General features: G+C 39.9%; 1 protein-coding gene, 1 long non-coding RNA gene and 1 pseudogene across 2 annotated transcripts; 2 read left to right on the top strand and 1 right to left on the bottom strand.

Moving 5' to 3' along the window:
- Positions 1–1,814: 1,814 nt before the first annotated feature.
- On the top strand, positions 1,815–5,321 carry LOC146697438 (histone H1-like; annotated as a pseudogene).
- A 10,825-nt stretch (positions 5,322–16,146) lies between these two features.
- Positions 16,147–62,882, top strand: rtn4r (reticulon 4 receptor). Its single transcript, XM_085476168.1, has 2 exons — positions 16,147–16,712; positions 60,798–62,882. The coding sequence occupies exons 1-2, from the start codon at positions 16,691–16,693 to the stop codon at positions 62,177–62,179; spliced, it is 1,404 nt and encodes a 467-aa protein (XP_085332294.1). The 5' UTR covers positions 16,147–16,690; the 3' UTR covers positions 62,180–62,882.
- A 1,819-nt stretch (positions 62,883–64,701) lies between these two features.
- LOC146697436 (uncharacterized) lies at positions 64,702–66,459 on the bottom strand. The gene is made up of 2 exons (XR_014923400.1): positions 65,608–66,459; positions 64,702–65,210 (listed from the first exon to the last, which is right to left on the bottom strand). It is a non-coding gene; the product is annotated as an uncharacterized LOC146697436 (long non-coding RNA).
- Between the last annotated feature and the right edge of the window lie 5,630 nt (positions 66,460–72,089).

The following is a 72,089-nucleotide window of genomic DNA, read 5'->3' as shown; positions in this document are numbered from 1 at the left end:
GATATCTGATAGTATTGCACTAAGACAGTGTTTTTCTGTCATCCCAGAATCTTTGTATAAATGCCACATTTTGGATCTCTCATTCTCTCACTCTTACTGCCTAGGGCTGCATACAAACAGCCATTTTTGCTTGAGAAGAATGCTGGCAATAATAAAACCTGGAAATTCTATAAATCCTTGTGAAAGTTGCTTTAGTAACTTCCTTTTTTTCACCTTCCTTAGTGGAGAATTAACTTGAGCATTCTTTATAAAAGGAAAAAAAAAAATATTGTCATTTCAGCGTCCTTGAGCCCAGGGTTCAAGTGAGTCTTAGATTCGATTTATAATGTTCTCTATTTGGTTCCTGCTTTGTTTATATTTTTCCAGTTTGACTTTTCATTAATATCTTGAACAAGTAATTTTTAGTTCCAGCATTTTTTTTTTTTTTTTTTTGTAATTAGAGTTCCTGAGACTGTGATTAGACTTTATTATTTCCATCTACTTTGTTTTCTTTTTCAGCTACTCCCAGTGTTCTACTGTGTCAAGTTCTTTTTAATTGCTTCCTGATTTACTTTCTTACTTCCTGTTTCTTGGGCCCTAGTTTTATATTTACTTCCTGTCTACCACTGACTCAATTATTTTCACCTATGTTTCATTCCTCTGAATAAACTTCAGTATGACTGTGACCATTTAAAACACTGTCTTCTCTTTGTTCTTTGTTGGAGTATCTGTTTGTCCTCCTTGTTTATTTCGTTTTGCCTTTGTACTGGTTTATTTTATGGATTTATTTAAAACCTAAACAGAGGTTCATTTCCTGTTAATTGACGTTTGGTCTCAGAGTTTGCATTTGGGTCTTCCTTTTAAAATTTATTGCATGCTTACAAAAATATACTGATAGCAATATCTAGGGTGCTACCACAGATTCTTGGAGCATGTGTCAAATTCATACTGATACCACAAAAATACACAATGATTTTCACAGTGTTTTCATGTAGTACACATGTGTTATGATAGAGTTTATCTTGGCTAGTGTGAGAAAGTCATGTCCATTAGCTCATTCAAAAATTGTCCCTCGCTAATTCACGTGCTGCATGCTTACAGTATAATTGACTTTATATTAATGTAATTTCACATATTTGTCAATATGAAAACTGTTAGATTTGTATTGTTGATTGTCATTTATGCTTAGAAATATTTACTTATATATGCTTAGAGTTTTGTAATTAGTTGTAGATTGGTAGAGGTTTTGATCCTTGATAGTCTGCAAACTTTGTGTGTATTAGACAGCACTTTGGGAGCATGAGAGGTCATACCGTGTCTTATTGTTTTATGGTAGGATTAACGTAGTTGCGTCTGTTCTAGTCTAAGTGCTCTTTGTTTAGATGAACTGCAGGACTTCCTCACCGTGTTATCTAGGATGAACCATCTAGGGTGAGGGGGAGGCTACCCTCTTCCTGACCAAGGATGTTTGACCCTTTGATCAGCAGTCCCCACACACACACACACACACACACACACACACACACACACACAGGCAAGGTACTCTTTGTTTGTATGTAGACGTTGTATGTTAATGAACCTATGCATATTCATGTAACCTCAATAAAAGGACAGTGTATGGGAGAACGGACGAGACCAACTGGAGTCAAGCGGTTGTCCGGTTCTCTCCCGTGCACGAGTAACATGAAGAACTTTGCCTATTTGTGTCTTGCTTAGCAGTGTAATTATATTGTCTTAACGTTCCAGCGAATAGGTTTATGCTACAAACCTAACATTAATTGGTCCTTCGATGCCGGAGCCCTGGAATCGCATTCACCGAGGGGGGGGGGGAGAGGCACGCTGAAAGCCTGACGTCAGCCAGGAAGTTCCTGTGGATTCGCGGTCTGTCTTTTCTCCTCGATGAATGACGGTCAGCGGGATTCGGGCTGATATTACACTCTAAGCAACGCCAAGTAAGTTTAAAGAGGCCGACTCTATAACCGTGTCGTTGTGCAGTCTCCGCCACTGTGTGAGGCGTTGAGAAGAGGCCGACTCTATAACCGTGTCGTTGTGCAGTCTCCGCCACTGTGTGAGGCGTTGAGAAGTTCGCTACTTTGTGTAGCGATACCCGGGTTCCTTGCTACTTTGTGGAGCAAGAGGTTCCTCGCTACTTTGTGTGGCTAGAGGTGAGTTCTCCGCCGCTTTGTGGGGCGTTGAGAAGTTCCGCGGGGTCCAGATTGTGCTGGACGATAGGCCTATTTTGTGTTGTTTTTGTTGTCGTCGTCGTCGTTGTTGTTGTTGTGTGAGTGTGTGCGGAGCAGAACATGTGGTCTGTGACACCGACTGTTGTTGTTATCATGGGTTTCTAAGCAACCAAGAGTGAGTCGGAGGGAGACAGACGTTTGTGCTGGACTTTGCTCCTGGCAGCACAAAGTATTTATGTAAAAAAGAGAGAGAGCGACGGCTCCACAGCTGCGCGGGTTCACGCGAGCGCGGTCACGCGGGTTTCACGCGGACCTGAGCCGTGCGGTTAATCGCAGGCTTAAAAATGGAAGAGATTCAAATGTTAGAAGTTTTCAGAAAACACACCAGCCTTGAAGAGCGTGTGGAGAAGGCCAGCCCACATCAGCAGCTATGCTCTGGTGGGTGGCTGTCCCCCCACCCCTTGCTGACACAAAACGTTAACTCTTCAGCCTGTGTGCCAGACCATAGACGTAATTGAGGTGGATAGTTGTTAAAAGTCATCTACATTACGCTTGTGGTTGCTTAAATTCAGTACGATGACATGTGAGGTGAAGTGATATAGATAAATATTTAAACTACTGAAGTGCATAGAGGCACTTGACCTGTGTGGAAGACTGTCGTCTTATTATGAACCATTGTTGAGATGTAGAGCACACCTGTGAAAACAACTAATATGCTGAACCCTGTATGAAACATCTAAAAGTACATGATGGAGAAGCTGAGTTGAATATGAAAGTGTAAGACTTTGCCGCTGTGGGCAGAGCAACTACTGTGTGATGTCGCGTTGCAGTTTTTTTTTTTTTTTTCCTTTCTTTTCTTCTGAGCTGATGAGCAGGCTACACATTATCAGATCGAGAGCTGTCTGAGAACTACTCTAAGAGAGGGAAACAGCGCTATGATAACTGTGATAACTGGAGTGTGCAACGTTTCCATGAGCAGTTTTCCTGCATCTTGACTTGTGTGTAGAGTGTTCATAACTTCAGCATCATGTTTTTGATTATTTGTTTGTTGGGTTGAAAAATAGTTAAATAAACTGGTGATCATATTTACGGATCACCATGGCACATATCATCAGCCATGTGATTTATTTTTGCAGGTGACAAAGTGAGTGTGAATGTGTCTGACATCACAGTGTTTTTGTGCACTGTGCAAGAGTAATTGCCTTTGATTGTGAGTGACAGCGGTGATTTTGCAGGTCACCAGCTATTGTAAATAAAAAAAAAAAAGAGTGAATAAGAGGGAGAATTTATATTGTAGGAAAAAATAATCATAGGAAAAAGGTTTTGTGTTGATCAACCAAAAAAAAACAACTATAATTTCATTTTCTGCTTTTAAGAAAGGACTGTTCACAAAAACACAGAGCGAGAGAGAGAGAGAGATATGTGTTGATTAAGCAGTGATGATAATAATGAAATGTCTTAGTTGTCACTTTCAGGTGAAAAGCAGACCTGAATCAATTTTCCACATGCAGCGGTCGGAAGAAAGTTATAGTTTAACATCATTGGAAACATGCAGGCCAAGTTTCTGGCTGACTTATTTACAGTGCCATGTGTTTCTCAACCTCACAAGCGAGCTCACTCCTCCCTGAAGATAAGGAATGCAGCTCCATGATAAAGAGACAGCAGCAAGTCCTGAGCACAAAAAGTCCCAGCAAAGCAGCAGCAATGTGGATAAACAGCAGCAGAAGAAAGCAAACCCATCTTCCTGTCTGATTGGATGAATTCCACGGAGGGGCGAGCAAGATGGCGGTGGCAGCATGTTGAAATGCTCAAAAAGGACTGAGTGACTCGGGCAAGCCACATGCAGCTAGCATGCTGGCTAGCGACATGAAAGAAATGGACCCTTCATGATGCGTTCAACGTGCCAGCGCTGTGGTGGGAAAGGCTCCATCATAAACACGCCCTGCGCCCTGCGCCGAGGTTCAGGCCAAGAAGAAGAAGACGATGACTTCCAAGCCCAAGAAGGTCAGCCTCAGCGTGGGCGAGCTGATTGTGAAAGCCGTGGCCGCTTCCAAGGAGCGCAACGGCCTGTCCGTGGCCGCCCTCAAGAAGGCTCTGGCTGCCGGAGGCTACAATGTGGACAAGAACAAGGCCCGTGTCAAGACCGCCATCAAGAGTCTGGTGGCGAAGGGCACTCTGGTGCAGACCAAGGGCACCGGGGCCTCCGGATCCTTCAAGATGAACAGGGTTACTGAGACCAAAGCTAAGACGCCCGCCGCGGCCAAAGCCAAGAAACCGGCAGCAGCTGCTAAGAAGTCGCCCAGGAAGGCAGCAGCAGCAGCACTTCAGCCACTAGCACGAAGTCAACCGCATCAGAGGACAATAGTGAGAGTGGCTGTGACTTCACTGTGCATGTGAAGAAAACGTTTGAGGAGAACTGAACAGTTGGAGTTTGACATTTGCCACCTGTGGAGTAAAATGGCAAGAAGAGACAGTGGGACACAGGACAAAGCTGAAGGAGAACTGCCGGCTGTTGGACTGTTGAAGTGGGAGAGGACAACAGAGTGAGAAGACTAGGTGAGAACACATAGGAATTATTTAATGTGGGAAATCAAAATTTGGGTTAGCAAACCTGGGGAAAAGAAAACTGACTGCTTAAGTTGGAAAATTGAGACGGAGTCTGAAACATTGCAAAAATAGAAACATATACAAAATCACACACACACAAGCAGAACATGCATTAACCCTACTAACAATTCCAAACACAAAATGACTCATGAAGACTCATAGCACATTAGTTAAGAAATGATTAAACAATAGTAGAGAAGTGTGTAGGAAAGGCAGCTTTAAGAACATGCTCTGCTGGAGATGCAGCTCCACAGACATGCATTAGACCTGCCTAATAACACAAACACATGTAATGAAAATTAGCTTGTTATCTTTCATCAGTGTTACAATAGTGTCAATTTAGCAGACACTTGTTATCAAATGCTGAATTTATCCTAAAGAAAAAAAATTGACTCTCCAAGTTGCAGGACAACAGTTTAACTTTTGTGGGAAAAAAGATCCTGGTTTGACCAACCAGTGATCAGACAATAAATTTAGTTGTTAAAATGGTAAATTGGGAGAAGCTTCCTGCTTGATTGAGGCAGCACATGTAATTTACTGTATGAGGGAAATTGTCTTTTGTAATACTATTTTGAACATGCTTTTCTGTCGTCCTGTCAACTTAGTGGGTTAATAGTTGATATGCAAATTAGTGATCGGTTTTAGATTAATGAAAGGTGACTGAATTCTAGCACGAGTGAATGAGATGTGTTGGAGTTGTTGTGTGTTGAGTGGAGACTCTAAAACACTGAGTTTCCTGCTTTGATGTGCGAGTGAATCCTGTATTTAGATACACAACTCTGAATACGTCAGAACAGACTGTTTTGTGAAGTGCATGACAGCATGTCACATGTTTTATGATGAAGGGAAAAAGGAAAATTGAATAAAATAGATCTGTGGCCTAAATGAGTGAAGAGCACAGACCTGGTAATTAAACTCATAGCTAATAAGACATTAGGATTATGTTGTGTGTTGTGCAGCTGATGGTTGATTTGGAGTGAATCTAGCTGATGATTTTTCTTTTGTTGTGAAGTTGAGCCTGCCGATTAGTATGATGGTATGATAAACCATGCTAATGGTATGATTTACCCTCCTGAGATGAGGAGCTTGTGTCATGACTTAACAAGGCCTTTTTATTTTGATACTTTCACAGTGCACTGAAAGTTTTGTTTGATAATCTCTGTTATTTTTCATTTTTATCTTTTGAACAGGCACTGATTTTGTTTGTCTATTTTCTTTTCTTTAAGCAGATCTGCACGTCGGGAATTAAAAGCGTTACACGTCGTCGAGAAAATTGTGCCAAGTGAGTTCTCCACATTTAAATGGACTCTGGAGAAAGCCACTTATTTGGGACAATTATTAAATGACAGTCCCAGTCCAAAAGGATTCAGCGATGTAATCCAAACTAAAGTTCTTCTTTTTCTTTTTGAAATGACGTCATTTTGCTGAGAGTGGAAACTAAATGTAACGATAGGTTCCACTATCAGCAAAGAAAGAAAGAATGAATGCATGAATGAGTGAGTGAAAGGAAAACAAACTGACTGACTGGTAAAAGCTGACAAAAGCTGACAAGACTTTACTGATGTAACACGACTGTGTGAAGTTGACCCCCGCCTGGCAGGGGTGCAGATGAGTCTGTGTGTGCTTCCCTTTACAGGAGCAGAAAGATGACAGCAACACTCGAGGTTGCGTGATGATTTAACATTTTAAATGCCATTTTCTGTGTCTGTGAATTTACTATGTGTGCGTCATTCACTAGCTTGTGTGCTCACAGAGATATCTGTGACAAAGTATGCATACGCCTGCGCAAGCGCTAACATTTGCATTTTCGTTTTTACAGCATTACGGTTCTTCATGTGTTTGATCATGTGATTTATAGGAATACTGGCTAATGTTTCTCTACTACAAGATTTCTGGGTTTATGTGTGAAGAAAACTGTAGTTACAGGCATATGTTGATGGAGAAATTAATATAGTTTGAGACATACTGTGGTGAGACCAGTGTTACTGTTTCCACAGCGAGTGTTAACTTAATGGTGTTTTATGGCACCTCTAGAATCCGTTGACCTGTGTCTGACCTCCGTCTGACCACAGTCAATGTGTATTGCTAATGTTTGTTTCTTTGAGAATGCTGTAGTAGATTCAGCTGAAGCGGACAAGTGACATGGGTAAAACAAATAAGAGATTACGGTATTTATGGAATAGTTTATTATGGGCTCATTTGCTGGCCACTTTTGAACCCATAATAATAATATATGAGTGGAGTGACTTTGCTTAAGAGAAGTCACTGATTACATTAATGTTAACAGAGTACATGGGATGATCCATGTCTGAGGTGAATTAGGGTAATAGTTGTAGTTACTGATTTGAGAAAACCTGCACATGACACTTGTCTTGCTGATGTTGAATGCTTCTTGTCCTTATGATACAATTGTTTACAGGTATGAAGTTTGATTTCACTTCCAGATTTTGCTTTCCAGGCCGTGATGGTGTGTATGCAGGCTCCTGGGAGAGCCCGGTGTTAAGCAAACTTAATATGCAAAGCACACTAACATTTTCATTGCAGGATTATAGGTCCAGGGTGGTGCTGCTCCAGGGGAGGAGATGCCCTGATGTTGCCTGGGATATGATCTAGCTAATCTTTTTCTTTAAGACTGGAATCCAGGTTTGATGAGTTGACTCATGGGTGTGTCCATGCGTCAAGAGGAGGGGTCCAAGGATTAACATTAAACAATGTTTTTTATTATTGTTGCAGTGATTTGTGTGATTAGCCGTTTTATTTACAAATATTAAACCTATGCAAGTGGTGCACCCATGTTCAGATGAGGCTTTGATGGCCTATAAGTGAAGTTCACTGAACTAAAGAATGTGGTTTGATGATTGTTGACATGCTCTCCAAATAGAAGTTTTTCTTCTTAGCAAGGAAATACAGGTGCAGCAGTAATCTCCTGAGAAATCTTCAGAGGCCCAGTGAGAAGCGCATAGCTGACAGGACCAGGCAGTGGTTGAGGTCAAAGATCAAGCTGGTTGGGGCCCATCATGAGATCAGACCTTGGAGCCACAGCAAGGACCATGAAACTGCCTGCAAAATAGAGGAGAGGATCGTCCACAATATGGGAGAGAGGCTTCAGGAGGATCAGAGATCATCTTCAGCACAGCAGACATCACACAGAGAGCTGTGCTACTAAGCTTCCAGGAAATCAAGAGGAGACTTCCCACAGCAAGATTTTAAATAAAATGAGAGATTCAATATTGACGCTGAGGAAGACAACTAAGGTGTACGACGTGCTCTGCCTTAAACCTTCAGCAGCGTTGGAACATGAAAACTCGAGGGATGAGGGGAGCGTGCCAAGCTCCATCGACAGCGCAGAAGGAGTTCGAGGATGACATCATGATTCTGTGAAAGCACAGGAACCAGAAGCTATGGTGGTGATAACAGCAGTTTCCTATGAACATCACCTAACGCTGTGCCACTGTACTGTGCATACGATGACACTCTGAAGGCTGCTGGGATCATAATAGCAGTAAGATGACGGAACCCAGCACCCTTTCCACAGAGAGCTTTTTCTGCAGAGCGTGGACAATTAAGGAGTCATAAATATCCCCCTCACAAGACGAAGGTCTGAAGTCAGGTGATGGGGGCTGGTAAGAGGCCATAAAACTAGAGTGCTGAGAGGTCTGCAGCTTGGAAATAGCTGAGACCCATGTTGACGAACCACAAAACCAACTAGTATGTTTGAATGTCTATTCTACATACATTTGGACTCTGGTCCTATGGACAGTGATGGAAACAACTGGAAGAGACATTCATGACGCCCTGCAGAGCTTAAACCACTCTGCAGAGAGACATGTGATGTGCACACCCGGAGGAAGCACCACCAAGTTGAGATGTTTTTGAAAATGTTATCTTCTTATTTTCACTATTAAATTAACAATTTCTTTGTTTGCTCATAGGATGCAGTTTGCCATGAGATGAGATCAATGAGGAATGGGATAACTGCTAATACATTTGTTGAACTGTGTACCTTTTCAGTAATTTAGGGTGATTTGACGTATGCTGAGTATAAAAATGTTTGCATTGAAACTGTCAGACATGAGGTATTCATACCTGGGAACTTTTCAAGCATAAAGGTCAAAAAGGGGGCAAATGTTAGATTTGTATTGTTGATTGTCATTTATGCTTAGAAATATTTACTTATATATGCTTAGAGTTTTGTAATTAGTTGTAGATTGGTAGAGGTTTTGATCCTTGATAGTCTGCAAACTTTGTGTGTATTAGACAGCACTTTGGGAGCATGAGAGGTCATACCGTGTCTTATTGTTTTATGGTAGGATTAACGTAGTTGCGTCTGTTCTAGTCTAAGTGCTCTTTGTTTAGATGAACTGCAGGACTTCCTCACCGTGTTATCTAGGATGAACCATCTAGGGTGAGGGGGAGGCTACCCTCTTCCTGACCAAGGATGTTTGACCCTTTGATCAGCAGTCCCCACACACACACACACACACACACACACACACACACACACACACACAGGCAAGGTACTCTTTGTTTGTATGTAGACGTTGTATGTTAATGAACCTATGCATATTCATGTAACCTCAATAAAAGGACAGTGTATGGGAGAACGGACGAGACCAACTGGAGTCAAGCGGTTGTCCGGTTCTCTCCCGTGCACGAGTAACATGAAGAACTTTGCCTATTTGTGTCTTGCTTAGCAGTGTAATTATATTGTCTTAACGTTCCAGCGAATAGGTTTATGCTACAAACCTAACAAAAACCATTTCATACCCATTCATACATACCTGCTTAAAATTATTATATAGTATAAATGGTATGCAAGCCAGTCTTGTCGTACTACACATTTATCCTGTAAAGGAATTCATGCTTTTCATCCCATATTTAGTGGTGAGTTAAACAAATTACATCCTGGATACATATTTTGGGGACTGTAAAGTTAATTAGGGGTGACATACATTAATGCAAGACACAAAGACAAACAGAGAATGTAATATCACATTCACAGGGGATGATTAAGACGAAAAGTAAAAGAATTTGGATTTATAATAAATCTTTTTTTTAAAAACATTCAGATGCCAACAATCGCTGTATGTGTGACAATGTTTGTGCAAAGTTTCGCTGAGATTGGCTAACTCCTTAAGGAGGAGAAATTTGTGTATTTACTTACAGGTTCCTACAGAAGTGAAAAAGGTAATTTCACAAGTGCAAATATAATTAATTAAGCAAAAGCTTCTTTTTTTTCCCATGCCAATGCAGTTACATTACTGTGCATAGAGAAATGCAGGAGGAAAAAGCCATGGCTCACATCTGCTATCTTTGCTTATATCACAGTAGACAAGCTCAAATTCACATGAGAGATGCACCAAGCCTGTGTTCATTCAACCATCACTTTTACTTTCTGTATCTATCCCCCCAACCCCCCTCCTGGCTATCAATTGAAAAAGAGACAAAATCAAGGTCATGCAACTAAGCACGTGGAGTTGTAGGAGAATAAATTTCCACATTCTTATGCTTATGCTGACAGTCTCAAGGAATGTAGCCTTGTCATGCCAGGTAATATATGACTAGTGAAGACACATGGCATGTTTGCACGGAGACCTCCTTCATTTTCACACTCTTTTCTTGTGCATCTCACACATGACACTCAAATAATATTGGAAATGATGAGTCGGTGGGTGCTTAATTCAGGAGTCAAAAGCAAGTCCAAATTGTCAATGTTTGAGCAGAGGAGAATCTAATTAAAACTGAAAATGGAACGAGAAGAAAGAGAGTGACTGAGAGAGGGAGGAAGTGAGTGAATCTGTATAATTACAGCTTAATGCAAACAACTCCACATTGTCTTTATTCCAATGAGTTAATGAGGTTACACACTAAAAAAAAAGAAAAAAAAACCCAATTCCAACACCGCTATTGTCTTCTACAGGCCACCAAGGAAAATGAGCTGTCACTCGATCTTAATGGCAACAGGGTTTTCACTCGGGCCAGAATTAATATCTGACTCTAAGGCCTAATGAGCAAGAGCAGGGGGAGCAGCACAAACTCTTCGTCCTGCAAGTTTGGAGAAGAAAAGAAGAGGAAGCAAAAAAACATAAAAATAAGAAATGAATGGTGCAGAATCTAATGGCAGTAGCGAGGGAATACATCGCTGTGATTGAATTCTTCTCCTCAAGGGCAATTTCAATTCAAATGTGCCTCATCAGCATGAGGATCAGAGAATTAACAGCATTCTCCAGGTGATTCACTTCACACTGTAAAACTGACATAATTATGTGATAGTTGTAATAAAATTGATTACAGTTCATTTCAGTGCTGGTGTCCAGCATCTGTGACTGCTGTCCATCAGTCATGTGTGATGTACAGTACATCATTGTTGACTGTCTTTTGACATTTTAGTAATATATGCTTAAACATATTTCATAGTGATAAACAACTATTGCTTAAGCAAGCATGTATATACTGTGCACACACTAAATAACAACCTTTATTTATGGTTTATGGTTTTGGCATGGTGTCTGCAGACAGCTGTTTCATCTCTGAGCAGCTGGGAATGTAATCTACAAATGTACAACCCCAATTCCAAAAAAGCTGGTAAGCTGTTTAAAATGTAAATAAAAACAGAATGCAATGATTTGGAAATCTCATGTTTTATTCACTGTAGAACACGGAAAACATATCAAATGTTTAAACTTTTACCATTTCATTGGAAAAATGTCAACTGAGCTTCACCAATCAGCAAAACACTGCCCCTACCCATTGTAGAATAATTTAGTAATAGTGTTAGTTAATGTAAAATTGTGAGAACTTTGACTATTTCCCCGTCTACAGTGCATATAGTTGTCAAAGTCTCTTTGTGCAAGGGCAAGCCTGAAAATCAGTATCTGATGCCCTTCAGGCCCTCGGGCAGCACTGCATTAAGAACAGGCATAATTCTGCCGTGGAAATCACTATGAGTGACTGCCATTCACAAATTCAGGTTATAGCTCAATCGTCCAAAGAAAAAACCTTACGTGAATATAATCCAGAAACTGAGGCAAAGTTGAAAACTGTTCTGCTGTTAGACAAAGACAAATTTGAAGTTCTTTGTATGTACGCTGCCTCCTTGACTAATGAGAAGAGACCATCCAGTTTGTCATCCACACTCAGTTTAAAAGTCTGTATCTCTGATTGTACGGGGGTGCATAAGTGCCTGTGGCCTGCAACCATCTGGAAGGGCACCATCATTCCTGAAAAGTATATAGCGCAACATATGCTCCCATCCAGATGATGTCTTTTCAGGGAAGACATCATCTGGATGCTAAATGGCATACTGCATCTATTACAACAGCATGACTACATAATAGAAATTTTCAGGTACTGAACTGACCAGACTTTTCACTAAATGAAAACATTTGGTACATGATGAAACCAAAATACAACAAAGAAGACAAAAGTGACCAGCTAGAATCCTTTAGCTGAGAAGAATGGGAACATTCCTCTCCCAAAAACCCAACAACTGTTCTCCACAGTTTGTAAGCACTTACAGACTGTGAAGTTAAAAGAAGAGGAGGAGTTATACATTGGTAAACATGGCCTTGTCCCAACTTTTGTGAGATGTGTCTCATTGGCATCAAAGTCAAAATGAGCTAATATATTTAATGAAACAGTAAAATGTCTCAATGTATACATTCATTTGGTTTTCTGCATTCTATAGTGAATAAAATATGAGAATTGGGTCTGTATTTCTTTTATATTATCATCACACAAGCTACCTTGCTTTTATTTCTACTTTTTAGGTTAGTTTTTAATTTGCTAAATAGAGTTCTCTAAATATGTCCGTGAAGGTTCTCAGTCATCCAGGTCATCGTAGTCTAAGGAGCTTGGAAAGAAAAACGTCTGGACTTCTTTGAGTTGCTTGAAGACGTTTCACCTCTCATCCGAGAAGCTTCTTCAGTTCTAAGGTCAAAAGGTGGAGAGTCTCAGATTTAAACCCAGTGGGAGTTTCCCCCCAAAGAGGGACAAAGGACCCCCTGATGATCCTCTACCTAATCACATGAGCCAAGGTGTGAAAGCGGGTGTGGGTCACCAGTTCTCTAAATACATAAAACAAAGTCTGCTGCTATTTCCTATAGTATTTGAAAGAAAGATGTACAAGTAAATCATCTCTTCACAACGTAATTTTTTTTTTAAAAAAGTCAGTATATAAGGTAATTCAAGGGTTCAATTTTATATAACACCAATTCAATCATTTTTCAGAGGAACAAAACCAGAACTTTCTTATTCATATAATATTTTTCACATACCACTTTCCAAAGTTAAAATGTGTATTTTTAATGTGAAATACACCAATGACCAATGTCAGGATTATGAGACACTTAAAATAACTCTCATTCAACAACTGGTATTTAAAAAAGGCAGAATTGCCTTGGATTTTCTTTACCTATCATATTTCACAGACTCATACTGTGAAACTCAGCCAGCAGGGATTCTCACCCTGAGGAGGATTTACATTTTCATTCCTTTTCTTTACACATTTTATTTCTTTTTTAGTATATCCAAGCATTTTTACCCTTCCTAACCTCTGCTGTTGGTTTGGGAAACTTTTAAAAAGCCTATTGCCTAAAGTGACAAATGTACTAATCCAGCTCACATTTAGACTAGCAATGCACAGATAAGGCAAAGAATATCTCATGAAGGTAACCACCTACATCTTTATAACTATTGTAGAATATTTACATAGTGTTGAAAGTGTGGAAAACATAAGGAAGCGTTATCAGGCAGGGGAGTGTATAAGCCATGGGGTGCCCTAAGGAACCTCCGTGACCTTTTTCAAACTCAAACATAACTTAACAAAAGTATCTTCAAACTGTTCATTCTGTAATCCAAAGTGTGTAAAGGGAATATGCTTTAGCTGTCATTCATATACTGTGATTAACACTGGCCCTGCTGTAGTTCCTGTGGCAGTGGAACACAACTAACTTTCCTATTACCAAAGGAAGTCATTTATGCCCCTGTTCTCCTTTTGATCTGTCAGACTTGGGATGAAAAGAATAGTAGAGTCTCAGCCTAGGGATCCACTGCCTTTGAGACTCAACAGCTTGACTCATTTCATTACTGTCATGAATTAAAGATCCCCAATCTCCTTTTTTTTTCTATTCGCATGGCAATGATCCACCCTTAGTTAATTTACAGTCACTCGTTGTGCAAGGCCTCCAGCCTCAAAGCTCCCACGACAATTTACCTGCATCCTTTTCACTTGCTGGTGCATATCATTGTGATATACTGTAATAGGGTTGGCAGAGGACTCAGTAGTAAGCATGCATGTTGTATAATGAGCAGAGGAAGTGAGAATAATCACTTGCATAGCATCCGTAAGTTCGTAGCACGAGAAGACGTCATGACAACTGAACCAAAATAATATTTTTACTGGAAATAAAATTGACTGGGGTTATATTATGGAAATATCTTGTGACCATGTCAACACTAAATGCTGTGACTTAATTAAGATCTCATTTCATATGCAACTCATGTCTGTTTCATGATATTTTGGTTCGAAGACCTAACACACACTCAACATTCTTGCAGTTCCTGTTGCTGTTAATACTGGGAAATGCAACTTTTTGTCTGCTCATCGTGATTAGTATTATTTTTCTGTGAAAAGCTTCCAAAACAGCACATGAAAAAGCAGCACACGAAAAGCATTTTGTTACCATTCACTCAAGGACACAAAAATGCATAACGTAGAAGTGCATGGCAGGATTATCCACAAACATGTGTTTGTCCACATGGATGCATTAGGATAAAGCATGAGAGGCAGAGACGACTGTGAAAGGTGACAGCACTTCCTTTCTGGCAGGGTGACCTGGTTCTCAGCGGGTTGCTGAGGCGGCTTTGGACTGTCTCTACTGGCCATCTGGCCCTGACGGTCTCCACTGTGAGCAAATACCAGGCTAGTGGCTCACCGACATATTCTGATAGTGTGATTCATTATTGGTGGTAGTTGTAAGCTTGGGATTAGCCTGCTGCATTCTCCATTACACTCAGCTAAACCACCCACCTGGCTGCGGTTTCCATTCACCTGCTCCCCATGGTAATCTTGTATCTTTTATGTCCCCATGTACGTACAATATTGTAATATGCAATGTGTTAATCTTGTGCCTGTATGTGCTGCGAATCAACAGTTAAACTGCTTTTCCAAATACAAATCTGAGAATGGTATGTGTAATTTTATCAACGTTAATTCCAGAATTTCTTATTGAAAACTAAATATAAGAAATGTACCTTCCACTTTAATTTCAACAGCTTCTCTGCCTGTGCTTACAAATACATTGCCAGTGTGATTGCTTGCTGTATCTAAGGCGAGGTGGGAGACATCATCTCGAGATGAGGCTTCTCTTTCTCTTTCTGTGATGCTGAAAATCAATTTTTGTGTCTGTCGGTAGGGGGCGTGTGATACCTATAGATAATAGCCCGCTGCTGCTTCTTCAATCCTCCAGGGTTTCAGCAAAACCCATCAAAGGTGCAGGCCAAAGACAAGGTGAATTGGTCTTCGAGCCAATCAGCGTTAACAGTGCAGTAGTTAAGTAGTTTAATCCTTTCGTAAAAATAAAGGTTATCACATCCGATACACTGAAAAGGAATTCATAATGATGGATTCCGTTGAAAGTATAAAGACATGAAAAAATATTTTAATTGTGTTTTCAATAGACATTTTCACCTAGCACAGTTTTGTTTTCATTGTTCTTTTTCTATATACAAAAGAAAACATTTCCAGAAGTAGTTAAGGGTCTCAGGTGAGCCTCAGGATTACAAATGTTATTGTAACGGTTCAGTTAACCAAGTAGAACTGAGATCTTTGTTTCTCACGGCTTTAACAACTACACCTACGTCAGGACAGCCAAACTGAAGTCCCCAGGAGGAAGCTTGGGTCCCTGCAGGAAGCCTGGCTCTCAGCCTGTCTTTTGGGGGTGTTTTCGTATGCATGTGCGTGCCTGGCCATGTCCGATCCAAATAGATTCGCCTCACGTCACCTTCCTACCCACCACCAGCCCACCACCCCTGCACATAAAACATTCATTAGAGCACAGCCTAGCACTGTAAGAAATGTCTCTCCAAATAAGTCATTAAGTATCAGATTCACTCTTTGATTCTAGGAATGACACCAGTTACCTAAAATTATGATTATTATTGTTATTTTCAGTTCAGTTTTGTTTGTGTTCAGTATTTTCTATAAATAGCCTCGGACATAAAATCTAGTCTTTCTTTTATTTGCCATGATTAATAGCCCATGCACTCAGAATTAGGAGGGATATTTTTTGCAGCGTGATACAGACCCATAAAACATTCATCTTCGAATTCTCTCTCTCCCTCTTTCTGTCTCTTTCCGCCAAACGCCCCTTGCCGCCCCGCCCTCCCTTTCCACCTCTCCGTGGTAAACGCACACTGGCGCGCACCAGTGCGACCGACAACCGTGCTCATACCACACACTTTTTTTCAGTGTACTTGGGAAATACAGAGGGGCAAGTAATCAGACTGGATATCTGCTGCGATTTCAAAAGATGGATTCAATACTCGGTTTTCGCCTGTGCCGTTGATTCTCCACTTCTGCGTTAACACTTTGAGCTCTTCTCCCGAGCTGTTTGGGGAGGTGTCGACTGGTGCGTCGAGTCTACTGATCCCAAATTGGATGTTTATTGCTGACTGTTTTTGAATCTCTCGTCCACATGACTGAGCCAGGGTGCAGCTGGAGACGTGGCTCCCCACTCGGGAAGACCTACGGCTAAAGTTTGAAGGGTGCAGGGGTGCTTTAGTCTGCCTGTTTCCCGTCTTGCACTGGATTTGCAATAACCCATAAATTGCAATAATTAGCGGATTTCCTATCTATCTCCGTATACGTGGGATTCATTCTCGGAATTATAAAGCCTCTGGATTTCACTTTCATCTGAATCATGAAGACCGTTATTAATGATGGTGAGTACACATCAGACAGCTGGACACCTTTGTAAAGTTTTCACATATATCAGACAGTAGGATCCCGCTGGGTTACTGCGCACTGATAAAATCCACAACGGTGCAGTGTCACCGCTCTGTGGAGGACAGACAGAAAGATAAATCAGGTGTCCTAATTGGAGTTGACTCCGTTCAACACCCCCGAGGTTTGATTAAAATAAGGTATGGCTATCAGCATGACAATAAAAAAAGAATCGAAAGAAATCGAAAAATAAAGCCTTTATATACAATCAAATATAATTTTATTGTTGGAACGGAAGAAAAAAAAACTAGAAACAGAAGTGTCGGCTGTAAACGACCTTGAATCAGTGGCTCTCAATTGAGTCATAATTCGGATCTTATCTTGTGCGTGTCTTGCTTTCCCTTTTTGTATGCGTATGTCAGTGAGAGTGCGCACGAGAGAGCGAGAGGCCGTGTACTGTTTGCAGTGGTCAATATGCTCTGCATGATATCGCAACTTAAACCGGGCATCCGCTTCTGCCCGTCTGGACGCTGTGGGCTGAGCGTTTGATGAAGTCTGCAGATGGTCCGCTTGGCGGCCCAGTAATACCGCTTCATTCCCCAGCTCCTTGGCTTATAATTGGTGTTTTGGTGGCATCGTCCCACTCAGGGTGCCGCCAAAGTGACGGGAAATTGGGCCTTGTAGCTTTCATGACTGGACTTGGAGCTATTCTAATGAGGGCAAGAATGCTTTCTCAATTCCGCCAGAAATGGTTAAGAATTTAATTTCTTGTCAGTTGTTTGAGTGTGTGTTTGTGTGCGTGAGGACACTCACGGAGAGCTAGAGGGAGGGTGGGAAAGGAAGGAGGATGCAGCACCTGGCGTGTCATTGTGTCTCTTCCTGCACCTGACTGTAACCCTGTGTTTTTTGGGGGTTTTTTGGGTTTTTTTGTTTGTTTGGTTTTTTTTAGTGATCTAGTCATGTTTACTGCAGTGCAGAGTGTATAACACAGATATGACATGTGCTGTTTGGTCAGCAGCACCGAGGCTGTAACATCCACTTGGTTCAAATAAGATATTGTGGAAAATCTTAATTTCCACTTTGCCCCACCCGTGCATAGACTGCCCCAGCACTGTCACATGCATACACCACTGCCACAGTGCTTATGCAACATGCTGTACACACTCCATCTTCCTCATGTTCATGACTTGGCTAAAACTGCAGGAATAGGGTAAGAAAGCTGCAGATTATTGTGGGGATACAGAATAACTTTGCTTTTCACAAGTAGCAAAATCAAAGAGGCACATCTGCTTGTGCATTCTCTTTGATATGTCACAGGGTGATGCAAATTCAAGTGCACACCCCTTCATTGGCACAGAATGGCTCTGGGTCCCTCAGACCCTACAGGCAACCTTTCATTACCCAACTGCTGGCATGATTTAGCACCACGCGTCTGACACACACCTATGTCTGATTTTTATTCATTTATTTTTTTTTTGTTTCTGCTGCAATTATAATTGGTATCCATCTCTCAGGCTACTGATTTGGCTGAGAAAATATGGCCTGCCTTTTCTTGTGTTTAAAGTGTCACAATGAGGAGGGACTTTAATTTACACTCTTTTTCACCCAGTCAGCATATGATCAAATGCCTCTGTGGGAAAGCTGTTGCTTGGGGGTGCCGTCGCTCCCTGTCTACTGCCAGGCAAAGCCAATGAAGCCGAAATGAATGGATAAAACCATTATAGTGGAACTGAACGCTTTCTCTTTGAAACCACTACACATTTAGGGCATTTTTTTCCCAATTAGTTAACTCTGTTATTTTTTGGCAATGCCTTGCCAAAAGCTCTGCCCCATTTTCAAAAATAGGCCACAAGATGCATCATCTGAGGTCGCAAGATGATTGTTCTGAATGCATTAAGCTATGAGAAAATGGTGCTAATAAAAGAAAACAAATAAACAATAAAAAAACAAAGCTGATTTGCATTTCAGCATTAGGGGAATCCAACATCATGATATAAACTGACAATAAGGCAAGGCATCTTCCGCACCCTGAAAGGGAATGTGAAATTGATCCATCTTTGTGTTTGTATGGATGTTTATACAAGCGCAGGGGGAGGGCTGGAAGAGATAATGTGTGTGTGGGTGTAGTGTTAAGTTAGTTTATGGGGAGGTCTGGAGAAAGGAGAGGAAGTTAAGAAAATGAAATAAATGTTTTTGGGGGGGTTTTTTGATTTCTTTCATAATGTACTGTATGGATGGCGTGGCAAGTGAGAGAAAAATGATTAGGGATGTTATTTTGAATGCTGTTTACATCCGTGTGAGTTATAGAGTTACAGGTTTGTTTGGTTTTTGTCATATTAGTCATTCATGGTCAGCAATGAAACCAAACAACACTGTTGTTCTCTTGAGGTATTAAATGAGAAATATGCAAAATCACAATACACCCTCTGGTTACATTACTGGTCCACTTTGCTAGTATTGGGTTCTACCCCCTTTTTTTCTTAACAACTTAAGCAGGATAGATTCAGCAAGGTGGTGGAAACAGCCACCAGAGATTTTTGGTTGATATTGAATTGATAGCGTCATCCATTTGGTGCAGATTTGTCAGCTGCTCCATGATACAGATGTCCTATTTCACCACTTTCCAAAGATGCTCATTGAATTGAGATGTTGTTTTTAAAGGCCATTTAAGTTAATTTAACTCACTATCGTGTTTAAGAAACTAGTTTGAGATGATTTAAACTTTGTGACACGATGTGTTATCCTGCTGGTCTCCAGAAGGGTACTCTGTAGTCATAAAAGGACAGACGTGGTAAGCAACAATACTCAGGTAGGCTGTGGCATTTAAATGATGTTCATGCCCAAAATGGGAAAACATGACACCACCACTATGACAGGATGGACCCGTGCTTAATGCCAAATCCTGATTCAATGATCTAGATGTCACAGGAGAAATCAAGGCAGTGTTTTTCCCGTCTTTTATTGACCAAATTTAGAGATACAGTCAAAAGTCTCAGATTCCTCTTCTTGGCTAACAGGAGTGGTACCTGGTGTGATCTTCTGCTGCTATAGCCCAGTGTGTTCCAAAGTTCAGAGTCTTGTGCATTCAGCGATGCTCTTCTGTATACCTTGGTTGTAATGAGTGGTTATTTGAGTTATTGTTACTTTCCTATCAATTAGAACCAGTCTGGCCATTCTGACCTCTCACATCAACATGGTGTTTTTGTCAAGATAGCTGCTGCTCACTAGATATTTGTTCTATTTTACAGACTATTCACTCTTTACTCCTAGAGATGTTAATATGGGAAAATCTCATTAGATCAGTAATTTCTAAAATATTCAGATTTATATTTATTAAATATTCTTATTTTGATGTTTTGATGATACACCGGTTCAGAATCTCTCATTTTCGTTCTTTCAGTTGAGATGTGGTGACTGGGATGACCCATAGACAGGGATGATAAGTTAATTCAAACCACTGTAATAGAATGTCCCCCAACAGCATAAAAGAGCCAACTACCCCCTCACTGTAGGCATGAAACATTGAAGGTTTTTTTCCTTGAATTCCTCACCTGTCAGAACAGGAGTCAGAACAGTGATGATTGATCAAGTTTTCATGAATATCTCCACGTCTACAAATTGTTTATGCTCGAAAAGGAGTAGGATGAAGTTTACACTTTTCCTGTTCCTACACCCTTATTTCAAATTCCATTATTTACAAATCAATATTCAGAATTCAACATTATATGATCCATACATTTTAACTATATACAATTCTACACTCATATATAATACACACATAAAACAATTTAAGCTTGTAAACCAAAACAACAGCAAACTACATTTTTACATAAACTAAGCATAACTGGCAAAATCTGAGCTCCTTCAAAATAATCTCACAAAGCTCAGAGATTTTGCCATAATGATGATAATGATGCATGCAAGAAGTCACTGATTTACCTCAACTGAAGGAGGTAAACAGGAGGTGTTCTTGCCACTTATTTCACATAGTGACCTCGGGATTGCCACTGCACACAGGGTTTGTGGTTAAATACACTGGTGTCACCCGTTTAGTGGTTCATGGTTCTATGTATTTTGGTTGCAACCTTTAGTTTCATCACAAACGGATGTTTCATTCAAAGTAAATGAAATTTCAACATTCACCTTTTCAGCCAGATGCATATTTAAATGTCTTAGCAAAATATACTGTTAACTTTTTAATAATAGGTATTTAAATCATGTTGAAAAGACTTTTAATCTCTCTAATTATGACTAAAATTGAGTTGTTCTCTTCATGTAACGCACTGCTGGGTGATGTAATGACATCTTTGGCAGAGTTTTTGAATTAAAATAATAACAAGATTTCCCATGCAATTATAAATTTCTATAAGATCTGAGTTTGTGAAACGTTACAATAGATCAATTTTATCATACAGTTTCTCAACGTCAAAGGATAAAGATGTCAAAGTTTTATGCTACGGAGCTCGGTTGTATTAATGCCTTAGTTACAGTGACAGATTCCAGCAGGCTATCTGAAAGTGGATCTGCGATGTTCACTGCATCCTGATGAGCGTGCTCCTTGAGGGGCTTCTTTTAATTGGTCGCGCCCTTCAAGTAGATCTGCATTTGTTTATACAGTACATGCACACACACATTCAGACTCCCACTGATGCGCACACGGGCATGCTGGCCTAAGATATCCTTGGAACCATCCGCTCTAGGTTATCCCAGTCTCACAGCCTTTCACTTCTAATCAGAAAGACAGAGAAACTAAGTGGATAAATGAGCAAAATTCTATTTGTTTATACAGAGGAAGCTAATGGGCAAAAATATAAAAAAAGCAGTTGAAATGAAATACACTATTCCCCCAGATTACCAGTTCTTAATCCTCTCTGTGGGTTATTATTGTACTGTCAGAATATTTGGAGAGAGAACCAGCAGGAGAAATGCTGCAGTTTTTGACCCCCACTCCCTACAAGTCTTTTTTTTCACATAACAAAAAATAAATTAAAGTGTTGGCCCTTGTCTTGAAGATGGTGTGGGGGAAGAAGGAGGGCCAAATGAATTAATGTTATGCGTGTATATGGTGTTGACGCAGGTGGAGTCTTTATGAAGGGATTTAGTTACATCTTTTTACAAAAAATAGAAATCCACTTTGACACTGTATTATAATCCTTTCAAGGTGCCTACGCATAACAGAGCAGATCACACCTTCCACTTTTACTTTACACAACACTTTATAAAATGACAAGTGAAATTTGCACACAATATTCAGTTGTGTTGACCCAGCAGTGATACATATTGATGGGAACTCTTTTTTTCCTGAAGATTATATCGATGAAGGTCCTAGTATGCACAAACTGAGCTGCCTAATTTGTTGAACACAATGCCCATCTCACTCTGCTGCAGTGTCATCTTTCATTCTGTGGTGTCACAGTTGTTCTCGCTGCATCTTTGGAACACACAGTGCCCACTTTTCTGTTTGTGTACTGATGAAAGTTGCATGGATGCGCTAATCCTATTGCAGATGCGAAAGGGTGCGATGAGCTGCTTGAACGTCAGTGACGCTGATTATACCACAATGGGGAGGCTGACTGATGGCCTAGTAAATTGTTAATTAGACAGAGCAGAAGCCGCTCTTAAATTAGACGCATGAATGGAGCCGTTGTCAGCCTTATAAGTCAACCCTGCTCTGCTCCTTTTCTTGCAGGCTACAGTGACATTCAGATAAAGCAGCTGGTTGATCCAAGATGTGAGCAGTGTAAGGCGAAGGGTTAGCATAACAGATCAACACCATAGTGCATATATAGCTAGAATCAGGGTTTTCAGGTTCAATTTTTGAATATCATGGTTTTGAGCTGTAAAAATAACTACAAGGATTGGAGATATAAGTAAAAACATGATAAATCCTATGGCGAGTGATTCCTGCATGCCCAGGTATTGCTAAAGGACAAATTCCAGCTCCTATAGATCAACAGCTGAGAGCTTAATTGCTGCAGAAAAGGAGTTCTATCACTAGGTATCTTTAGTAAAAACAAACCGACATATAATTAGTAATATTGTGCTTGCATATATGATATGCAATCTGCACACATTCATTACTGGCTGATGTGCATATTCTACAGCAGGACTATAAAATGTAAATGTAAACTCAGTTTTACGATGTAAAAGTTTTAGAGAGAGAAGAGGAACTTCCGATTTCTTTTATCCTGAAAGAATAGCTACATTCTTATTTATCACCATATTCATTTCATAAGCGAGGTCCTTAAATTACCCCTCATTATCCTGATCGAGTCAGCCTGTGTTTGTCATTAGATTGCAAACTTAACAGATGGGAGCTGGTGTTTTGATGCAGTCTTACTGAATGTCTGGTACCACATTGTTGAGATGCTTAAGCCAGCGGGGTCACCTTTCTCTCCCTTTATGCATTGTTGGATTTTGTTCTTCCTTTATTTATCTTCATTCAAAGCAAAGTTCTTAACAATCACTCCAGGGTGTTGTATGTGAAGGACACATACTTTATGTTGAAGACTGCATATATTACCTTTCTAAGGTGTTTTTTAGCAGTAAATACGCACCCTGAGTTGACAGATAGATAGATAGATAGATAGATAGATAGATAGATAGATAGATAGATAGATAGATAGATAGATAGATAGATAGATAGATAGATAGATAGATAGATACTTCTGTTTGAGATAGTGGTAGAACAAAGGCTTTCAGAAATTCTGTGACATATTATTCTTTACCTTATATTGCAAAACCTTCACAACAGCAATGCGTCTGCCTGTGAGCTTGGTAGTTCACCACTGAAATATGTATTGGGAGCCCTTCAAAAGAAATAGGTCATTACTCCCCGACTCAGGGGAAATTGATCTGTTATAGATGTGAAAGCTCATTCTGTAGGTGCTAAACATATATAATGTGTACCTGTTCTGGCAGCTTTATACAAGAATTCCACAGTTTGTTTGTTTTTTTTTCGCGTCTGATAACTTTCTTTCATACACAAATCGGTGTCCTCAATGTCTGGTGGGAGTGAAAGGATTTGTAGAGCAGGAAATGCATAATCCTGCAACTGTGGCAGAAGGAAAGAGTTTCTAAACATACTCACAAGCATAACAGTGGAATCAATGAAGATCCCACTCATCTGCTCCAAGAAGAGTACCCTATAACCTTCACTTAGAAAGAACAACACCACTCTTTATCTGCATGTAATTGAACAGGGCTGACCTCACAAAGCAAACCAAAGTATGATGGAGAGGCACCCCTCTCCAAGTTAAGATGTAAGGTCTGTGTTGAAGAATGTTGACAAAGATTTAGGTTTTTCTCTCAAGTCATTTTAAGTCCAAAGTAGATTATTCTTATTAAAATGCAAATCTTACAAGTGTGCTTCACTTAATCTTTTGTTGTTTAGCATGTGTGCTGAATACATATACCTTCCTATTCCCTTACCTTACGTCTTTCTTTTACTTTTACTTTCTCCCACTTTTCTCGCAGTGTCTTGGTCATTCTTCTGTCTCTACCTCGATGTCTTTACCGCATACACATTGTGGCGTATATTTCTGTCTTCACTCTCAGGTGTAAATGCTGATTATCTCGTGTAGATATCAGGCCATGGCAAATTAAATGTGACCGCAGCTGGCCTGCCAGGACATCCATTATAATGATATCTGTAATCTGCTGGGTTCAGGGGAAGCGGTGTCAAGGGGTTGGAAGATAGTGGGATGATGATGGAGGGGGATTCAGTATGGTTCCAATAGCTGGCAGGAAAATAGAGCACATGGATTTCCACCACTGATGAGGTTCAAATTGACCATATGTCATCCATGGGTTTTAAATCCTACGATCAGAATAGCATCCAAGCCTGTAAACACACCGTAAGCTGAGGTTGTGTACAGTATGTTGAATTCATTATACTCCTTTATTTTGTCTACTTGTACCATCTAATATATAAATAAATTGTGGTTTCAACCTTTAACTTTTGAATTTTCTGTCATATCGGTCAAGAGTGTATGGAGCTCTTTGTTTAACCAAGTGGTCCATATCCTGATAACTTATTGGTTCCTTAGATTATATAAAATACAGCATAAAATCTGCATTCTCTGACAGTCAATAGGGAGCAATACCTAGGGCTGAAAAATAACCAAAAATGTATAAATATCTAAACGTAAACTTCCCTAATGACCTATGATCTCAGTTTCTAATTTCAAGCCTAAGTTAATTCAACATGATGGTTATTTAGTAAATAGATGATAAAACAGGTTATGCCTTAGGGCAGCGGTCCCCAACCCCCGGGCCTCGGACCGGTACCGGTCCGTGAGTCGTTTGGTACCGGGCCGCGAGAGTTGAGGCTCAGGTGTGAAATGTATGGTTTTCAGGGTTTTTATCGGTTTTCAGCGTTATTTTGTTATCGTTTTTATCGCTAACTTTTTTTCCTGGGTCTTTTCACATGTGTTATGAATAAATCTTCTTTTTTTTCGGTACCGGTACTAGTTTTATTTTGTTGTATTTATCCACGACACCTTAAAGACCGGTCCGTGAAAATATTGTCGGGCATAAACCGGTCCGTGGCGCAAAAAAGGTTGGGGACAGCTGCCTTAGGGCATTTCCACTTTGTGACTGAAAAATTGGTAACATCACGAAATTGCCTAACTGGAGTCCAAAAATCAATTGCTTTAAGTAAGTAAATTCATTTTTATGTACATACCATTATTTATTCCAGTTAGAGCTGCTGATAAAATGAAAAAACAAACAAAAAATCCCAAACAAGCACATTTTTTAAAGATTTTAGGACCTGCAAATATTTTCTCTCTACTATATTATCAGTCGGTGAGTTTCCGAATGGAAATTTATCCATTTGAAGGTATTCCTGTTGATCATACTTGGGCACTGTGCAAAATTGAAATAACAGTATTTAAATCCCGCAGTGTTGCATTTTGACACAACTCTAAGTGTAGAATAGAGATTAGATAAGTGTTAAAAAAAAAAGCATGGAGTCCTTTGACATTGAGCATCAGACAGCCCAAAGCAAGAATTGATTTGATGAGCGAAACAGAGATATGTCACTTTTGCGGTCACATCAGCTTGGCTGGCTTTCCAAACCCTCTAATCTAAAATGGTGCATGTTTTCACATGCCTGTACATGTTCCCAGCAAAGCCTATCATCACAGCAATTATTCCGGGGGGAGAGATGAGAACTGCCAACACTCAATCTCCGAGCTGTAAACTAATTATGCCGAGGGGTCTTGATGATGGCTGTGTGAGAAACAAAATAGTCTAAAACCGATCTTGATGGTCCCACTGTGCCATCTTGGGTCTTCAACCAGCAAGAGTGTGCCATCGCTAGAAGGAAACTGGCTGGTTATAGCACTGCCTTCGGAGGTATGGAGTATCTGTGTAGCATTTTTTTTTCACAATGTATTTTGCATCACTATCAGAAGTACAGCGCCCACTCCACTTGCTTGGATAATGAGTTTTGACAGATCAGTCCTTTCCTTTGTTAACATAAGTCAAAGTTTGAAATTTGCACCTAGCACTTTCAAGAAGTAATTAATAGATATACAAATTGCTGTATGCGTCCTTAAACATAATTTATTTTGACACAATGGCAATGAGTCTGCGAAGGCTCACATCATTTTATAATTAGTTAAACAGGTGGTGCCTTGTATTTTGACCTGTCACGTTTAAGCTCTTTTGTCATGTGGAATTTTCTGGTTTTCAATAAATCTTCCTGTGGTTTTGCTATAGGTAATTGACAAGTTATGTTTTCTCCCCCTCCAAAGCTCCCTAGGAAGGCATTAGCATATTGAGTTTCGTGCCTGACTATGAAGTGATTCCCACCATGCCTTTAAAAGGCATCGCATGAACAGGCAGCACATTATACCAAAGAGAAATATGAGACAAGAGAGAGAGCATGCTCTTCCTCCACTTTTTCTCTCAGCTCATACACACTTTAGCAATACAAGTTCAACACCTGCACACATACAGCACATACTTGCACGGACACATGTTTGCTGCTTGAATCCCCCCTCCCGCCCCCATTACTTGCTGATTCATACAAGGTTTAGCAAACGGACCATATTTTCGGGAAGGGTGAGTGGTACATGTTACATTTACATTTCCCACAGTTAACTCTGGAGAAAAAGCCATGAAATAGTTTCACCTTCCTCTCCAAGTTAAAGACACCTGAGCCGTTCCGTGGTTTTTCCTTTGTTTATTGTTGTTTACTCTACCGTAACACAGAAATTAGAGCTGGAAACTCTATAGACTCCATCAGCAGTTCACAATCACTCAGGATTTATAATACTTGGCTACTGGAAATGCACAGAAATTAAAGTGCTGTAGTACTTTCCGAAAGTCAATATCACAGTTAAAATCTAATGTCAACAGCCCACAGTGTCACAAAATACATTATTGAGCAAGCTAAATACATTATTTCTAAGTGCATGCAGTGTTGTTGTTTTTTTTTAAAGCTTAAGAGTGGGACTTTTCCATTTCACACATTCATATTAATGAATGTTCTTTACATTTAAAGCATTGCACAATTAGTACACACAATGCTGATTGAGTCTGTCAGCACCAATAAATCACTAAAATTTCTCATGCTCAGTCTAAAAAAGAAAGTAACAGATAACAAAGACAAATGTGGGCTTTCCTCATTATAAAAACACTTTATTAGCATTTGTTTAGAACTCACACTGCCAGAAGGAGCAGAAGGGGGGGATAAAAAATTCCAAACTTTTAGGATGTCAAGATGCTTTTCAGGGTTTTCACTCACATTAACATGAAGAAAAAAAGAGACGTACTCTTAAGCAGGAATTATACTTTCCATGTCCGCGGGGGTCTGCCCAGGTCCTAGTTACATAAGTTTAGCCAACAGACAGTGCAAGGGTTTGTGTAGATGTCCACGTGCCTGCCTTTTTTTTTTTGTGATCTCACTTACTTGAATTGCATTACAGTTCCCAGTTACACATGCTCCCTAGGCAGCTGACTTCCACCAGACACCAAAGAAGTATAACAGGAATGAATGCCTGGCTGTCGAGTTTTCACCTGTCCATGTCCAAAATGGAATATTATCTAGGCTTTGCGTCAAATGCAGTTATCCTTTCTGTAAATATATTCTTCTGGAAAACTGAGATGTTTTTTACATTAAACGTAATGCACTACATTAGATAAAAATAACAGTGTGAATTAAAACAATGAATGCAATAACAGAATAAAGCTGTGAATAGTTTTTTTCTATTGAAGTGTTTTAGTGGGGGGGGGGGGGGGGGGGGGATCATAGCTATGTGCCCTCATAATAACATGTGTCCTGCTACATTTGTGATTAGTTCCTTTGTGAGATTTTTTAGTCTCTCTTGCATTTAAATAAATAAATAAATAATTTGTCAGTTCATGTAAATTACTCTTCATACTTCATACTAGCAGCTTTTTATTATCGCACAGGAAACTAGGTATTTAGCTTTGGTCTTCCAGGTTTTATGTTGAGCCTATCCCAGCTACCATAGGGCGAGAGTTAGGGTATTCCCTGGACTTTTTGCCAGTATGCATGCATAGCTAACACAGACAGTCACAAATACCCCATACGGAAAAGAAATAGTAAAAACTTATATGTGATTACTCATGAAAGTGGCCACTTTCATGAGTAAATCATATAAGGCTTACATGATTTACTCATGAAAGTGGCCACTTTCGCATTACTTTCATACATTGTTTTAGTAAGTATCCAAAACATACAAGTTTCATTATATAATTTTTCAAGGGATCTTATATCTGTTTTCACACTTATATGCTTTTCATACAAGTTTCACACAAGACAGATACAAACTTTATAAGATTTATATATATCTTTTCCATATGGGACAGCCCACATGTACAGCCAATTTAGAATCACCAATGGATATAATCCCACTAACTGCCTGTCTTTTTGACTTTGGGAGGAAACCAGAGTTCCTGGAAAGAACCCACATACACACAGGGGGAATTAAATTTCAATTCAGTTCAGTTTTACTTATATAGCGCCAAATCACAACAACAGTTGCCTCAAGGTGCTTTATATTGTAAGGTAAAGGCCCTACAATAATACCAAACAAGCATACTCCACACAGAAAGGCCCCAGCCAAATGATGCATTCTAACTCAGAATCATCTTGTTGTGCTGCGCTAATCACCGTACTGCCCAATAGAAGTAATCTGAACACTTTTTTATTCATATAGCACAAATTCAAGTTAACTCAGGGCATTTTGAAGCATTATAATACTTTACATAATTATAAAGGAACCCAACTATTCCCTTTGAGCAAGCTCTTGACAACAGATTAATAAGTAGAGACCTCCATCAGACCAAGACTGAGGTAGGGTGGCCATCTATCTTGATTGGCGGGGTAAGCGGAAAGCAAAGAGAGAAATGATGAGCACAAGCAAATTATTAAAAAATCAAATAGTAACCATCCCCAGATTGGGGAGGCCTATAACTGCAGATTAGGAACATGCAGCTTCAGAGCCAGACACACTTACAGAAAGTTACAAGGAGACAGAGGAAAGCACTACAGAAGAGTTAATAACATGCAATAGTGGCGATTAAGGGTTTTTATATAGGTTCAATAAGAAAGATCTATTCTGTCATATCTATCTCCATTCCTTTTTGTAATATTGACCATTTTTGCTGCTGTTTTTTAACTCCCATTTTTCCATTTAAATGAGGTTGAATTAACCTCATTGAAAATGTCAACATTATACCAGGTATTGAGCAATCTATCTGCCCTTGTTCTCTCAGCCCATCAGCTAGGCCCTAGTCTCTGTTAAATTCATTGTTATCTGTCGTGCTCCCTTTTGAGCCATCTGTCATGCAACCTCGCTGTAATGTTGAGAAGATACATTTCATAGTATGTTCTTTTCTTCCCAGTCATGTTACGCAGCTATATTTTTGGTAAACCAGAGATATTTGATCTACTATCTACTAAACTCTTGAATACTGGAATATTATTTCACATCGATGGCAGATTTTCCAGTCTTCAGCAGCTAGTAGTTAGTATTATTAATCTAGCTCGTAGTCTGCATTGTCAGTTCTCAGTTCATTCTCAGATTCTATCAGTCTCCAGTCCTGCAAGAGCCCAGCAGTTGTGTTGAACTTGCTCAGAGTTCCCAAACTAGGTTTCTTATCATCAAAAAAGACTGAAAAATTCACCCCAGCCAAAGCACAAATGCAAAAGTATGAACCACCCAACCCTACCCTACCCTTGCCCTTCCACCAATAAAGCTGGCATGGCACCATCTCTCTACGCTGTAATGGCATCTGCCCCACTCATCTGGTGATTCTTATGTATGATGTATGATTTCTAAAACATTTCAATAATAAAGGGCGTTCTGTCTTATCTTTCAATGTTATCATTTTTAAACCCTATCTCAGACCTTTTATCGCCATTTAATCACAGTTTGTCCAAATCTTAGTTTATCAGTATTCAGGCTGCTCCATCAGAATCGGTGCTGCTACTTTAGCAGCTACACAGGAAATGTTATCCTAATCTCTTAAACATCTGGGTCACTGCTGGTCATCTGTTGCTAACATTTCATGACTCCTGATTCTGATATCAGCCTCTAATCACAAGATCTTTCAGGTCTTAAGATTCTTGGGGTAAGATCAGCATATGTTTAGTTTATTGTTCACATTTGTCTATTTTCATCATATTTATTTTTGTTTGGTTCACCTGTTTCTCGCTGTCTTACAATCCTTTAATGACAAACCAGTTACAGTCTCTCGTTCTTCTATCTGCTGACAACCTCTGGGCAAAGGCTGTCATTTCTTTTTCTCTGGCCTCTGACAGTCAATCAGAAAGCTTCATTTTTCATCCTCTGCCTCCTGACATCCTCTAACCAATCAATGGCCTCTTTTCTAGCCTCCAATGGCCACCAGCCAATTAAAGGCTCTAATTTCTCGCTTTCTTTGACCTTAAACAGCCTCTGGATGATCAAAGGCTCTATTTTTTTTCTTTCTGGTTTCCAACATCTTCAAGCCAATCAAATGCCCTCATTCTCTCTCTGGCTTCTTTTCAATCAAAGGCTCTTATTTCGTTCTTTCTCTGTCCTCCAATGACTGCCAACCAATCAGAAGCCTACGTTCTTCCACTCTCTCTCTCTTTCTTTAGCAGCCTCTAGCCAATCAACGACTCCCAGTCCTCTCCCTGTGACCTAGTCAGCTAGCCTTCTTTGCAAGATTTCATCTTCGCTGTCTTTAATCTATTTCTGACTTCTTCTCTCATCATAATTGTAACTGTTCTTTATCTGTCATTTTTCTTGACTTTGCCTGTTTCATATCTTTTCTACTCTGGAGATGAGATTTCCATGCTATGTTAAGACTGCCCCTGCTGTTCTCTTTTAGGTCCCGTTATAATCCCCTACCTTCTTCTGGGATTGTACACTATGATCTATCAAATTGTCAGTAATACTTAAAATTTTGAATCTTCACATTTTTGCTGTTAATATTGCTCTTTTATTCCAAATGAGCCCCCTTTGCTGAAATTACGTTTTTATGTATCTTAATTGAGGAAGACCTGTACTCTCACATATGTCTTGGTCATATCTAAAATGCTTCATGGCTTTTTCTCCAATACCTCTCTTTTCCCACAAATTTGAATTGAGCTTTAAATTTTAATGTCACTACTTGTATCCAAAAAACAAATCTATCTGTGAGCTCTGAGCCAATCAGCCCCTTCTCCCACTCAATGCTCCTCCTTATTTCCACCTTATCAATTGTCAAATGTGCGCTGTCCAAGTCTCCATCAGCCATCTGCTTACTCTGCTCCACCACCCCCGTTTGTTTTACTCTCGGGGTTCCAGTCTCCATTGCCTATCTTCATCTGGGATTTGACTGCAGGATGTCACTTCTCATTGAAGTATAAAATTTTGCATGCTCATATTTTTAAGCGAGGAAGGGAGGTGGGAAACAAGTTATGAGTAAATGTAAATGAACAGCCAAATTTAATGTAGGGACACTATTCCCTTAAAGACTCATAAACAGGTAAGAGAGCAAGTATACGTTCATAAATTTTTTGGAGGTCAATTGTAGCATCACAGCATTTCCTGATGACAAATTCTATCCACACACAACATTATCATAGAGCACATTTTATTTCAAAAGCCATAGCATCATGCATTAGAAACCATAAACAGCCACTAGCTTTTTACAGTGTGAAAGCACTGCACCTCACCACTGGCTAGGCAAGGCATTACTCAGCAAATGGAAACTGGAGACTGGAAACTTTATTGCAGATGAGTGGATGAAAGGAGAAATAGTTTACTGACATGAACTTTATGGGGCTCTTTTCTTCAAGGCTGCCTCGTTTACTGAATCTGTAGGGTTTTTACAGGGAAGAGCTTTCATTGGGCAAATATTGTCAAGCAAAGCTGAAATTATGTTGACATGTTTGAGTTGGCAGTGTTACTTTAGATATCTTTCTCTCTTGAAATACTGAAAATATAGGCTCTTATTAGGTTTTGTTCAATTCTTACACTTCTGCTAAACGACCTGTTTTTTGTCTTTCACATCATTCCAAGGATATGTTTACTTAATAATTACATGAAGATAGCTCCTTTTTTTCTCTTGATAACAGACCCTTTCAATGTTTCATCTGCTCCAGTAAAAACTTCCACATTATGTAAGTGACATTGAAACAGCTCTTCTGCAATGATTTCTCTGCCAGTACAGGAACACACTAATTGTCGTTTTCATATCAGTTCAGTGATTGAGCGCTGTCAGTATGTGATTTTTTTTTTAACCTTACAATGGGTTTATCCAGCCCACTGACATTACTATGCAAACTATCCTCCTGTGCACCACCTTCTCAGTGAGATAAAGTTGGAGCCGTGCATACTGGGACTATATTACATTATCGACTCCTTATCCACTAAACAGGAGAATCAACTCCGTTTACAACTAATTAAAGTCATTAAAGGGGGCACACAACAATGCATTTTTGCTCAGATAACAGAAGTACGGGTGGCAGTGGCAGCTGGGCTCATTCTACCAGCAGGTCAAGATGAGAACAATTAACTGCATATTAAAGTCGCAGTGTGACATGTTTGAGACAAGTGAAGATGATGAATTCGGTACAAAGTGCTGATATGGGTGTCATCAAAACTGTAACTGATTGCTTCTCTACTTAGCACCTTTTAGCTCAAAAGCCCTATGTTAGGATCCATTAAAGAGATTCTATATCTGTAAAGAAACAGCATTAAATGTTTTGCCAATCACAGTATAAGATTTGTGGCTCACTGTGTAACGTCAGTGTTAGTTAATTTCCAAGCATTCGCAGACATACTTTTTGAACACTCAGATACTACTGCTGCTTTTGTAGCAGTACTTTAGAGCACAAATAGCTCTTGGGACAAATTATAGGTTACATCATTAACATTTACATAAAAATGCTTGGCAAGTTTTACCATGCATTATATGTTTCTACTTTATAACATTTTCATTATCTACAATTCTAATGGAGGCTTATGCAGGTTAAATGCATGAAAGGCTTGCATAATAGCTTTGACTGTCCACAGACAGATGCTACTTTTCAGACATTACAACAGCCTGCAGCCTATGGGCAAAAAGTGTTCCATATAACCTACTTTAAATATACAGTACATATTCCCATCATAAAAAACTGTGGTGAAGGTCAACATTTTTTAAGATCCAGGGGGAAAGGTAGAGTATGTATTACATACATTACATAGGTAAATATTCAGCGTCCAGATGTCGATTAAAAAGACAAAACAAAGCCTGGTTTCTAACATAAGGAGCAAGATGAAAGGAGAGGCTTTAAGAGTTCCTCCACCTAAGGTAAGCTGTTACAAAGCTGAGTCTGTAGTTATCTCATATCCACTGTGCTCAATACAGGAAGAGAGGAAAGGGAAGAGAAAATAAGGGCTCGGCATTCTGTTGCCAGATTGACTCCATCTTCAAAGAGATATTAACATAGCACCAGTTTCCTTTTATCATCCTTTAATTTCAATGATGCCAACCCAAATTAACATGACTGAAGCTCAAAATATCACAAACACAAACGATGGAGAGTAAGATTAGGAATAACAAAGAGAAAGGTATGCATTTTGAAGACAGTGATCTGCCTGCCAAACAGTGTCTTACTCCATCACTGAGCAATCATAGGTCATATTGTCTGAAATTCTTCATTTCGTTGACCTAGTCATGTCAAATGATGTTTCTATGATGACATATGAACTATTATTGGGCAAATACATTTGTATTAGTAAATTCCAAAGGTTCTAGTTTTTCTTTAATAGGATACCCTGGTGACAGTACTGTTTTATTGGTGAGGAAAATGTGCTACAAAAACACTCCAAGTAACTGCTGTAATGACTGTTTTCCATGTCGGGGACATAGACTACAGTCTTGCAGCTGTTCTCTACGCAGTTTGTTGAAAAATTATCTTCTGATGAGGCAATGTTTCATTCCAAATGTGGTGTGGAAATTAAAAAAGAATTAAGCAACTTGTTTGGAATACCAAATAGAGATTTAAAGAAAATTGAAATAAATTAGTGCAGGCTTCCTATAGGCTGCTTAGATCAGTGGAGAAAAGGAAATACCTTATTCTGCATCAACTTTCATTTCACATGAAAACATGTCTGCGAGACAAACAATCTCACTATCACTCCCACTCCTTATATATTTAATTGGCCTTATGTGTCTTGGAAAATGTCCTTGAACATTCTGCTCTGTTTGCATCTCAAAACTTGCAGTAAATTTTAAACATGTCATCTCAGCAGGACCAGTTGTCCTCCTTCCTTCACTGCGGAGCTACCCAGCAGCATAATGTTAGAGATCGAGTGCTACAGCAGCTTCCTAAGCCTCTCAAAAGAAGATTTCGGCTGCTCTTTCCCCATGCTACATTGCTGTCGCAGACATTGCATGTTTAAGATAAAAACAGGGAATAGAGGATCTTGGAAGATGATGTAGTAGGGCTGGCAATGGCACAGAAGATCAGACTGCAGTGGAGAACTCTGGGAACTGAGTAAGACAGAGTGAGGAAAAGCATGCATACTAATATAGCCCTCAGCATTCTTGTCTCTCTTTCACTACTTTGCATAGAGGTCTTTACTTCAACTTTATATTTCATGGCTTTCATTTAATGATGTCTCCTACACTATATTCCTCCTTTTGTATAACTTCTCCACTGAAGCAGTCATGAATCACAGAGCTGAGGCTTTTTTCCATTCTATGTCATCAATATGTCATCCTAATTCATATACAACTACCTATACCATAGTGTCAACCTGACAGAGATGTTGGTACTGCATAGAAGTAATTTACGTGAGGTATAATGTGGGTAATAACTGACACAGCATATTGGCTAGGGTAATTAACTAAGAAATGATGGTAGTCACAAGATAAATGACAGTGTGTCTGTGGTATTTCTATCATTAGTTGCATACTGTACTAGAGTGACAGTCTGAGAATGTGCTTAGCGTGGCTTATCTATCTGAGAAATGATGATGAAAGCAGATGAAAGTGATGGACGCTGGGTTTTCTGTCAGCTTGAAGGATAATGATGTAAAGTTCAAATGCTCCTGGTCATATATAGGCTTAGAATTTTTAGATAGTCTAGTTTTTTTAGTAATGCCAATATTATCCACCCAGCCATTTTTAGCCACACTGGAACTAAAATGAGATTCCCAGACCTCCCTGTCCCCGGGTACCTCCTCCTCCAGTTCTTCCAGGGGAATACTAAGGCCTTCCAACACTAGAAAAAGGAAGTTGAGCATGCATTGTATTATGTGTCCAACTTCTAGTTAGTTGGACACATAATACATCACTTAAGATGTATCCAATAGGCTTTATGGTCAAATACTCGAACGACCATAGCTAACAGCTTTAAGTGTGGAGAAATATTGAAAGCGCTGTCTCTAGATGACTGCACTCCTTATCTTATCTCTAAGTTTGAGCCCAGACACTTTCAGAGGAAGCTCATTTTTGACGCTTGTATCTATGATCTCATACTTTCTGTCACTAACAGCAGCCTGTGACCAAAGGTGAGGTTAGCAAAGCAAAGAAAACAGTAAACTGATTACTGTCAAATGATGTTTCTATCATGCCATATGAACTATTATTGGGCAAATACTTTGGTTTTAGTAAATTCCAGAGGTTCTAGTTTTTTTTAATAGGATACCCTGGTGACCATACTATTTTATTTGTGAGGAAAATGTGCTACAAAAACACTCCAAGTAACTGCTGTAATGACTGTTTTCCATGTCGGGGACAAAGACTACAGTCTTGCAGCTGTTCTCTACACAGTGTGTTGAATAATTATCTTCTGATGAGGCAATGTTTCATTCCAAATGTGGTGTGGAAATTAAAAAAGACTTAAGCAACTTGTTTGGAAGAGATTTTAAAGAAAATTGAAATACAGCTTTATGTGTGGAAAAACATTGAAAGAGCTGTCTCTAGATGACTGCACTCCTTATCTTATCTCTAAGTTTGAGCCCAGACACTTTCAGAGGAAGCTCATTTTTGACGCTTGTATCTATGATCTTATACTTTCTGTCACTAACAGCAGCCTGTGACCAAATGTGAGGTTAGCAAAGCAAAGAAAACAGTAAACTGTTAGCTGTCAAATGATGTTTCTATGATGAACTGACAGCTCTTCTTTATGTTTAGTGTGTCAGTCTTCCATACTACTCTTCTCCCACTTGAGACAAGAACTCTTCCCCAATCCAAAATGGATAATAGATAATAGAGCAATATTATAATATTTCGGTCAAAAACAAAAACAAAAACACCCATCACAATATTTAGAGTAAAAACCTTGAAAAAACCCCCACTAGAATTGGCAAACATAAAATATACAGTAAGGAACTTCTAACCTAGCACTATAGCTGTAGCCTATCGCTTTTTATAGCTGTTTAAGTTTTAAATAAAAAAGTTGTTTTCAGCTGTCGATGCCATTCTATATGATATTATTATATAAACTGCAGTTTTGGCCATCGATCTTTAATAGTAACATGTTAATACATATAATAATAATTTTGCAATTCATATTTTTTTATTTCATAATTTTGTTTTTTAAACAGACAAAATGAATAAAAAAATATATACACTTTTGTAGAGCCCACGGTGTCCTTTTTGGCGATTAACAGGTAAAAGCTGAACTATATAAATATAGTTCTGTTATTAAGGAAAGATGTAGACTCTTCAAAAATTAGTTTATAATTAGTGTGCCATTGCTCATAATGGTTCATATGTTTCTAATTACTCAAATTCAGCCTGTAACAAATGTATTTTGAAAGCCAACTAGAAATAATCCCGATGACAACATTTGTCAGTTTTCCTTAGAGTTTGGAGCAAATCCAGTTCAACTGTTTGGACACGCTGAGTCGTTTCTCAATTTGGTATCAAATGCCCATCTGGAGGATAATCAACATCAAATTGTTAAGCATACACACAAAGTCCATAGACAAGATAACAGTAACATTTAATAATTTGCCTCGTTAACAATCAGTTACTTTCACTTTCTTTAGCGATTCTTCAGTGTATATGATTTGTTATATTGCGTTCTAATGACTAATACGCTCTAGTAAAAGCAAAATTAGTGGAATGCACCTTTATGTTCAGAAGATTCACTTCTTTTTGACACACCTTTCAGGACTCACTGATGAGGAGTCCCATTAAGTATTAAGTATTCTCTTGGCTCTCAGAGGAGGCGGACGCACTTTTTCTCCTCTCCCTTATCTTCCCTGCTTATGTCCTTGTCTAGTCTCGTGTTATTTGTATTACTTCTCCCTGGAACACTCTCTCACAGTCTGTTTCTAAAACCTAAAGAGAATTATGGATTTGATCAACTGGTCTCTGAATGCTATTGACACCCTTTTCTCAACGAGAAGTCTGAGAGTGCCCTGGAGGTACTTTCCCTGCCGGATACACGATGGACGGGTGGCAGAGGATCGTGTGCCTGGCGGGACTGTCGATCGAGGACGCTGAAGATATCTACCTATTCGGAACCATGATAACAGGGTTCTTGCTGATCGGAGCTGGCTTGGCCCTGGCTTATCGGAGAATTAAGACAGCGGAACCGGCTGTTCAACCCCCCCCAAGGCTGCCCGCTGGGATTGAAACGATGGGACGAGGCACGACTTCTCAGAACGGGCTCATTGAAAGCAGCATGGTTAAGACCTTGGAGATGCTTACAGCTGCTGTGAATACTCAGAATAACACCTCTGAATGTATATTGGGTTACATCAAGGAGAGGCCTGCTCAAAATAACACCTTTGAGCGAAAGTTGGATTACATCGTAGAACAGCTCACTGTGAGGTCTCAGAATCGGCTCTCTGAGCAAAAGAATGACAATACCACGGAACGCAAGTTTGATAACATCATGGGGAAGCTCGGGGTTCTCCAACGAGAGATTGAGAGACCAGTGTCAGAGTGTTAAAGAACAGCTTTGAAATTCTCATGAGTTGTTGCAAAAGAAAAATTACCATCATAATCCGGCTACCCCTTCGGCTCCAGCTGTGGGCTCAAGGCTGGAGCCGAACAAAAACTCCCTGATAACGACTGTGTTGAGTCTGTTCCTTCCCATTCCATGCAAGGCCACCTGGGTTGGCTGGAAGACTGTTTACTTAGCCTGGCAGGGCGAAGGACACCGTCTCAGCTGAACTATGGACACGCACACACATACATATACTGATACTGATAAGCACTCACTGACGCATCACCCTCCCTACCCCGGATCCAACGCCACCTCCAACGCTTACCTCCCCTCTGATGTGGACATCGGGTCAGCTGGAGGCGCAGTCGAAGATTGCAGCGCTCCCAGATCAGATGTACACACTGGAACACTTTCCCATGTTGCCTGTCCGTGTTTATTGTGCTATGGTGTGTTGATATCTGTGCATTCCTGTATTATCCTTCTGTGTTACACATTTCGATGTTTTTTTTTCCTTGCTACCTAGCTTGACCTGTCTCCCCAATGTGATGTTTGTGTATTGTATGTACGGGCGGCAAGTTCTGTCATCTAGGTTGGGGGCAAAAGACCTGCAACTGACAAATAAAGGCTATCTCATCTCATCATCTCATCCCATTAAAGCACTGAGTAAAACAGCAGTACTGTACTATGTTTACTTGTAACTTTCATATTAAAATGCTTTGTAGAAAGAAATCCAGCCTGTGAAAGAAGGATGGTATTTTTGAAATGATTACAGTGTGACAAAATTTAACTTGACTTATTTGGGGAAAACAAGCAGAATCCAAATGGCAGTACTTAACTATTTGGTTTGATGTTGGATAGAAAATGTCAAAATATGGCCCTGAAAAAGAAAGTAAGTCAGAAGATGGCATGATATCTCAGGCTAAATATGTTCACACCACCAACACAGTTCCAGAGTTTCCCAACATCATAAGACAGGCTTTTACGTCACTCACAGGCACATATTCAGATTTGGTTGACATGCGTAGTCAACAGGTGCAAGAACGCAACAGCTGCTGCTTGCCTGCAATGATGCTGCCCTGGGGAGCTCACTGCCAGAGCTGGTTTGGGTTCATCACACATGCTTTTTCCCCCCCTTTCTTTTCTTTTTTTTTTAACCAACTGTAGAAGCCATGATTTAAAAAAGGGAAAGCAATAGTTCTGTTCCCAGAGATGGGGTAAGTGAACTGATCTTTTGTTACTTTCATTTATTATTCAGGCATCTACGTGACATTTGTTTCCCAAAGGTATGAGCAGATATTGGTTTTTATAAGTGAAAAAAAACCAACTGAAATAAAAGAGTTAATGGCAGAATTCAGCTGATTTTTGGTTTTCAGTAGCAATGGAAAACCCAAACATTAACACCTCTTGACCTCCTCAAATAAGACAGATGGATATGTTCTCCACTTAGCTCCACTGGTGCCTATTTAAGAAGCCGCCAGTCTCTGCTCTGTTTCATCTGAGCCACGGAGGGACAATGGCTATTCGAGTTCAAATGATTGATGTGGTCTCATCTCTCAGACTGTCACACGCTGCTGATGAGTAGATACTTTATTGACTTCAGTGTGTCAGAGTGTGTCTAGTCTTACTCTTTTAAAGACCAGAATCCAAATGGTGACCTCAACCCTGATCTTAAAAGCGTTGATTTAAGTGTAATGTCCCATCAGATAAGTTCTCTTTGTAAGAGAACATAGTCTTGAGGATAAGGTAGAAACCATAAGAAATAGTCCTGTGCTCTGTACAAGACCACTGACAGAAAAAGAGATACTAGCGTTTGAATAATAGCATTAGCTAAGGTGACAAGATTGCACTGATATTTGCTTTTGATGTGGCATCTTCTTTTCTTTTTGGCTCTTTTCTGCTGCAAAATATATCTTGGTCAGCTTACACTGAACAGCAAGCTTCTTATAGAAATTGCTTTCTTCTTCTATGCACATATGAAAAAGCCAAAGTAGAAGCTATTTCAAACACAAACAGGCCTGATATTACATTTAAATATACAAGAGGATTTCCTGCTGTTGTTTGCTTATCCTTGCTTTGTGCTTCAGTTTAGGAAAAAAAAAATTAAAACTGTAATCCACAAAGTCTCTCTTTCCTTGCAATAAGGTGATGGCTTTGCATTTTCACTCTTAAGCTCTGTCGGCTGTATCAGAGAGTGGCCTCTACAGAGGAAATTGTACAAACCCATGTAATAGCCAACTTCGCTTATAAAGGGCAGGTGCTTATCTTGTCCGTATAAGATCCTGGTCAGCCTCGTCTGTTGTACAGAAAATAAGTCATAACCTGCATGTTCAGCTCTGTGTCAACCAACCATCTCTAGGCTGGCGCAAGCTCTCAAGTGGAAAGAAAAGAAAAGAAAAAAAAACAGAGGGAATAATGTGGAAAAATCATTAAATGCAGTGCTTTTTAATAGGAGTATCATTTTTTTCTTTTGGTGGCTTTCTCTCCCTTTTGTATCACGTACAGTGTGAAACAGTTATAGTTGAGACAACCAGTTTATTCCAGTAAGTGATGCAGAAAATACTTCGATAACAAAAAGACTAAAACTTGAAGGAGCAAGGCAGCAATCAGCAACTTTTGATCAGGCTTGATTAAGAATTTTGCTACAATGTGCTACCAAAGCATTCGGTTTGTATTTCCGTTACTATAAAGAGATCTCACATTCCTTCCTGTATTCGTGGCACTGCTTTTCTTGTCATTTTAAATAATCTCTTTTATTTTGGCATTTAACCTAACACAACTCTGAATCGTAGAATTTGAATTGTGAAATTATACAACCGGAATAAGCAGCTTGTTTTAACACAGGCTGTTATTGCATGTAGGTGTTTCCTGCCATAAACCAAGAATTGGCCCTCGTGAAACAAGAGTTTTGATTGGAAGCCAGTATAAACAGTCAGAGTTTCCAGTGTATTTATTCACAGACTGCAGAGCCTTGGGAGAAAAAGGAAGAAGAACTATTAAAAACACCACAGAGTAACATAACAATAAGATTGCACCATTTAGGCCCAAAGGCATATGTATTAATAATCAGAAGAATTATGACATTCTGAAACAAGTGACAGGAGCAACAAGGTAAGGAAGTGAGGCAAAGAGCAATGCAGAATTGTATCCGTGCTAGAGATTATCACAGCGCTGTGCTGATATGTTATATGATGCCTATTTTGTTCAATTATATTTCAGTGATTTCTAATGTAGTGTTTTATGGTAGTTGAGTCACATTAATCTTACAGTGTCTCAATCTAATTTTGTTTTTATTAAACAACAGTATGTCATTTCTGTAGTCGGAGCATGTTCAGTGTGAATGGTTTTGTGTGTTTTCTTTCTTGGTGCTGGCATTTCAGTGTTGAATCATCGCACCTTATTAAATCAAATCTGCTGCTGGCAATACAAAATGGAGAATTTCGAAAGACAAGCGGAAGGTGGTCTCATTAATGGATTGCATTCTTTTTTTATCTTTCAAATAATGAATCTTTCTATTAATGTAGTGCTGACTTTGATGTCGATCCACAAGCGTATACACCATTAGTCATGAAACTGTCTACTTCTCACCATATTTAGCCTTTTTTTCCCCACTTTCGCACATAGTTTCTTCATGGCTTTGATTACAGACAGCTTTATTATTTATTAACATGCATAAATCCAGTTACAGAAAATATCCAGAACCTTGGAGTCGAATTGTAACGCCATGTGTGCCTGCATGCATATATGCAGACTTCCAGTGGCTGCCACTACAGTACATCTTGAACCAAGAAAGAAAAAGGCACAAAACAGTAATCGAAACAAAAGAATGTTTCTTTGTTAAATAAGCATCTTGAAACAATATCTGTTAAAACAAATTAATAATAATAAAGGAATATTTTTAGATTGTATTTTAATTGGGTTTAAGAAACCGAATATCTTGCTGTAATTTTCTAATACTTTCCAGTGTGTTGTTCGGATGTCATAAGGGAGTGGAATGAACACTAGGGGGCAAGCTTAAGCCTTTCTCACATGTCCAGAGCATATTTAGGCATTTGAGTCTCTTCTTTTCTCTTCCATCCTTTAACACCTCATGTTGTGTGTGTGTGCACCACGTACGTGTTTGCTTCACAGAAGAATAAGCTTGTGACAGCCCGTGAACGTTTGTTTGTGTGTTTGTTTGTGGGTTTGTGTGTGGTGAGCCAGCCACATTAATCTTAATCCAAAACTAACGTTCGTCACTTAGTATTCTGATTGAGGGACATTGTTCGAACGTCTGGCATGTTGGATTAAAAATGAATTGCATTCCCAAATCTTTCCTTCTCTCTTTCTTTCTGTGTGACCACACGCAATGTCAAATCTCTGTTGTTGCTGGCTGCGTCTTCAGACATTCTAGCGTTTCCCCCCTTATTCTCCTCTGCTTGGATAGTCTGTCTTTGGTCTTTTCCGTTGCATAGTGGCTACAATCTTTCGTTCTCTCCCTCATCTCCTGCCACATCCCACTGGCTTCCTTTCTCCTGCTCCTTTGCTATGAAGAGTCTCTCTTATTGCACGGCAGCTCCTTTGCAGTGTCTGCCTCAATTTCCATCATTCCTTGATGTGCAGTGTCAGCTCAGGCCTCCTGATCAAATTCTAACAGCTGATGACTGCTTTCATCCCCTGTTTAGCTGCCCTGCATTTGTGCAGTAGCCTCCCTGTTTCCCACAATTCTTTGCTAATGCAGGAGTGGTGGCCGCCTGTGTCTGCTGGTCTGTCTGCTGTGTTGGTCTGTCTCTTGTTTGTTGCCAGGGATTGGGGAACAGATGGTGTGCTACGTTTTCCCCTGCAGAGGGTGAGTTCTACAAAGTGCATCATTGTGCAAAATGGGTTTTGCTGCACAAATTTCTTCTACACAGTGTCATATTTGAAAAAAAAACAACAAAAAAACAAAAACATTACCACTTTATTATATGCTATATACAACTTTCTCTTTTGGTTCCTTTACAGTGCAGGCTTTTTAACTTGTTTATCCTATTTATATGTCTATAAACATCAAACAGCAACATTTTTTAAGTCTTTGAGTGAAATCTTAAAGAGCTGAACATCCGATGAAAACTCAAGAGAAGCTTGGGAATTTCTTTGTGCTAAAGTAATGTTGGATCTATAGTTATTTGACAATTCCAAAGTTCTTTAGAGATTATATACTTCAGATGATCTCCCTTGACAATACTGCTGTACCAAGAAATACATTTACAGGAAACCAGCACCAGTTCAATCACGTATGCAGGACTCCCCTCTGGGAGGATGAGTGGGTTTAGTATGGATGGTAACTCTCAGGAAGCAGCACTTCCTTAATACTACCAAGGCAGATTAATTCATTTCCTGCTAATGATTGTTGCCACTGATATTACCAAAGCACACAAATGGCAGTGATTGGCAGGATTGGGTGATGTAACCTGTAGGCCCTATCGTACAAATGGTCAGGCCAGCTGAAACCGTGTCACTCACCGCAGAGTGCGTTTTTACAAAAAAAAAAATCAGTTGTGTCTGGGCTAGTGCCAGGCACTGTGAAGCAAAGATTAAAACTCTGCTTTCGCTAATCATAACTAAAACCATGGGATTAGTCATTGGAGATAGAGTCAAGGTCCTTGCCCACACAGCTAATTGAGCTCTTATCTTGGCATAGACAGTAATAGCATTAATCACACATAGCATGTCATGTTCACATTGTAATGCTCTTCTTTCTGGGCTACCAAAGAAAAGTTTTAGAGGTCTACAGATGGTGCAAAATACAGCTGCTCGCATTTTAACAAGAACTGGGAAATTTGAGCACATTAGCCCTGTTCTGAGATCTCTGCATTGGCTACCTTGTCAGGTTCGAGCAGATTTTAAGGTCCTGCTGCTCACCTACAAGGCTTTAAACGGATTGGCACATTCATACCTCTCCGACCTTTTACATCTTTACGTTCCATCCCGTGCTCTCCGATCTCAGGACTCTGGCCTTCTATAGGTTCCTAGAGCCAGAAAAAAGACAATTGGAGAGCGTGCTTTTTCTTTTCGTGCCCCGTTTCTGTGGAACAACCTCCCTCAAGATGTTAGGCAGGCATGCTCTGTGGAAGTTTTTAAAACTAAGCTGAAGACACATTTGTTCACCTTATCTTACAAGTCTTAATTCTATGGCTTTTAGTTTTTAAATTTTTACTGTTTTTAACTTGCATTGTCTTTTACCTGTATTGCTATGTATCGCTTTTATTATTATTTTTATCTTTTTAGTTTTAAATAGTTGTACAGCACTTTGTTTGAAAGCGCTTTATAAATAAAGTTGTTATTATTATTATTATTATTATTCACATGGATATGTGGAAACTGCATAAGCTCCCAGTGAGCTCTGAAAGTCCATGGTGCTTTGTTTTTAAAAGCCCCAACCGCTTTGTGAAAGTTGTAAATGTGTATGAAGATTAGCATTTTGGTTAAGTTGAGTTTGTGTAAAATCGTAGAACCAACATTGACACATTAAGATTTGTTGATTTGTGTTTATATGTTCAATTCATTGCAGCGCTCTTGCATTTTGCCAGACTAATGGCAATCTCATAATTTCTTTCTTAGAAAAAACACAGAGCATCTATTTTCCTGTTTACTCTGCTTCACTGGAGGTCATTTACCTTAGTTGCAGCAGAAGTGAAAGCGCAAACATAATCTATTGTTAACCACTGCAGTTGCTGCACAGCTGCTATTTATAGATGCCCTGGAGAAATGCGCTGCCTACCTGTGAAGATGAATGTAGTTACAGTACTTTTCTTTGTTCTCTGTCATACTTGTTTCAAAGCTATTATGTTCTTTGGAAAATGTGCATAACCATCTTCCATTGTCATGTCAAATTTTCCTCAGGAGAGTGCAAAGTTGTTCTTGTTTCTATTCATATTTCCTTTTTTAAATTACACAAAACTTTAATTGCCAGCCAATGATGGTGTCTATGAGAAAGCCCTAAAACATGAGTGCTCACATCAGTGTGCACTAGTAAATTAGCATGACAGTGGCAGGTGGCTGCATTGGGAATGTGGGGGAGGTGGTGAAGGAGGAAATACAGATATGAGCCAAGCACAATGATTGAAATCCCTGCTGTCAGGCGATGGCTGCTCAGGTAATGTGGCACCGCGCTCCTCTAAGCAGAATGCAGTCAGTAGGAGAGTCGACTTTAGAGGTTTTCAGATGAGGGGGGATCAAGCGGTATTTTGTCCAACGCCGTCTGTCTTTCTCTTTTTCCTTCTTGTTTTTCTAACAGGGCCACATGTTCAGCAGCATGCATATGTGAACAGCATGCTAAACTACCAGCTAATACAATTGCATAACATGAACAGAAGCCGTGTATGTAAACACAAACAATCAAAGAATGTTAAATAGAAACGAGGATTAACTTAAGAGACTTGATGGCTTCTTAGGAGTAGATTCTGGGATGTGGAAATGCCAAAAGAACAACTTAGAGCCACAGTTCTCAAAGTGTGGCCCAAGAACCACTGGCAGCACTTTGTAACATTTTCGTGACCCTTGACTATGACAAGCAAGAATGCAGTATGTAAATTATAGTCATCTGCAGTTCATATTCCTGCCTTTCAACACACATAAAAAGATATAACAAACACTGTGCTAAAGTATCTGTGCATTTTTGTACATCATTATCACATCTTGATCTCAACAAGTCGCATGATAGGGTGAGGCACGGTCTCACAATGGTTTCACCCCAAACCCCTGCTAATAATGACCCACACTCTTTTTCACACCTTGGCTCATGTGGTAAGCCACATGATCAATAGTGGGTCAACGACCCTCTTAAGCAACAACTTCCACTAGGGCTTAAATACCTGGGCCTCTCCACCATTTAGACTTAGAACTGAAGAAGCTTCTCAGATAGGGAGGTGAAACATCTTGAAGAAACTAGTCCAGTTGCTTTTATTTCCAAGCTCCTTAAAACGCACGGATCATAAGAAATTCATTTTCACACACATCAAATTCCCGTAAAGATAACATGTTGTATTTAGTGAGTTTTGCAGCAACTTACTAATAATTGTTTGTCATCTTTGGTGAAGTGACTCAAAAAACTAAAGTAAATTTGCAGGTGTCAGCTGTTAAGCTATATGGTGTGAGATTATATAAGACAAACACAAACCTGGGATTGAGGTGGCTTTTGAGTTTTGCATATATACAAATTGAACCTACTAAACTTACAATGTGATGCAATTAGTCAGATAAATCTTAACACAACAAAACAGGCACATAATATAACACAATATGAACATTTTTCTCACTAAAATCAACTTCTAAAGTAATTTACCAGCTACGTTCAAAGACACTCAACATTCGTAGTATTCTTGCAGTGGTAGATCAGTTAATTCTAATCTAAATATTTGTGCACTGTTTAATTTTGGGACGTATTGGCCAACTCACTTTTATTTTATCCAACAGCTCCCTCAAACTCATATTCTTATATTTCGGTGCTGTGTGATTCTAAAACTGAGACTAGCATACTTTCTAAAATTTATGTAACACATAGTGTTTGCCTCGCTTTTAACATTCTAAACGCTGGAGTGTTATAACCTGAAAAAACGCTAATAGCACTGGACTACTGATTAAATGGTAATCTCACATTTTGCTGCATTGTGTAGAGCATTAAATCAGTATTGTTGGGGCATGGATGAACCAAGAGTACCATTAAAAGGTCTGCAATGCATTTCTATTATTCAGACATATCAGGCCCATTAGCACAAGAACTACAAATGGCATTCGTATTACAAGCCACTGAGAGCTTACAAGATGGAGCTCGAGGGAGAAAGGAACAGCTGAAGGATGCAGTTTAAAAATACCAGATTGTTTTTCTCCAGGGCTGGAATGACTCATTACCCAGGCAGCAAAGCAGGAAGTCTTGTCAGTTGGGTCATCCCACACTACAGTGACACGCAAATTGCGCCAGCGCATAATTTACAGTGTTACAGTTATTTTGGAACTGTGACAGCAACAACAATACACACAAATACTTGGATGCAATTTCATATAAACAGATACACACACATACACACCTGTGTTGGAATCCGGTTAAGTGATGTGTGCAAATTGCTTTAGGTTTTTGGATTCTGGGAGGCAAGCTAAGGTTTCAGGTGGCCGCCATATGCTGGTGTGTTTATCCCCTCTTCTCAACTCGTGACTGTTTTGTTCAGAAGGGAGGGGTGTAGGCTGACCAACCCATTGCTCGGACACTGCAGCATCACTGAGCCACTAGTGGTCTGCCAGTCTGGTCTTATTGGATAGTGTGATGTGATGCAAACTTGTGCGCATATAACCAAGTTTACACTTCCTCTCTCTATCTCTGGGAGCAGCCCAGGAATTGAAGAGGTTAGAGGGCGTATTGGGGGCATTCTGACATGGCACTCAGCCTTGGATCATCCCTCACCTGGGAGATAAAGAGCAGGGATGATGACTTCCCAGCATGAACTAAGCTTTGGGCCAATGCTCGACCTTTTCAGTAAAAAAGGTTACTGATCCGTGGAGGCCTCTGATGTAAAGAACTGCCCTTATCAGGCCAACAGGGAGGATGAAGTGGAGATAGTAGACAGGTTGATGTGAAGAAATTTAACTGATTCTGGGTTTGGCTAATGTCTCTCTGTTTTCACCCCTTTTTTTGTTTTCTGTTCTTCCTTCCCCGTATATTTCTTATCTGAGCTCCCCTGCAGGAAAATCCATTTTCCTGCACTAGGCCACTTTGTCTACGCAGGGTGCGGCGGTACTGAGGCGGGTGGTAAATAATGCACATCTCTTTCCCCTTTCATTATTCCAAAGGAGCGAGTGCTTGCTTTAAGACGCTCTGTGAAGTGCGCTTATTAAACGAACCAGGCTTCAGCCATTTCTTTTTGTTTTTAGGGGTCGAGGTTAGGAAAACATGTCCCTAAAAAATATCTGTAGGAAAGGCCCAGTATCCCATTCTTTCCTACTCATTGAAACTAAAGAAGATTCTAGATGAAGGCCTTTGCACAAGTTGAGATCCTAGAATCAACAAATATCTGCTCTGTTTCAGAACAATAAGATGGCTAACTCGGTGTTTTGTGTTATGACATTTACATCAGAAAGTTTGAAAGGCTTACTTATCCTTTCTGTCTATTTTGCATTCTCACAAGCAAAATATTCACTTTGAAATGAAACACTAAGAATTTATTAGAGAATGCCCCTTTTAAGTCATTCTGTTCATATGCAAACAAATGTGGTTTTATTATTCACCTCTTATTTTCATAAAGGCCTGCAACTCCACTCCATTTGTATTCCATTTTCAAGTAAATTGCCAGCGGTTGTCATTTTTCTTTTAAGCACAGTGAGTTTTCTACCATCTGCTTTGCCTCAGCACATACTGTCAGTGGTGAATCGACGGATGCTGGCCAAATTCTGCTTCAAACCTCCAGTTTTCACATGCTTTGGGTTTAAGTGGAAGGTCTAGGATGAAGAATGAATCAGATGTATGCGGAGGCAGGGGAAGATATGAGATCCTATACCTCACAAATGTCAAAATCCACCTACATCTGCTCACAGACAGTATTGCTGCCTCCACAATTATTTACCGGGTTTTCAATAGTTTTCATTACGCAACTAGATTCCAGCGCATTCCTCTGACAACACTATTTTTGAAAGAATGGCCGGTAAAAATCCAATGTGATAGGTGCAAAACATTGCTAAGAACACTGCTGTTGTTTCAGGGCAGAACAGCAGAAGTAGGCCTCATGATATTGGCCGTAATACATTTGCTTGCAAGAACTGACTCAGAAGATGAAAGGAAGGGAGAGGTTTGTCTTTTTCAGGTCAACATGCCTCCAGGGCTGCCTACACATCCAAAATAGATGGATCTACAAGGAAGCTGGACAGAATTAGTTAATGCTTGCAGTCTTCCACAAAATTTTTGTATTTCATCATTTTCATTTTCCTGTGATTTCTTATGACTCATCAGACATCTCTGTAGTTCCTTTACTGTGTGTCTGATGAGTCATACAGAGGGAATAAAACAAGCTAAAGAATAAGTGCATGAGATAATGGATACATAATTCCTACCCTAAAAGAACACATGCAGTGATTGGATCTGCTGTAAATGATTGGAATCAGTTAACCTGCTGGCATTACGGTATGAGTCAATAGTATAAATATTACATGCCTACATACAATTACACAAACCCAGTGTTTTATATCATGCAGCAAACTGGACATTAGCTTCCCCCCTCATCTTATTTTCTGGAACTCCCATATTCATCTTCTTCCTCTTGGGATCTCATTGATTTCCTTTTCCTAGAGGGCAATTAAATGTCATTAAAATGTTATTAAAATGTCATACCTTTTTTAAGAAGGCATGGATCTTACATTCCGCATGATTGCCTTTTCATCTCTTTCAAAGGTATACTTTCTTGTGTGTCATATAGCTAAACAATTTGTTGACAGATGACAGCTTGATAACTGCTGCGCTGTATGACAGATATCACAGCGAGCTCTATCATTTTGTCTGTTGAGCAGTCTGTGATTTTACTGAGAAAAACAACACCACCCGACTTACACTGTTTTGAATCGTACTGTTGTGCTGTGGTTCAAACATGCTGGTCAGCTGGGGCCCTGTGTAGGTTTTTCATGTTCTGTACCTGCGTGTGGCTTTCCTCTCACAGTTCTAGGGACCTGCTGTCAGCTTATTTGGTGACTCTAAATTGGCTGTAGGCGTGGATCTGAGAGCAGGTATTTGTCCTTCTGTGTTTGCCCTGTGTTTGAATAATGACTGATAAAAAAATAAATATTAAAACACAAAAGCATTCATTCATTTTTATTTTCACATTAATCCTCTCAGGTCCTTCATGTCTGCTCTGTTTAAACCCCCCAAAAAGAATTGTTGGGGCATGGATGAACCAAGAGTACCATTAAAAGGTCTGCAATGCATTTCTATTATTCAGACATATCAGGCCCATTAGCACAAGAACTACAAATGGCATTCGTATTACAAGCCACTGAGAGCTTACAAGATGGAGCTCGAGGGAGAAAGGAACAGCTGAAGGATGCAGTTTAAAAATACCAGATTGTTTTTCTCCAGGGCTGGAATGACTCATTACCCAGGCAGCAAAGCAGGAAGTCTTGTCAGTTGGGTCATCCCACACTACAGTGACACGCAAATTGCGCCAGCGCATAATTTACAGTGTTACAGTTATTTTGGAACTGTGACAGCAACAACAATACACACAAATACTTGGATGCAAGTATTTGTGTGGATGCAGTATTAAAACACAAAAGCATTCATTCATTTTTATAACATAGTGGAAACAATTTATGAAAAAGACTAATGTATTGAAAACCTAATGATGATATTGTAAACATGCTGTTAAAAATACATTTGTACATATTCAACAACAACATTAGCAGTCATTTGTGTGACTTCAACTTATTCGCAAATTATTTGCCTGGCTATCTATTGACTGCTCCAGTTATTATTCTCCTTTTATCTGCCTTTTGCTCTTCACCAGCGCCTAAGGGAAAAATCTGTCTCTTAAGCTGCTAAATGCTCTACCATGTTCCTAGAGCCGCCTACTGTGACTAAAAACATTGCTGATGAGAGAAGTGAAACTTAACAAAAAACAGATAACTTGCAGACAAACTATTTGAATTTGCCGAGGAAAAAAAAGGCTCGAAGGGGGAAAACAAAATCAAAACTCAGTAATCATATTCTCTGGGAGCATAACAACAAGAAATTCTTCACATTGTTATACAAAAATGATTTATATTACTTCAAAATCTAGAACTCTGCCTCCAGTACCATTTCTGAGGCTTCAGTAAAGCATCTCTAACAGATGAGACTAGAAGATACCCCTGCCTCAAAATGAATGAAGTGAAGTAAATCAGCTGTTTATAGACAAATGTTTTCATTAGATATCGATAGTTTTCAGTTTAATTATGTCACCACTAGTGGAGTGTAGGGCACATGTAACAAAAAGCAAAGCATTTTTTAGTAGCTGACAAAAGTACCAAAAAGACTTAACAAAACATGAAATTAACAGTAACCAAAAAAGACAAAGAATAGCACAAGCACTTCTAAGCTTAAGTGCTAAGTATCTAACATTCATACACATTCACACTCCGATGGATGCATCGGAGAGCAACATGGGCTTAGTATCTTGCCCAAGGATATTTGGCATGCAGACTGGAGCAGCCACTGGAGCAGATCGAACCACCGACCTTCTGGTTAGTGGTTGATCCGCTCTGCCACCTGAGCTACAGCCACCCCATTTGCCACCCACAATGAAACCAAATAGAAAATGAAGTAATAAAGATAGAGCTCAAAGAGCACACATTAAACATGATACAAAAGAACACAGAGGCAGTAAACAGATTTTTAAAGTAACAAGAAAAAACTCAAAGTACTGTAATATCCATGGAATTGGCATCATGGGAAATCAAAACTTAAACTAACATTATTCGGACATCAGCAATAATGAAAACAATCTGAAATTACCAAATAAGAAACCAGAACCCAGAACTCAAAATACTAGTACACATGTAAAGGGGGCAGGACAGTGTACCATTTCAGCTTGAGTGCCTGACATATCACTGTTGTGATTAACTTTTTTAATCTGCTAAAAACACATTTTACATATGGTTACTAGCAATTGTTTGCTCAAATCTTCTGCGCATTTGTGTATGTCTTAATAGGGAGATCTAGTCCTGGAGACAACTAGTGTGATGGGGAACTATCACAAAGTTCTTTGATTGGTATTTAGATGTCTGAGGAATTCGTACTGATTAGTCATGTAATGATGTTGCAATGTAGTGATGACTAATGGATTGTGAAATATCAACATCTTGACAGGTGTTGCAACCAGTGTGAGATGGTCTGTAGTTCAAGCAGGCTGTAGAGGATAAGCCTACGCTTGAAGCCACTGAGGTGTTCGTTGGCGGGGGTGACGCGATATCACTGGTACAGCCCAATAACTCCAGCTGTACTTATCTTGACCTTTAGAATCTTTATTCCAACACCATTTTAACATAACAGCGCAGCAGTTACAAACAGTTTGCTTCCTCCCAAACAAAAACACCTGGTGTTAATTACATGTGTCTACCTTAAATACCTACACATAAACACACCATACCAAAAAACCCAAAAGGTGACCTCTAGCAGCATACATAAGGTATCAACCCAAAAATGGCTCCTACACGGGCCTTTCTTCTTTCCTAGTTTCAGTGCGAGGTGATTGAAGAGGACACATTTGCAACCAGCCTGCATAGTCAGCAGGCCAGTATAGCAGAGTGCAATATTGCAAAAGTGGAGAAGACTGAAGAAGGTTAGATAACACATTATGGCAGTAAAAAGGGGTGTCAATAATGGTTTGTCTTCAGAAGTATTTTCAGCCTCATTTTCTCTACCTATCACCCCTAGGCATTGAAATACCTGTGTCATTCATTGCATTTTCACATGAATGAGAAATCTGCCAACTGAAAATACCAGTCTCTGCTGTACACCCACCAATGAATTACCTCAGAGTGACTAATGTATATGCTTGCAATTTTTCGATCATTGATGCAAGGGTTTTGCAAGGTTAAGTTGAGCGCCTGTCTCAAGAACAAAAACAACAAGGTGGTAGGAATTCTGAATTCCTTGCTAGTTTTCCCTACAGCTACTCATTTCTTCAAAGCAATTCTCCCAAACAACTACATGGATTACTCACAGAATGACGTTTGTTTTGTCTAGACTGGGCAAAGATTAAGCGCTTGTTTGGTGCATTTCCCCCCAATTGTAACTCACACAAATGCAACAATTTATCTAGAGCTTGTTTCTCTTCAACAAGCACAATCATTGCTTGTATAAGAGGGCATCTGCCAAACATAGGAATTTTGTAGTAATGAAGCCATCAGAAAAATGTTGAGTGGTTAATGTTTGCACCCACTTTACTTCCAGCCCTGCTAAACACAGTATACTATTCTTTGAAAGCTCAAATTTGCCCACAGCAAAGACAGGCTACAATGACATCAAGCTGTGCAACCACTTATTACCGCATGTTCTCAGCTCGACCAAACTGTGTTTCATCATCTTTAGATGCAGCAATATACAGGGTCGCCTGTGGGGGCTGTCACTGCTTTGACACTTTCAGAGCAGAGCAGAAACTTTTTGTTTTTAACACTTAATGTGTGATGGTGTCATTATCTGAAGCTTTCGTTTGCATGGGCTGTTATCCTTTTCAAATAATTGAGAACAATATTACTAGTGATACGTTATTTTCATGCCACGGCAATACATTAAATGTGATTGTAGCAGTCTCCATCAACTTACACATGCAGGACCATGACTTGTTTTTTTGGAGTGGTAAATATTTTATTGCATTCAACATGATGTGCGTCCACAATAGACACTCTGGAAACAACATAACTTATTTAATGTGAAACATCTATGACTCAATAAATAGAACTGGTTACATTGCAAACAATTAAATACAAAAATCAAAACAAACACAGTTTGGACCATGCAAAGTACTTTCTAAATCATAGTGGCAAACCTTAGGAAACATCCATCCATCCATTCATGATTAGATGCATTTAAGAGTAGCCTAACCTAACACCCATTAATGATAAAAAAATATTAAAAATTACTGACAAATGCAATTAAACAAACACTGCACTCATTGTTTTATTAGTTTGGCTCTAAACTGTTGTTTAACCATTGTTTTGAATTTCATTGCAGAAAGGATTTTCACATTAATCCTCTCAGGTCCTTCATGTCTGCTCTGTTTAAACCCCCCAAAAAGAATGCATTGTAAATGTTGTTAACACCTGCGCTAAAGTCTAGCTCAGAGCAAAACAACATCTAGGCACATGGGGCATGTACTGTAGCTGCTACCCTCATTTATTTTCTTTCCAGCTATGTGCAGATAAGGTAAAGCCTCATACACTCTGTTAAGCAAAAAACTGCACTACTGGCAGTCTGCATGGCACAAACCCTAAGGTAGGCCATTCTGAATTTTTGGTCTTCTGTGGCTCAAGGAGTGCATCTGAACTCCTTGAGTCCCCCAAAGCCAACCCCACCACACACACACAAACACGCACACTGCTAGCATTATTTTCAGTTAACATTACTTGAATTACGCATTTTGCATGGTTTCACACAAGAAAATTGTCCATGTCTATGACATGTGGGGGTGGGTATAAAGCTGAATTTGAGCCATTCTGCAAAACCTCACGGGTAGACTTGACTCCTAACGCCTTCGATGGAACATTTCATAGTGAGTTGTAGAAGCACTGAAGGCCACTTGGTTTGCTGCCAACATACAATAGAGTTGTGAGGAATATGCCATTTCTGCCCCTTAATCCAATGGCACTTTGCCACCACTTCACAAATATTTCATTTTAGTGGCATTCAAGCATATCTAACTCTATCTTAGCTATCATTAATGCAACTTGGAAGAAAAGGCAGTACCATTTAGTAGATAAACTGACTGATAGTTGCAGAAGCACTGTAGAGTTGCACAATCACTGATGCAAGAATTATCCATCATATACTAGGGGACATGCCACCAATTGAACATGTCATTGACTATTCAGTATTTATCTGCAATTGAACACAGCACTGCTTAAAAAGAACTGAATAATGTTTTTATGGCTCTCAAGGAAACATTAAGTCATGCCCTCTTATAGTATTACATTTTGTTGCATAAGCTGATTTTATAGTTTTGTTATATGTAAAATGTTCTTGGCATTTGAAGTACAAAAAAGCATTAAATAAAAATAGAGGTAAAAAAGAAATGCTTGAAAATATTTATTGTTATAGTACGTGTGCACATTTTTAGTTGAGTATTTTTATTTATCAATTTACTTCCACAGCGGTATACAGCGCTAACAGTTTGCAAATGTTGAGCCTAACACAGTCTCGAATGATATCCTGTTGAGTGACAATTTGAGCAGCTATGAGGTCAGTGCATCATTGAAGGGTCGATGGTAATTTGATGGCAGTTGTTGAAAGGGAGAACTCTTCACCTCCACTTTCCCTTCCACTTGCTTGCCAGTCAAGCAGGGATTCGATCCGACGGCCCTCTGATTGCAAGCTCAGTCTCTAACTGTCAGGATCTTGCCAGCCCACTGCCTTTTGTTACTGCTGCCATTTCTCAGTGGTTTGACATGACCACCTATTTGTCTACCACAGTTAGGTTTAGTCAGAAGTATTCAGTGCATGATGCATTGCCATTTATTTTAAATTTCTCCAGGCAATAAAAGAATGTATGTAAATGCATATGCATGCAAATCTATGCAGGCCCACCTTTTTACATACACACACCATTGGCTGGCTCAGTTTTTTCCTCTGCCTGCCGACCTCCGGTTCCTTCAGTTATTCATGAGCCATCTGTTTGGGCAAGTGCTGTGTCAGATGTGTGTCAAACAGGACCTCATCTGTCCCCATGTTCGTCTTCTAATTGTGTGCTCATCTGGTTGCTAAAGCTGCCACTGGTGCCCCAGCAACACTATGGTTAGCTGAGAGACTCCAGCTGAAGTCTCTGGTCCATAGTGCCCTAAATAACCTGTTTGATCTGATGTGTGCATCTTTATTTAAGATTATAGCATCTGGTTCATCAATATTGTAAGGACAAGCACAAATCTGTCTTTGTGTATTTGTTTTGAGTTTTTGTGGACATTCTTCTGGGAGATTGGTTGAAATTGAAACAGGTCCACATCCGGATGCAGAAAGAAAGAAAAGTTTTTCAATAATAAATACTAAATTGCCTTTTACAAAACTTTAAAAGTAAATGTTATACTATTTACTGCAGGTTATGTGAAAAAAAAAAACTTTTGGAAGTGAAGAACTTGACTTACAAGTAAGACTAACACCAATGAAAATCGAGTTACAGATGAAAAGTGTCTCTTTTGAAAACTATACTTTCAGTGACAGAGTGATTATAGTAGCATTAAAAAGGTCAATGTGGACTTCAGATCATAACTTTTTTCCATATGAATATGCCCTTCCAACCAATTCCTCTGCAATTCCGTGAAGCTCTTGAAAGTGAAGACCATTTCTTCTCCTTAATAAAACTTTTCACAGGCTTATGAAGGAAAAAAGGTTCAAAGCAAACTTAAATGGAATATCCTCCGGTTCTGTCATGACCGAGGGACTATAGGCTACCCTGTAATTCTTGCTTTTCCTAAAGCATTATTTTGTAAAAATCTCTACAGCAATGAAAGTTTTAGAATGTATCCAAAGTTTAAACAGACAAAAAGAGAAGCTTTACAGAGAGAAATGTAATTAGTTTCTTCATATAAACGTTTGTTCAGGTTCTTCACATTCATACCAGTGTGCTGTACATTGGTTTAAACTATCAAATCATGTCAAGTTACGTTATTTATGTAAAATAGTTAATAGTGATGATGATGATAATAATAATAAATAATAATAATAATAATAATAATAATAATAATAATAGATTAAAACAGAAACCACTTATTCCATGATACACTGGGGTAAATGGCAATAAATTGAATGTGAATATGAAAGGGCCAATGACAACAGTATCAGCTATCAGGAAATCATAATGATTTGTGTTACAATAAAATCTTTCACAGCTTTAGCCATGTTAGAAGATTAAGATGGTTATAGCGTCTATCGAATCATAAATAAATGATTTGCTGCCTGGAAAAAAAGAATAACAAGAGGAAGGCAATAAAATAAAGGGCAAAGATATGTTGATTACAAACATTTATGATAAATCTCAAACAAATGTATTTAAGAAAGAAATTTAGTAGACAGAGCTGTCATATTGCTTTGTAATTAATACCAGAAGGAAGGGAACACAGAGCAAAAATAGTCAACCCCTGAGGATAAATTAACACAGAAAGACGTGGTGTCATAACACTTACACAAAAAGTTGATACAGTAGAGTTCCAAAAGTCAAGATACACTTTAAATGACAGAGGGAAAACAAATAAACGCATAAACAGCATCAAAGTAGTTTTGTCTTTAAAAAAGAAATAATGAATTTGGAATGTTTTCTTAGTGGTACAATATAGTTTCATATCTATGTTTTCACTTTTCATAACAGTTTTCTGTTTGTGATTTGTGAGTAGGCAGTGCCTCAAGTTATTGCCCTATATTACTCTATAGCTCAGATTGTCATTTCTAGTTGCATAGGCTTTGCTAAAATTGGACTTCATGCAACTGTCATATCAACCCGGTATCCTAAAAAATATGTTTCCATACAGCAAAACTGCATTTTCAGTTACCTTTTAAGGGTAACATATTTTCTCCCTGCAGCAGTATGACTTTCTGCCAGAAAGGTAGCGGTTCCCATTATAAAGACAGACAAATTCTGTATTCAGAAGAAAAGGGGATGGTGGCGGCATCAGTAAAAATGCTGAACTTTCTCCCAGATCAGGGTTTTACTAGGCACAGACATCAAAACTACTTGGTTAGATTTAGGAAAATATCATGGTTCAGGTTAATATATACACCCTTTCACAACATTAACCACATCTTTAAAGCTTCTTCATCATTTTTACCATGTGGCTTAAGACAGAGATACAGTACGAAAGCAAGAACGTGTTTGTCAAACATTGTCAATGTATTTGGAAGTGAGAATTTAATTGGGAAAATGTATCCGTGAAAAAAATCTGCATTCAATAATATAAACTCTTAAATCAGCAGCGTACATTTTGCAGAGTAAATGGTGAAACCTCTGACTCTAATCCCACTCTAATGACATCAGTTATTTGATTATGGAAGCAGTTTATTTTATGTGAACATAACCCTACTATAATTTTTAGGAAAGAGGTCTAGTAGTATCATCCACAGTTTCTCTTCACATTGATATAAGAAAAATATGCATACAAAGAGGGATTCATGGAGAATACATGACCTTTCAGTCAGGGACCATTGCTCTCATATGCAGTTCTTCTTCTCTTCTTCTCTTACCTTTCAAAACACAATAATGTATAATTTCAGAAGGAGGCCAGGAGGTCCCTCTGGAGAACTACTGTGATTCATCTTTGACAGAGACATCACTTTCACTCTGGGCCAAGGGGATAAGACTGTCATGTTAGCTGTCCCCGCCCAATCCCCAGCCCTTCAAAGCAAAGCCACCGTGATGAATCTGAAGCACTCTGAATTTGCCAGTATGCCCTCTGTGTTCCTTGGAAGGTCCAGAGCATTTAAATGTATGTTGTATTTTAAGACAAAGGAGCACCAACTCCAAACATGCCAGAGGCACATGAAAATGAGTGAGAAGACTGGCTAAGTGACTTCTCACTCATACAATAAGTAAACAAAGCAGTCTGCACCCACTCATACCTCTCTTGCTGACAACTCTCTGTTTTTGCATTCCAGTATTGTATCCTCTAGCTACTACTAGGGTACTGATACCAGTATTTTTGGATGGGAGTTGGCTGCTGATATTGTTTATCTACAACACTGACTGTTTTCACGATTTACTTTCTCAGAATATTGATTTGTTTTTTCTTTTATCACAATCCTGAAATTCAAACAATAAAAAGCTTGACATATTTTTTGCATTTCTTAGTACGTTTCAGTCCAGGTTTTAAAGACTGCCATTCAAAAAGATGGGTGAATAAAGTGATACTTTCACCTACAGAATAGCAGCCAGTGAAACAGACACTGCAAGACTAGTTTTTGTAGAATACATGGATCACCCCAATAATGAAAATGTAAATAGAGGTGCTGGTCTTGGAGAGAGAGAAGGTGAAATGATGTACTTGACTCGGGTGTCTCTCAAGAGAAAACAAAGAAGTTTGTCCGTGCCTAAACAGACTAGAAGGTTGCTATTGTGCAATAATATAGCTCTTAGAAAAGAGGCTACTGGCAGGGTATGAAAGCGGGAAAGCTGTGCTCTGAGCCATGTTTTGACAAAAGAGATAGTAGAAGATTAAGAGTTGAAACCAAAGCTGGCAGAAGCTGATAAGGAATGGATTTTTCACCATAACCTTGTTGTATTTTGTGTCAACAACTCCACAACTTGAACTCAACAACAACATCAGGACAGCTCCAAAGCATACTTTTTTATGTAACGTTTCAGATTATTGTGTATGACTCTCTGTAGAGTGAAAGGTGAAAGGTCTGACACTATGACATCAAATACTTGATTATGAAAGTGTAACATAATACAAAACTGCCAGGATGCTATGACTGTCAGATTTCTGGTTATAGTGTAATTGGTCTGATCCAGTGAAGATGCATTTTGGAGTTCATGACATTGTGTGGCATATGCTATCTTTCAACAGATGCTAACAAAGACAAGACATTATGCAGAGAGCTGAGGAGCCCAGGCTTTGACATGCAATGCGTGGGTGGAAATAGCCTGTTAATGAATAGACAGCAGAGAGAGGGAAAAAAATGAAGACGGCATAGGAGATACACGAAGCGTGCCGTGCGATAAAATATTGCTATTGTTAGGCAGTGCTGAGGGAAAAGTGCTGCGATGCAGAAAGAGTGGAAAGCCTTGACAGCTTTCCGGTGGCAGTCTGACGGCTGAGCAGGGAGATTGCAAGGAAAGTGCAGCAGAGGGCTGCTGTCAGGCCACACCAGAGCTCCGTTTAACAAGGTCCAGAGATGAGCTGCACCACAACACATTGCAAGGGAATGAGAAGAGGGAGAGTGAGGCTGGAGGGAGGGCTGACTAAGGCTCATGCATTTTCCAGAGGCTCACTACCTGTCATGCCTGCAAACCTGGGATTCCTCACATGTGCATGAGAGCAGAGATTGGAAATCCTCAGTAAGAACAGGAGCTGAAGAGGATTCAGAGATTTAAAGGAGTACCTGCCATTACATGATGATACTAGACATGCTCTGACACTTTGACACCTTTATCGCTACGTGAAGATATATCAGCCCCAATAGATACTTTATTTTTACCTCAGCTGTTCCTACAACAAAATAATGTCAAAAGTCATTGTTTACATGATTGAGCCCACTTCAGTCATTGTCGTGTTTAACAAGTTCATGCTAACAGTGGCGTCATGAATATGCATTACTTTAAACATGGATTTTTACAAACCTCGTGGTGTGTCATATAATATGTCCTGTAGCCCATTTCCACAATGGCCCTTGGCATCAATCCCTGGCATGAAAGCTTCTTTGCAATCTTCACATTAAATGTCAGTTTCTAGACGATCAAAACATCTTTAGTTGTGTCCCCCCCTATTAGAGCAAGCTAATTCCATACAAAACACACCCACTCAGTTTTAAATTAGACTTCTTCAGCTGCTTAGGTCTTTAAGTCATCAGGGAAGCAATGTGTCCCCAGATCCAAATAACATGACTGTTGAATTTCATGCTGAATCTCTGTTACGAAGAGGATTAGGTATTCTGTAGTAATGTGCTGAATATTATACTTCATGCAATTAAATATTTTGGAATTTGTCTGTTTTGTAATTTGCTGGTGTGCACTGTCACATTAACTGGTGGAGTCTTATTTTGCTTATACAGTAACATCCTGTCACAAAACACAACATTATCAAGTAGAAACTTCACAACTGTTTCAGCCACAATTTTCATTGCTCTGCATCAGGCTTGTTTCTACATTTGCTGTGTGATTGAAATCTACTTATTGATTCAAGGGTTTTTGTATGTTACAACCTGACCTGGAGACATTTGTTTTTACCTATTTTAGTAAATCTTTCTGCCTACGTTAATTACTAATCTACTGATGATTTTCTGTCTCCTTAGGGGGGCGACTCCTTTTTCTGGTGATGTGGCTGAACCTTGTGCCTCAGACTGACAGCTGCCCTGCCAAGTGTGTGTGCTACAGAGAACCCAGGCCCACTGTGGCTTGCCAACAACAAGGACTGTTTTCCATCCCTACTGAGATCCCAGCACGGAGCCAACGAATATTTCTCCAGAGCAACAAGCTGACGGTGGTACGGTCCACCAGTTTCAGTTCTTGCCATAATCTTACTGTTCTCTGGCTGTACTCCAACAACATCAGCTACATTGAGGCTGGAGCCTTTTATGGCTTAGAAAAACTGGAGGAACTGGACATTGGAGACAACAGCAACCTCCGCACCATCAGCCCAACAGCCTTCCGGGGCTTAACTAAGCTGCATACCCTTCACCTGCACAGGTGTGGCCTGTCAGAGCTCCCTGTTGGGGTTTTCCGAGGAATGTTCTCTCTACAGTACCTTTATCTGCAGGACAATAACATTCTAACCCTGCATGATGACACTTTTCTGGATCTTGGTAACCTCACCTATCTCCACCTGCACAATAACAAGATCAAGATAGTAACAGACAACATGTTTCGAGGGTTAATCAATCTGGACCGGCTGCTGCTACACCAAAACCGGGTTATTTATGTCCAACCCAGGGCTTTTAGTGACCTCGGTAAGCTGAAATCCTTGTTCTTGTTCTTCAACAATCTTACCGTCTTGACAGGGGAGACCATGGACCCACTGGTTTCTCTCCAGTATTTGCGTTTAAATGGGAATCAGTGGATTTGTGATTGTCGGGCCAGAAGCTTGTGGGACTGGTTCAAACGTTTCAAAGGTTCCAGCTCTGAGTTGGAGTGCAATGTCCCCGAGTTCCTGGCGGGAAAGGACCTTAAACGACTGAAAAGCCAAGATTTGGAGGGATGTGTGGAAACACCTCAAATCCAGACCAATCTCTTTAGCTCCAAGCCACAGTCTGGAAAATTCCTTTCCACTGAAAGCCCTGTGGGGGACACCATCCCCAGGTGTTGCCTTGGAGATAATGACAAGTCCTCTATCCTGTCTGGAAAGAGTCGCCAAATCACTAACAACCCCCTTAAGGAAAAGGAGAACATGTCCAAAACTAAATATAAGGATCCAGAAAGAACAAAAAATGAGACCCAAAACAAGCAGAATGATGGACCACTAGGAACCTTGTCGAACACCCTGGAAAGGTCTTTGGAAAACTTAAACCCTGACCTTATAGACAACCTGGAATCATCCACAGCATCAAACAAAAAGAAAAAGAAGTGTTCCAAAAAGCCAAAATCAGACACCCACTGCATCAAAGGTCGGGGTTCTAATTTGCAAGTGCTGCACTTTCTCTTCATTCCCATGACCTGGATATCTCTAGCCATGTCTTAGGACTCCCGCTTTCCCTCAGAACACTGGACTCAAGAATGTTGATGCTCATGACAATGATACAGAAGATGCAGTGGCATCTAAGGCTGGCAGTGACTAAAAGGAGAGGAGTCACTTTGACCCAACATTGCTGAGGAAAAACAATAATGAAGACGTTAGAGTACATTTAACAAAATGGATGCCTTTACAGAACACTACAGATCTAATGTAAATAATGAATTGGTGCCCAAAATTGTTTGTTCTCTATGTACTCAACTGTACTGTGTCTAAGCTACACTTTGGAGACTCCTCCCTTTCCCTCTCAAAAGCTTTTACTGCTTAGACAGACCACTGGAAGACGAAAAAAAAAAAAAGACGAAAAAACATAAGAATAAGAACACTCGTACAGGAAATCAGAGACAGAAAGCACACAAAGAATGTTTGGTCTGTTTCATGAAGATAAACAATCTCTCCCCATTATTTATTCAAAGTCATGCATTTGTTGGGTAATGTTTTGGTTTTTTATGTTTATAAAAAAAAAATGTTTTGCCTCCCCTGATTTTAGTTATATTTTCATGACAGAAAGGATAATGGATAGCATTTACCAAAAAAACAACAACAATGCTATCAGTTTGTTCATGGAGATTGCAATGGAACCATAGATATGCATTTTATTTTACTTGTGTACAAGTATGAATATATTATGAATAAAAGTTCTTATTTCTTAGATGTTGTTATTGTGTGGTGCTTTTAAATATAGAGGACAATTACTTTCTATCCAATTTTTCTAGATCTGAAGTCTAAGTTTTACGCTATCATTTGAGAAAAAAAAAAAGAAAGATTTTCTCTATTTATTATAGATGTTGGAAGGGTACAATTCTTATCAAAAAAAAAAAAAAAGGAAAAAAAAAAAGAGTCAACTGAAAATTTTATTCAACCAGGTTGTGGTTGTTTTTTGCTCAGCTTCTTCAAAGTTTCAGCATTGTGATGCTCCACACAGTCCGAAGAGAACCTGCTAGAGCAACAGCAAAATTATCCTGTGAGTGACATAGTTTTCAGACTTTTTTCACTTTATTTCTTTCAGGTAATGGGCCCGTTTATTTTGACTTTGCTCTCATAATGATGAAGAAATATTTTTTTCAAAAATTAGTTACAATGGAAATTAATTTTTACGCCCGTTGTTCCACAGTGTGTCCATGTAACTACGATTTTCTGAAAAATCACACAAATCAGTGGATAATCTAACATACATGCATGCAGTATATCTACAAGTCTTTAATGATTGCGGCACATGTAGTATGATGATGTTGAATGATTCGCTTCAGGCAGCTTACAAAATTCAGAATATGATTAGACCTAGTTTTGTATATTACACTGCCACATCCCTCATCATTTTGATTGAATTATTAAGCAATGTATGAAAATGCTGCAAGAATATTTAAAAAGTGGCTCCTCGCATCACAACCTTGACTTTGAAAACAGAAGAGACCCTCAAGGCATCTTATTAAGAACTGCTTTGCTTTCTTCACATAGAAAATACAGTATGAAATATCTGCATACAGAATAATTTAAGCTTTAAAATGTCTCTATGTCATACAGCTCTGCTGGGGCTAGTTGCCTGTGGTAGGCCCATGGCAGCTTGTGCACAAGGCCAAGATAATGTGGAGTTATATTTATCACTAAATTAAGTCAAGATCTTATCATCAGCCGTACATCTCATTTTTGCAAAGTAGAAAAAGTAGAAGGCTGGGACTCCTGCAGCTTTCGGCTGTCATTGGTTAACCCTAAAATCTAAAAGAACTGAAGTCAAAGTCAAAGTCAACTTTATTTGTCGATTCTGCCACATGTACAGGACATACAGAGAATAGAAATTGCGTTACTCTCAATCCCTAGATAAATAGCAAATGAACATTTAAATATATTTAAATATAAAAGTGATTAAAAATGCAAGTAAAATAATTAAAGAGTAAAAATTTAAATAAATACAATTTTACATATAACAAGAAAGCTATACAATATACAATATAATGGGTAAGTGACATTGAGTGTAAAAAGAAGAGGGGGAGGTGAGAGGATATTGACCTTAAATAGGAATCAACAGGGAAATCATCAAAGTCTTTCCAAAACAAGCTGGCTTCCCTATGCTGATACACAAGCAGGCTGAAAGGGTCCCAGTAATTGTACGTGACTTGATCAAATCATATGTGTATATCTAGCCAGACAATAATCACAAACAAACAAAAAAAAGAAACAAGAAAATTTGGCATTGAGCTATACTGTAAAATCTAATTAGTTCAAAGAACTCAAAAAAACTATGCAAACTCGTTGCCTCAAAAAAAACTAAGTAAAGGTTACGTAAGATGACTGTTAGGACAACTTATACATTGCAAGTCTGCAGTATTAAGAATAACTTGATATTTCTGACTGTACAATACTAATTGTTTACCTACTGACAAACATTTCAAGTTCAACTAAATGAAAAATCAATTTGTGGTAACCTGAATATGATTAAAAATAATATACTAACACTTTCTGTAATGATGTAAAAATCAGCCCAACTTTTATTTTCAAACACAACAAAGTATAACAGCCAACATACTGGACACTATTCTCATGAACAACAAACAATTATATTGCCATCACTGTTATAATCTTACAATGAAACAAAGTCTCAGATGTAATTATTCTGAAAATAAGTTTAGGCCTACCACAAGTTTGTTTTGTACTTACATTACTTATATAATCAAAATAACATATTTGTAGTTCTGTCACATGTGCAGTCTCTAATTTAAACAACACATTTGTTTTTCATCCCAACGCAGGAGCTGGAATGTTGTAATATTTTAAGGATGGCTTGTTTCCAGTCCAGGCATTACTGCCTGAATGACTATCATGGATCGAGGTGACCCAAATGTAGGTGCTGAAGAAAGTCTTTAATTTCCCTTAAGTACAGTGGCAGTGGATGTGGGTTGGAGATGCAATGAGCTTGAACCTGCAGGCGACCATCTTCACTGACCACACCATCTGTGACGGAGGACTCATCTCTCCTGTTGTCCTGCAAGCAAACAATCATATTTTTTGGAACATGAACTGCTGAATTGCTTTCTTAAAACATTTTTTCTGCATTTATAGAACAGACCTCAATTTAGACAATCTCAGGCTCCCTCCCCACCGGAGAGGTGACATTCAATGTCCCACTTGTTAGTCTGGATAGCCCTGACCACCACCCGACACACAATAATGTCATGAAAGCATCATTTTAAAAAGGGCTATGCAAACATGGCCAATAATTTCCATTCTAATGATGTGCAAAATGATTTGGGCACAAAACAAATTTTTCTGTTAGAAAACTTGCAGACTTCACTATATACATTGTAGACCCTCTAAACTAAGTTTGGGGGATGTGATCTTTCAAGAAATGCAGACCAAACTGTTGTTGTTTGTTTACTTACACAGCATGTCTTGTAGAATTAACTGGAGTCAATAGCAACAGCATAGTGCAGTCATATCTCAAGTCTAATAACAGAAGACAGGAAAAGATCAGTGAAGAAACAACTTCCCCAAACCAAAGCACAAATAAAACAATAAGTAAAACAGGCTGATCTAAAGTATGATTAAAGTTCAGCCTGATTAATATAAATGTCACTGACAGTTGCTAATATATTGGAAAACCAAAATACTTATCACTGAGTTGATGTCTTTCTGTCCAACAGCAGGAGTGCTGGTCCCGAGCCGCAAAGACAGTAAGAAGCCAGCAGATGGAGAAATAACAGAAAAATTTTTAGAAGCTGATTTGATCCTTAATGGCTGTGCAATCATTGTAACTTACAACACAGAAGGTCAATGTAGACCCATCCATCCATCTTCATCCACTTTATCCGAGGCCGGGTCGCGGGGGCAACAGCCTAAGCAAAGAGGCCCAGACCTCCCTCTCCCCAGCCACCTCCTCCAGCTTATCCGGGGGAATACCAAGGCGTTCCCAGGCCAGCCGAGAGATATAATCTCTCCAGCGTGTCCTGGGTCTGCCCTGGGGCCTCCTCCCGGTGGGACATGCCTGGAACACCTCACCCAGGAGGCGCCCAGGGGGCATCCTTGTCAGATGCCCGAACCACCTCAGCTGGCTCCTTTCGATGTGGAGCAGCAGCTGCTCTACTCTGAGCCCCTCCCGGATGGCCGAACTTCTCACCCTATCTCTAAGGGAGAGGCCAGCCACCCTTCGGAGGAAGCTCATTTCTGCCGCTTGTATCCGCGATCTCGTTCTTTCGGTCACTACCCACAGCTCGTGGCCATAGGTGAGGGTAGGGACGTAGATCGACCGGTAAATTGAGAGCTTCGCTTTTACACTCAGCTCCCTCTTCACCACGACGGACCGGTGCAGCGTCTGCATTACTGCAGCTGCAGTCCCAATCCGTCTGTCGATCTCCGGCTCCCTTCTCCCATCACTCGCGAACAAGACCCCGAGATACTTGAACTCCTCCACTTGGGGCAGGAACTCATCCCCGACCCGGAGTGGGCACTCCACCCTTTTCCGGCTGAGAACCATGGCCTCAGATTTGGAGGTGCTGATCCTCATTCCCGCTGCTTCACACTCGGCTGCGAACCGTTCCAGTGCGAGCTGGAGGCCCTCACCCGATGAAGCCAACAGAACCACATCATCCGCAAAAATCAGAGATGAGATTCTGAGGCCACCAAAGCGAAAGCCCTCCGCCACTTGGCTGCGCTTAGAAATCCTGTCCATAAAAATTATGAACAGAACCGGAGACAAAGGGCAGCCCTGGCGGAGCCCATCACCCACCGGGAACGAGTACGACTATTGCGAATGCGAACCAAGCTCTTGCAACGGTTGTATAGGGATCGAATGGCCCGTAGCAATGGGCCAGACACCCCATACTCCCGCAACACCTCCCACAGGACACCCCGAGGGACACGGTCAAATGCCTTCTCCAAGTCCACAAAACACATGTAGACTGGTTGGGCAAACTCCCATGCACCCTCAAGTATCCTCGAGAGGATAAAGAGCTGGTCCAGTGTTCCGCGACCCGGTCCCCCTTCTTAAAGATGGGGACCACCACCCCGGTCTGCCAGTCCACAGGTACTGCCCCTGATCTCCACGCAACATTGCAGAGGCGTGTCAACCAGGACAGCCCTACAACGTCCAGAGCCTTCAGGAACTCGGGGCGGACCTCATCAACACCAGGGGCTCTGCCACCAAGGAGTTGTTTAACTGCCTCAGTGACCTCGCCCCCGGAAATTGGCGGGTCATTCCCCTCATCCCCAGACTCTGCTTCCTCCTCGGAAGACATGTCAGTGGGATTAAGGAGGTCCTCGAAGTATTCCTTCCACCGCCTGACAATTTTCTCAGCCGACGTCAGCAGCCCTCCGCCAGCACTATACACAGTGCAGGTAGAGCACCGCTTTCCCCTCCTGAGACGCCTGACGGTTTGCCAGAATCTGTTCGAGGCAGTCCGAAAGTCTTTTTCCATGGCCTCTCCGAACTCCTCCCACACCCGAGTTTTTGCTTAAGCCACTGCCCGAGCCGCATTCCGCTTGGCCTGTCGATACCTGTCGGCTGCCTCCGGAGTCCCACAGGCTAACCATACCCGATAGGACTCCTTCTTCAGCCTGGTGGCTCCCTTCACCTCTGGTGTCCTCCATTTGGTTCGGGGATTACCACCACGGCAGGCACCAACCACCTTGCGGCCGCAGCTCAATGCAGCAGCTTCGGCAATGGAGACGCTGAACATGGTCCATTCAGACTCAATGTCCCCAGTCCCTCCCTCGGAATGCTGTTGAAGCTCTGCCGGAGGTGTGCGTTGAAGATCTCGCGGACTGGGGCCTCTGCTAGACGTTCCCAGCACACCCTCACTACGCGTTTAGGTGCACCAGGTCTGTCCAGCGTCCTCCCCCGCCACCTGATCCAACTCACCACCAGGTGGTGATCAGTTGACAGCTCAGCCCCTCTCTTTACCCGAGTGTCCAGAACATATGGTCGCAGGGCTGGTGATACGATTACAAAATCGATCATCGACCTACGGCCTAGAGCGTCCTGGTGCCACGTGCACTTATGGACACTTATGTTCGAACAGGGTGTTCGTTATGGCCAAACTGTGATTAGCACAGAAGTCCAATAACAAAGCACCGCTCGGGTTCAGATCAGGGAGGCCGTTCCTCCCAATCACGCCCCTCCAGGTCTCGCTGTCGTTACCCACGTGAGCATTGAAGTCTCCCAGCAGGACAACAGAGTCTCCAGGTGGAGCACCTTCCAGCATCCCACCCCCCCCAGGGACTCTAAGAAGGCTGGGTACTCCGAACTGCCACTCGGCGCATAAGCGCAGATGACAGTCAGGACCCGTTCCCCGACCCTAAGGCGCAGGGAACAAACCCTCTCGTCCACCGGGAAAAACCCCAACGTACCGGCAGCAAGCCGAGGAGATATTAAAATACCCACCCCAGCCCGCCGCCTCTCACCAGGGGCAACTCCAGACTGAGACAGAGTCCAGCCCCTCTCCAGGAGACTGGTTCCAGAGCCCAAGCCATGCGTAGAGGTGAGCCCGACTATATCTAGCCGGTACCTCTCAACCTCACGCACTAACTCAGGCTCCTTCCCCACCAGAGAGGTGACATTCCATGTCCCTGTTGCCAGTCTTGGCAGCCGGGGGTCAGTCCGCCAGGGCCTCCGCTCCTGGCCGCCACCCGGCACACAATGCACCCGACCCCTATGGCGCCTCCTGCGGGTGGTGGGCCTGCGGGAGGATGGGCCCATGTCTCCTCTTCGGGCTGTGCCCCATGGACCAAGGCCCGGCCACCAGACGCTCGCCCTCGGGCACCCTCCCCGGGCCTGGCTCCAGGGCGGGGCCCCGGTAACCCTATCCCGGGCAGGGTAAACTGTTCCCTCGATATTCTTTTCATAAGGGTCTTCTGAATTGCTCTTTGTCTGGTCCCTCACCCAGGACCAATTTGCCATGGGAGACCCTACCAGGGGGCAAAAGCCCCCAGACAACATATCCCCTGGGATCCCTGGGACACACAAACCCCTCCACCACGATAAGGTAGCGATTCAAGGAGGAGCAGGACCCCCTACAACCAAATTAGACTAACACATATAGTATTAGAAACACCATCTACTACTGTGTCTGGATGTGTGGTATTGGCAATGTCAGTTTAGGCCTAAAGAGATATGTGTTTAAAACAAGATCACCTAATTTAAATATAATCATTACATGCTTGTTAAAAACTTCCAATATATAAAGTTTCTAATAAGCAAAATGACCAGATCTAACATATGGCAGGGTTTATATGTAACATAATGTTTCTTATGTTTCAACTGTGGAATTGAACTTATTTTTTAGAAGGACAAGCTATATTACTTTATTTCTCAATTATAAAGCCAACCTAGACTTTAACCATTTAACAGGCCACTAATCTGGATTATAGCTTACACAACAAAACTTGTTTTTTAAACACATTTTTTAACAAAACAAATACTATTGTTATGAAACACAAAAGTCGGTTAAGTATACAAGCAGTTTGCTTATGTTGTTAAAGAAAAGCTAGATTGGACATACATACCATACATGTCTTTGTGACCAATTCCACCTACCAATCTAAGACCAATGTTGAAAGTGGACTTTTACATGCCAGTGATACGTAGGGGCTGATAGCTGATGATAGCCATTTAAATTGCTCAAAGGGCCCTTCTATAACTAGAACTGTAACATCTAGAGGCAAACTTGTTGTTTTTTTACAGATAAACTTTTACATTGGCAGATGATTTTTTGTATCTTTATTGTTGATTAACAGTAAATGTTTTTAATATTTCAAAAGGATTTTGGACATTTGAAAAATACAAGAGGTCATAAGGCAGCTACAAGGCCATTTTTAATAGTATTTGCTTTTATGCAGCTTAGTTTTCAGATATTTAAAAAAGTAAACATGCATTCCAGATTCATCTGCCCTCCATGCATATTTAATAAATACAAATTTGCAATTAGATATACTTTTGTAAACATTTGCAATCCCACAATAAAACTGGATATTTGAACTTGCAAAATCACAGGGTGATCAAATACTTATTGACCTCACTGTTTTTACAGTCCCAGTTTCTGAGATTTTGGCTTTCTGTTTTCAAGGAAAGGAATGAAACCTAAATTCTACTTTGAAAATGTGTTTTCACTAATGTCTTGTGTCATTAACTATGATTCTGCTTTGATTACAAAGGACTGCTCATGCTAGCACATACCACATACGTACTAGACGGATTTTCTTTAAATCACAAATTCTGCTTTTTCAAACAAAACATATCTAGTGCCCCAGAAGGAATTATTACTTTGATATGAGTCCCCTTTTACTTAAAGGGCATTACTCGAGTAAAAATATGCTTCACATCAAGAGAACAGTTGTAAATTAGCTTGATCATCAGAAGCATTTTCATTCTAGCAAGCACCACGCCGGTTAATTGGAGATTTGAAAAAGAGACTCATGCTGAGAGGAAGCTGGAGTTTCTCGGAGCAGAAAAATTTGGAACACTTGACAAGATATGATCCACCCTTAAAAGCACATTTCATTTACGTTCTCTCTTATCCCTTTACATTTACATTCCCTTTAGAATTTTTCTGTTTTTCATTCTGTTCTCTCTGGATTTCCTTTTGTGATTTTGTTTGTTTTTAAAATCTTGCTACAACAAAGTTCAAAATTTGAACTATTGGACTGCAGCTGTATATAGCCACTCAAGACGGGATCATTCCAATTTTATTTCAGCTGCTCGCCAAGGGGACTAAAATCCCATCAGCTTTGGACTCTTTACAAGCCCCTAAAGTTCCCAGTAGAGGCTGTGAAATCTGCAACTGTGCAACATTGAGGCTGTAACTCCATTTAACAGTGTCTAGAATCATGATGACCCAGGCCTGCAGGCATCTGCTGGACGTCAAGAACTTTTTCATCAGATGCTGAAATCCACCCCTGAGACTGACTATATTTCTAGGTCTGAGTAACAGTTCCACCCTCCTTTTGCACTGATGAAGGGAAATGAAGCTAATTATGGGCACTCCATCTGCAGCGAGGGTCCGGATGCAACATGTATTAGCATCTTGGCTGGGAATCAAAATAACTGCAGGCTATGCAAAAAATTATGTTAAGGGAAAAATAATCAGCAAAGCAAAATGTTGAATTTAGTCTCGATTCTTCAGTCTGCAGCTGACATCCATGTAAATAATGCTTGCAAAAAGATATTTGCTACATTATATATAAAATGCATAATATAAAAATTTCTAATGCTAATAGCAATAATATTAATAGAATAATATATTCTCCTTTTTAAATCAATGATTAGTAGAGTATTTCTGGTAAAATAAATTAATACTCACTGTTATCCAATCTGCCACTTCTTAAGTTGAGTAACATTAAGTTCAACAGAAAAAGACATTGCTAGCTGGATACATTGTACTATAATATTTAAGAAATACATATGTACTATGTCAATATTTAAGAAAATCTAGAAAAAAATGAGTGCCTTGCTGCTAAAGCTCCAACATTGCAAATATTAAATCCATAAATAAAACATTTTAAATATTAATAGAGAATTATATTTAAAAGATAATCCATAATTAATTATATAATTCAATAAATTATTAAACCTCATCTTAAATGTTGTTTCTTTATTATCTCCAACGAAGGGCAGATAGAGGGTAGTGTGAATTTCTCATTAGTTGTCCTAATTAAAATGAGCCCTCTGATGGCTGTGGAAAAGCTGGAGACATGTGATCAGTTGAAGTGGGAAGAGGCTGTTGAGTATGCATGAATCAGAAGTAACTATCAAAATTATTACACCATCTGTGGTATGGTTGGAATAACAGGATTAAAAAAAATGAAAATGTATAAAAATGTCTATAGTTACTCAACAATTACATTCATCAAAAGTCTTGACATACAGCTTAAA

The sequence above is a fragment of the Copadichromis virginalis genome, linkage group LG12 (genome assembly GCF_057382275.1).
Source record: "Copadichromis virginalis isolate Kocher_CV1m ecotype Utaka linkage group LG12, C_Virginalis_male_GT1.1, whole genome shotgun sequence".
NCBI lineage: Eukaryota > Metazoa > Chordata > Actinopteri > Cichliformes > Cichlidae > Copadichromis > Copadichromis virginalis.
This window is presented reverse-complemented; position numbering and strand designations above follow the sequence as displayed.

Coding starts and splice junctions, on each gene's coding strand:
- rtn4r (XM_085476168.1), top strand. CDS start 16,691: ATGAAGACCGTTATTAATGATG. Junction 16,713..60,797: donor GAAGACCGTTATTAATGATG/GTGAGTACACAT, acceptor CTGTCTCCTTAG/GGGGGCGACTCCTTTTTCTG.